Source organism: Cajanus cajan, chromosome 5, assembly GCF_000230855.2.
Source record: "Cajanus cajan strain Asha chromosome 5, NIPB_CcT2T_4, whole genome shotgun sequence".
NCBI classification, from domain to species: Eukaryota; Viridiplantae; Streptophyta; class Magnoliopsida; order Fabales; family Fabaceae; genus Cajanus; species Cajanus cajan.
Genome location: NC_138521.1, coordinates 11,226,174 through 11,298,262, shown reverse-complemented (window position 1 = coordinate 11,298,262; position 72,089 = coordinate 11,226,174). Strand labels below are relative to the sequence as shown.

At 34.3% G+C, this 72,089-nt stretch overlaps 3 protein-coding genes and 2 long non-coding RNA genes across 5 annotated transcripts; 1 reads left to right on the top strand and 4 right to left on the bottom strand.

Annotated features, from left to right (window-relative positions):
* Window positions 1-17,656: 17,656 nt before the first annotated feature.
* Window positions 17,657-20,666, bottom strand: LOC109817214 (uncharacterized). Its single transcript, XR_014433729.1, has 3 exons — window positions 20,025-20,666; window positions 19,423-19,803; window positions 17,657-18,807 (listed from the first exon to the last, which is right to left on the bottom strand). It is a non-coding gene; the product is annotated as an uncharacterized LOC109817214 (long non-coding RNA).
* A 6,597-nt stretch (window positions 20,667-27,263) lies between these two features.
* On the bottom strand, window positions 27,264-28,752 carry LOC109817215 (transcription factor bHLH52-like). Its single transcript, XM_020382430.2, has 3 exons — window positions 28,136-28,752; window positions 27,981-28,002; window positions 27,264-27,467 (listed from the first exon to the last, which is right to left on the bottom strand). Exons 1-3 carry the CDS (start codon window positions 28,750-28,752, stop codon window positions 27,264-27,266), a joined length of 843 nt encoding a protein of 280 aa, XP_020238019.2.
* Window positions 28,753-31,990: 3,238 nt separating this feature from the next.
* LOC109817217 (transcription factor bHLH53) lies at window positions 31,991-35,414 on the top strand. The gene is made up of 3 exons (XM_020382431.2): window positions 31,991-32,943; window positions 33,164-33,834; window positions 34,706-35,414. Exons 1-3 carry the CDS (start codon window positions 32,931-32,933, stop codon window positions 34,919-34,921), a joined length of 900 nt encoding a protein of 299 aa, XP_020238020.2. The 5' UTR covers window positions 31,991-32,930; the 3' UTR covers window positions 34,922-35,414.
* Window positions 35,415-44,502: 9,088 nt separating this feature from the next.
* LOC109817218 (tRNA (mnm(5)s(2)U34)-methyltransferase, chloroplastic-like) lies at window positions 44,503-45,552 on the bottom strand. The gene is made up of 3 exons (XM_020382432.1): window positions 45,503-45,552; window positions 45,237-45,392; window positions 44,503-44,626 (listed from the first exon to the last, which is right to left on the bottom strand). The coding sequence occupies exons 1-3, from the start codon at window positions 45,550-45,552 to the stop codon at window positions 44,503-44,505; spliced, it is 330 nt and encodes a 109-aa protein (XP_020238021.1).
* Window positions 45,553-53,950: 8,398 nt separating this feature from the next.
* Window positions 53,951-54,840, bottom strand: LOC145958227 (uncharacterized). The gene is made up of 2 exons (XR_014433879.1): window positions 54,551-54,840; window positions 53,951-54,332 (listed from the first exon to the last, which is right to left on the bottom strand). It is a non-coding gene; the product is annotated as an uncharacterized LOC145958227 (long non-coding RNA).
* Window positions 54,841-72,089: the final 17,249 nt, after the last annotated feature.

Below are 72,089 nucleotides of genomic sequence, written 5' to 3'. Positions count from 1 at the left end.
AGAATTGAAATGTAAATTTACACCAAATTAAATGTAAATTCACACCAAAAGAAATGTAAATTCACACTCAAATGAAATGTAAATTCACACTAAATGAAATGTAGTGGCTGCACCAAATTTTAGAAAACAAAATTCAGCCACTAAATTAGTGACAAATTTATAGACGGATTTAACAAGGAAAATTTTTGAAACCTCCGTCTCTAAACTAGTCTCTAGTTTTCACAAAATTTCTCAAAATTTGTATGGTCCTTTTAAGTTCCTTGCAGCTGCAACAGGTCCCAAGTATTTCACTCCTCTCTTAGGAAAAACCTTGATATTGGTTATTCCTAGGTGTTTAAGCTTCCAAAGCCTTCCTCCAATGGAGAAACAAGCTTCCTAGGCCACCACAAAACCTTCCAAGTTTGACTTCCTTTGTAGCTTGGCCTTCCACACCTTCAAGAAGCGCCCAACACACCTTAAGTTGCTGAAATATATGATAAAAACTGAAAAGGAACAATTAGGAGAAGCTACACCAAATGGTGAAATTTAATGAGACAAAACTAGAAAGAGTTCCAAACAAAGACAAGCAAAAATTAAGGCACCAAAGAAAGGCTAACACACAAAGGGAAACCTATCAATGGCACTAGAGTAGATTACAAAATAAAATCTAAGATATAAAACAAAATAAGACTCAAAAGCAAGCAATGTGTGGCTGGACAGAAAATTAAGGCAAAAAACACACAAAATCTGAGAGCCAAAAGTTCACTAGTTTTCACTCCTTTTTGGCTTTTTCTGTGTTCTTTCTTTTGTTTTCTTTTTTGATATTTTCTTTCAATTCTTTTTCTTTTACAACACAGGAGTATTAATTCCTTTTAAAGATGTATAAGTCTCGGATTTAATGAGGCAAAAATGCTGCCAAAAATTTCACAAAACAAGAGGTATACTAGTGAGATTGTTTTTCTAGTGCTTCACAATTTTGGTACAAATTTTTAAGAAATTTTTCAAGAACCTTTTCTTTTGTTTTTATAATGCTTTTTGTACACTTATACCTCTATTTTTCCTCTGTTTTAATGGACAAATAACGTTCACACAGTTCAGCCACACACAAGACACAAGAAGTCCTAGGAGGCAAATATTGTTTACACAATTTTTTTTGACAAACTTTTTAGCAAAACATTAAGGAAACCTAACTCTAAGAAATTTTCTAGAACTAATAGCAAATTAAGAACTCAAAGGTGTAAATCAAAAGACATATGGTCAGGTTCAAGATTATAAAACAAAAAACCGCACCAAATGTAGACACAAAACAACACAAAATTAAGGTTCAACAAGCTAGTCTAGGATTCAATGACATGAAAAAGACTACACATGACTCTAGACAAAACATATGATTCAAAAATAAAAACACATGCTATTACTATAATCCAATCACGGATTCAGATTCAAGGAATAGGCAAGACTCAAGCAAAAATAAAAAGCATAAGCACAAGAACCTAAAGCACAAAACCAGATTGATTCAAGAGTAATGGAACAAGCAATAACATGAATCAATCAATTCTTATGTGACATTTTGGATCCATAAAAATGTGAATTAAATCTAGATCCATACAGCAAACAAACATTTGACGTTAAAATATGGAAGAGACAACACAGATTCAATTCAGGAAAAGAACACATAACCTCAAGAGCACCAAGGCTCTGATACCAAAAATGATGGAAGTGAGTAGAAGTGGTTGATGTTCTTCTTCACTCTCCACCTTCAATCTTTTTTTTCTCTTGAGGTTGACACGCCAATGAAAAGAGAAACACCTTGAAGAAGCTTTAATGGTAGAAAAGCAATAAGGAGGTTCGGTAGCTTCTTCAAGAAGCTAGAAGATTGAGGCACCAAGGCACAAAGGTTTGAAACCTTTGTGAAGGAACCTAGGGGAGAAAGTTCTCCACGAAATTCTAAGGCTTTGGAAGAGAGAATTCTATAAGAATTTCTGAATATTATTCATCCACAGTGAGGGAAAAGGTTAGAGTTACAAATATATAGAAGGAGGTAGCTTAGGGAGCAAGCTAACTTTAACCATGGTTCAAGTGAACCATGGTTGAGTTTCTTGACCGTCCAAGCTAGTTAAAAAGCTTGTGGAGCAAGCTACTAACTTAGCTTGCTTGGGAAGCAAGCTAAGGAGAAGCTTGTAGCACAAACTTCTCAATGCTTCCAAGTGGGAGAAGCAATTCGGCCAAAGGTAGAAGCTAAGGCAAGCTAGGCGGCCTTGGTTCCCTTTTGCTCCTTGAATTAATTTTAAAACATGTCTGGTTTGGTCTAGTTAGGTCCATCCAAAGATGATGAGACCTAGCTAGATCAAACCTATGAAAAATTAAGAGCAAAATGAGTCAAATATGTAAAATTTTGCCTAGGCCCAATTCTGGCCCAATTACTAGTCACACCCTCAAGCATTGCTAAATGTCACCCCACTTCTACTACTAAAAAAATAGAAAATGAATGTACTTCAAAATTAGGTTAAATGGAGTCAAAGTCTCCAAGTAACCTACCCTAGAAAAAATATACAATAGTCTATAAAAAGAAATAAAGTGTCTCACAAAAATAAAGGCAAAAATAAGCCTATACAAGGAAACTATGTACAAGTTTATATACAACATATGAAAAGGTCTTCAAAATCATCCCATTCCTCTTGGTTCTTTTAAAGTATCACCTCTTGGATTCCTTGGCCTTGGCATATTTCCATCATGTGTTAATTGCCTTACACATCCCACACTATCCCAAGGTCACACCATCCTTGTAGCATCGCATACCCAAGGGTCGTGCCATCCCTGGTCATAAGTGTGAGGAACCACAATCATATATATCACATTCACATTCAATACAACATCTCATTTCATGTCAACATACTCACATCATAATTAATTGAACAATAATATACCATTCGCCACATCATGTTATCAATTCAAGATTAAAACGGTAGATATAATGTATACATTTGTGCCAAGACATCACATCGCATTCCATAACTCAATTTCGTATCACATACACAAAATAGATAAGTCCACGCAAAATAGTGGTTCACATACCTCTTAAGCAATTCACCGTGAATCCACATCTAGATCATCAATTTTTATCATATAATATAATAATAACATTTATAAATTAATATAACACTCAATTGAATCACCAATTTAATAGAATCTGAACTCAATTAGTAAAATCCCCAATTTGTCCAAAACCTAACTCAGAAGCACTTTTCTACAATTTCGTTCTCTCACCTAGATCATCATTTTTACAAATTTAATTCCATATTCCTAATCCTTAATACATGCAAAATCTAATGGGATCATCAATTCCTCAAACAGAAATAATTATAAAATTACCCATAATCCTACAGGATTCCTCAGCTACCTAATTCTCTCATGTAACTTTGCATACAATTAATCCCCTTTTCCCCCGTACCTTGATAAGCAGTAGCTGAAACTAAGCAGGATCTGGTTGGTCTCCTCCTCTGGGTTCTCCTTGGTATTCAGAGAGTGTAAAAGAAAAGAAGTCAGAAGTGAAAAGTGTGCTTTTGGAAGTGGCAGAGCGTGCTATTTATAGGCATGAAGCGTGGCCGGAACGACCCGTTTCGAATCTGGAACGTCTCATCCTGGACTCATTCGTTATGTGTAAAATTCACATCCAAAACGGGCTTTTCATAAACCAGAACGGCCTGTTCTGGGGTTGCATTTTAACGCATAACGACCTTGTTTGAAACGATCCGTTCTCAACTAGGGTTATAGGTGTTTTTAGTAGTTTGGAACGACCCATTCTGAGCTACTAAATCACCCTTATTTTAGTAGTTTGGAACGACCCATTCTAGGCTACTAAATCACCCTTATAAATTTATGAAAATTATTAAATTACCCTCAATAAAAGTATGAAAATTAGGGCGTTACATATAGCATATTTAAGTGTAAATTACAACCGAAAACTAGTATAACTTTCAATAGTTGTTCTATGCAATTTACTGATTATGTTAAGAAAATTAGATTGTATTTTTTCTCTCATTATTTTGAGAATTTATGTTAAAAAAGTAAAATTTATTTTAGTTTAAATGAATTAAATATTTTTAATATGTTATTAATTAAACTACAATTATAGATAACTTTAATTAAAATTACAAAAAATATTATTTAACTTTTAACATTATTAAATATTAATTATTTTGAAAACTAAATGCTTGTCGATCGATTATGTTAAGAATTTAAATAATTATTCATTTTAGGAATAATACTAATTTTAATTTTAAAAATTAAATTGATCGATTAACTTAAATGCTAATGTTTTGATGCATTGGGTGAGACAAGGTTTGAAGTGCTCTAAATTTTGTAATGGGGACTTGCATTGATTTGTTGAAATGTTAATTTGCTGATTTACAATATGATAGCATGAGGTGTTGTCATACAATTTTGTAACGAGGGTCTGACAATCATAATATACACTTTTATATTGGTTTTCATTTATGAATATTTTTTTTTAATTTTTATTTATTATAATATATAAAATTACCGATGACTAAGGTATATTACATAACAAATTCACCATTGACATGTATGCAAAATCACGAATGATGTCTAATAAAATGTAGAAACTAATTTTATAATTAGCTAAAATAAAATAAAAGGAAGTAAAAACAAGGAATATTGAAAGAAAAAAAATTATAGATATAATTTCTTGCATTAAAAAAGTTTTTAATATATAATTCTTGTCCTAAAGTTTCTCTTATGTTGACTGTACCGGGAGGACCCTATCGGTCACGTGAATCAACACGTGTCGTCCCATCAGACACCCACGCGGTGTTATGCCCAAAAGTCTTGACACCAGTATCGGCTCGGGCTATAACCGAAGGCCGAAGTGAGCCTCATAATACAATCGGCTCGGCTTGAGACCGATACGAATAGAACCGTAGACATCTTTGCAGGCCATGGACCGGCTCGGACAAGCCTCGAACAGGCAGTTCAGCACAGCAAACTAGTAACGGCACGGTCTAAGGCCGAGCCGAATGAAGAGGCAACAATTAGAGCCCTCATTGTGGTTAATAAGGATAAGTGCGTGATTAAGGCATAATTAGCCTATTAGCATCGTATTACCTAATTTGGTAAATTTCAGGAGAGGCCCACTACTCACAAGGCCCATCACTGGTAGTATAAATAGGTTACTTTTGTCAAGGTATGTCACTGTTCATTAATTATCCTAGAATATCGTGCTTATCCTGACTTGAGCGTTGGAGTGCCTTTTGCAGGTACCTCCCCCTCGCGCAGAAGAGTTCACTTGAAGACCCTCGTTCGGCCCCTTCCCACTGAAGAGTACGAGTGTGCCCTTAGACAGGTACATTTTGGCGCCCACCGTGGGGCCGAACCGATAGCTTTTGAAGAAAACCCACCCAGCACTGTTCGGACGTCATGGTGAAGACAAGGAAAACTAACGTTGAACATCAATCCGAAGAAGAGCCCCAGTCGGGAGCCGAGACGGTAGAGGAGACAAATCTGACCGATATGGTGCGCCAAATGAAGGAAGAAATGGCCGCCATGAAACAACAGCGAGACAGAGATGTTGCCGAGATGGCTGCGTTGAGAGAGGAGAACATTGCCCTCAAAAATCAATACCGGAATCCCACATGGAAACCCTCTGAAACGACTCACACCCAGGGGTCGTTCCATTCACTTGGTCATCACACCTCTGCCCCCCATACTTCTGTGGCTGCTCCGGCTGTCCAGGCTTCAGCCAGTCGGCCGATACTGCCGATACCAGCTGGGGCACACCGGCACCCCTTTACCCCAAACATCATGCAGACCGCGCTCCTTGATCATTGGAAGTCCTTACCTCTCGACAAGTACGACGGGACCACCGATCCCGCTGAACACGTAGACGTGTTCTTGACTCAAGTCACGCTGAGCACAACCGATGATGCCGCCTTGTGCCGAATTTTCCCAACATCGTTAAAAGGACGAGCTCTGAGTTGGTTCACTCGGCTTTCGGCCAACTCGATTGATTTTTTCAGTACGTTGGCTTCCCAATTCACAATTCAATTCGCTACCAGTCGGCCTCACCAATTGACCTCGTTGGCACTAGTAAGCATTCATCAGGAAAAGAAGGAATCCCTTCGGACATTCATGAGCCGATTCAACAAAGCGGCGCTCGAAATTCGAGACTTAAACCCTGCTGTAGCTCTACACCACCTTACCACTGCCTTGAAGCCAGGGCCTTTTGCCAACAACATTTGTAAGAAACCCCCTACAGACATGGATGATTTGCGTAGGCGGGCCGACAAGTACATGCAGATGGAGGAATTGGCCGAATTCCGGAATCAAGCCCGAGTAGAAGTGTTAGCAAAACCTGACAAGCTGGCCGATTCGAGTTTTCGGGGTCGACCGAAAGAGTTGGTTCCCCGTGAGAAGCCTCCTCGGGGACCAAGGTACTCACAATACACGCCCCTCAATACAAGCAGATCCGCCGTACTAGAGCAAGCGCTTGCATCAGACGTGCTGGCAGTCCCGAAACGAGCTTCGACCCCTCCTAGGGTCGACACAACAAAATCTTGCAGGTACCATCGCAATCGGGGGCATTCGACAGAAGAATGCGCGGCTTTAAAAGACAAAATCGAAGATCTGATCAAGCAGGGGCAACTGCATGGCTTCATAGACCGTTCAAACTCGTCCCGGCACACCGATCGGTCTCGACGACATGATCAACTTGAACAGAGAACAAGAACACACTCATACAGAGAGCGTAGCCGATCAAGAGACAAGAGAGAAGACGAGCCTTCGGCACAGCCTCAGTGAGTCATCAACACCATAGCCGGTGGATTCGCCGGCGGAGGTTCGTCCTCTTCGGCCCAGAGGAGACACCTTCGAGCCGTTCGGCACGTACATGCAGTAGAAACCGTCTGCCGTCGCCTCCCCACTATCACCTTCACCGAGGCCGATTTCAAGGGTATTGACCCCGATCAGGATGATCCCATGGTAATCAGCGTTGAGATTCACAACTATATTGTACGTAAGACGTTGATCGATCAAGGAAGTTCAGCCGATATCCTGTATTGGAACACATTCAAACAGCTGGGTATTCCGGAATCCGAGCTAATTCCTTATGATGAACCCCTGGTTGGGTTCTCAGGTGAGCGGGTCAAAACAAAAGGATATATCAAGTTGTCAACTCGGTTCGGATTCGAAGGAGCAGAATACCGTGATGTCTCAGTTAAGTATGTGGTAGTTCATGCTATCACATCTTATAACATTCTGCTCGGCCGTCCATCATTGAATCGGCTTGGGGCAGTTGTGTCTACTCCTCACTTAGCCATGAAGTTCCCATCCGATTCCGGGCGGGTGATAACTATCCACGCCGATCAGAAAACCGCACGAGAATGTTACTTTGCTAGCCTGCGGTTACCAGAAACGAACAAAGAAGTAACGGAGAAGCCGAAGCGAGTCCACTCGGTGTCACAGCAATCGTCACTGGACCTTGACCCTCGAATTGATCAAGATGAGAGAGTCGAGCCCATTGAGGACAAGCAACCTCTCAGGGTGGGGATCTCGGATTCCCAGGTCACCTATCTAGGGACCACCCTTTCTGAATAGGAAAGGAATGTCATTGCACAGGTAGTTCTCGACAACAAAGATTTGTTTGCATGGCACCCTTCCGACATGCCGGGTATTGACCCGGAATTCCTTTGCCACAAGCTTTCAATCAGCAGAGAGGCAAGGCCGATTGCCCAGCGGCGTCGAAAGGCTGGGGAAGAAAGAAAGGCGACGATCGAAGCTGAAGTCGCTAAATTGCTAGATGCTCGGTTCATCCGAGAAGTACACTATACGACATGGCTGGCCAACGTTGTCATGGTCCGAAAGCCGAGCGGGAAGTGGCGGATGTGTACCGATTACACAAATTTGAACAAAGCCTGCCCAAAAGACGCCTACCCATTGCCGGATATTGACCGACTTGTTGATGGAGCGTCAGGTCACAAATTCTTGTCCTTTTTGGATGCATACTCGGGATACAACCAGATCCGAATGCACCCCCAAGATGAAGAAAAGACGGCTTTCATCACTGAAATGACCAACTACTACTATCGGGTCATGCCGTTCGGGCTGAAAAACGCCGGAGCAACCTATCAGCGATTGATGAATAAAATTTTTCATAATTAGATTGGTCGGAGTATGGAAGTATATGTGGATGACATGGTGGTAAAGTCAAGCGACATTTCCACGCATGTGCATAACCTGTCCGACGTATTCCAGGCCCTTCGGCAGCATCAAATGAGACTTAATCCCGAAAAATGTGTGTTCGGGGTCTCGGGTGGAAAGTTTTTGGGGTTCATGCTGTCCAACCGAGGCATTGAAGCGAATCCTGACAAGTGCCAGGCCGTTTTGGATATGAAAAGCCCCAACACTTTAAAGGAAGTTCAAAAGCTAGCGGGCTGGCTCACTTCACTATCTCGGTTCCTCCCTCGTCTGGCCGAAATAGCTCAGCCTATACTATTGTTACTCAAAAAAGCAGAACGGTTCAGCTGGACCGAAGAATGCAAAGAGTCCTTCCAGCAATTCAAGAAGCGCCTTAGTGCACCTCCTGTACTCACCAAACCAGCCAGTGATCTGGATGTGGTCGTTTATCTGGCTGTTTCAAACCATTCTGTGAGTGCCGTCCTGGTACAAGAAAACCAGGGTCATCAACAACCTGTGTACTTTATCAGTCGGACGCTACAAGATGCCGAGCGGCGTTATCAGCTACTAGAAAAGGTGGCCTTAGGGCTCATCTATGCTGCTCGGCGTTTAAGACAATACTTCCAAAGCCACCGAATAGTCGTCCGAACTGACTGCCCGGTTGCAAAGGTCCTCCAAAAGCCGAAGATCGCTGGCCGGATGATGGCATGGTCGGTCGAACTTTCGGAATTTGACATATCCTTCGAGCCAAGAGGACCGATCAAGTCACAACATTTGGCTGATTTTGTTAGTGAGCTCACTCCCCTGGGACGTTTTGAAGACGAGCCGTGGACCATGCATGTTGATGGGTCCTCTAATGCCCAAGGCAGCGGCGCCGGCGTAATCCTTGCTAGCCCCTTAGGCATCACAGTGGAACAATCCCTTCGGTTCGGCTTCCGCGCATCCAACAATCAGGCGGAATATGAAGCCTTGATAGCCGGAATGAGACTAGCAACCGAGATGGGTGTCAAGAAGATCATCTGCTGGACCGACTTGAAAATCGTAGCCGAACAAGTAAATGACAATTTTCAGGTCAAAAACTCCAATCTGTTGCAATATTACCACCTCTTCCAAAGACTCAAGGACGATTTCACCGAGGTGCGCATACGACATGTCTTGCGTAGCAACAATGAACGAGCCGATCAGCTAGCTCGGCTCGCCAGCAGCCGAAAGCCAGGACAGTTGCGAACCACTATTCACCTCGAGATTCCTTCTCCTAGTGTGGCAGGAGAATGCATGGCAACCGATGCTGAGACACCAACCTGGATAACAGCCATTCGGAATTTTATTGTCCGAGGAGATTTACCAACTGACCTGATGGAAGCCAAAAAATTACGAACGCAAGCGACCCGGTATTCAGTAGTAGCCAATGAGCTTTATCGGCAAGGATTTTCCACCCCGCTGCTCAAATGCATCGATACCCTCCAGGCTGATTACGTTTTGCGAGAAATACATGAGGGTATATGTGGTTCTCATTTGGGCGGGCGAACAATGGCGGCTAAAGTTTTGCGGGCCGGTTACTATTGGCCGACTCTGAAGGAAGATTGTGCCAATTTTGTTAAAAAATGTGTGCAATGTCAAAAGCACGGGAACCTCATTCACGCGTCGGCAGCCGAGTTACACAGTGTCAGCTCCCCCTGTCCTTTCTCCTTGTGGGGCATCAATGTGCTGGGACCCTTCCCCATGGCAAAAGGGCAAGTAAAATTCCTTGTGGTTGCAGTAGACTATTTTATAAAGTGGATAGAAGCCGAACCGCTCGCCTGCATCTCCACAACCAATGTCCAGAAGTTCGTTTGGAAAAGTCTGGTTACCCGTTTTGGCATCCCGTACGCCATCGTTTCGGACAATGGCCTCCAATTCACTGATAAGAAGTTCAATACCTTCCTTGGGAATCTTGGTATTCGGCATCGGTTCACATCCGTCAAGCACCCCCAATCAAACGGGCAGGCCGAAGCAGCAAATAAGGTCATTTTGACTGAGCTCAAAAAGCGTCTCGGCGCGGCAAAAGGGGCATGGGCCGAAGAGTTACCGGAGGTCCTTTGGGCGTATCGATGTACATCACAATCAGCAACAAAAGAAACGCCCTTTCGCCTGACATACGGCGCGGACGCCATGATCCCAGTTGAAGTAGGAGAACCATCATTCCGAAGACAGCACTTCCATGAGGAATCTAACAACGCTTCGCTCCGAGCCGAGCTTGACGTCCTTGATGAAACACGAGAAAAAGCACAGATTGTGGCCGAGGCATGCAAACAACGCATGACACGCCGTTTCAATTCAAACGTTAAGCCGAGAACATTTCACAAAGGCAATCTTGTATGGAGAGCAACCAGGTCAGCCAGACGCAACTCTTTAGAAGGAAAGCTATCAGCCAACTGGGATGGCCCTTTCCGGATACGGCATGTCCTCAACAATGGAACGTACAAGTTAGAAGAACTGTCCGGCAGGGTTGTTCCTCAGACATGGAATTCTACTCATTTGAAGACATATTACAGTTGAATCAACCTCATGTATTTACATTTCAACTATGTGTAATGATGCACTCTTTTCCTTGAACCAGTCTTTTCTCCTCTTAAAAAATCGTGAAAAGAGGTTTTGGCTGGCAAGGTTTTTAATGAGGCATCCAATCAATAACAACACAGTTCAATTATCTTTGACTTGCTTTGCATTTTTACCTTTTAATTTTTTACAAGTCTTCCCTCCCGAGATGTCTCTCGGCCAAGGATGTGGCTTTAATTATTTTTACAAGTCTTCCCTCCCGAGATGCCTCTCGGCCAAGGATGTGGCTTATTCTTTACAAGTCTTCCCTCCCGAGATGTCTCTCGGCCAAGGATGTGGCTTAAATTATCTTTACAAGTCTTCCCTCCCGAGATGTCTCTCGGCCAAGGATGTGGCTTTAATTTTTTACAAGTCTTCCCTCCCAAGATGTCTCTCGGCCAAGGATGTGGCTTTAATTATTTTTACAAGTCTTCCCTCCCGAGATGTCTCTCGGCCAAGGATGTGACTTTAATTATTTTTACAAGTCTTCCCTCTCGAGATGCCTCTCGGCCAAGGATGTGGCTTTAATTTTTATAAGTCTTCCCTCCCGAGATGCCTCTCGGCCAAGGATGTGGCTTTAATTTTTACAAGTCTTCCCTCCCGAGATGTCTCTCGGCCAACGATGTGGCTTTAATTATTTTTACAGGTCAATTTCCCGTATTACACAAGCAGAGTAAGTTGAACAACTAAGGAGTAATGGCAACACAAATTCATTAAAGGCGCTATCGGCCTGGAGAACAACAATTAAAAAAAGGGGCACTATCGGCCCATTCATACAAAAAGGAAAGTTCAAAAACCTAAACCTAAGACTGCACCTCCGCATCCCCCTGCACTGGGCCATCTTCCGGGGTGCCTTCCTCATAGGCCGTCTCCTCGTTCGGCCCGGCTTCTCGAACCGGAGCCTCCTCGTCCAGCTGTTGATCCGACGGGATAGAGGTTAGATCCACTAACTTCCCCTGGAAGAAGTCCTTGGTCATATCCAGATGGAAGTCCAAGGGGAAGTCACCAAAGTGGCGCGCCTGCCGAGCCGCCTAGTTGAACCCAGCCTGATGCTGAGACAGAACCTTGCTACGAGCCTTCTCCTTATAAGCCCCGAAGGCTATTTTCTCAGATTCCAGCTCTTTACTCAGCAGCTCAACCTTTTCCGTTTCTCTCTTCAGGGCAGCCTCTAAACGCTGGACTTTCAGCGCCAAGTCATCAGCTGTACGCCCCCGGCGGTCCAGCTCGGCCTGAAACTTGCTGTTGGCCGTTTGGGCGTCGGTCAGCGCTGCCAAAGTCTCTCGTAAAGACTTCTCTTGCTCCGCCAACTGACGCTGGAGGCCGTCTGCCTCTCCGTTCGGCTCCATTACAATGCTCTGAGCCAAGGCCACCGCTCGAACTTGGAACTCGCAGAAAAAGTTCCACTTTTGGGCCGAGCTCATACGACTCAGCACCCCTTGCCCAGCCTCGGAGGTCAAATCCTGACTCAAGAAATCTTGAGCATTGACATTACCGGCCAAGAAGCTAGGCCCGGTCAACCCTTCAGGAGCATTCGGGTTGGCTAGCCGTTGCTGTTTCGCCCGCCGGCTTTCCTCCACGACCCTCCCCCCTTCGGGCCTTCTTTTTTCTCCTTGAGGCTGGGCCGGACCCTTGCCTCCTTTCCTCGGCCTAGCGGTGGTGGAACTGAATCCACCACCTTGAGGTTGGGGCGCACTGCCCGGCACAGGGGTGTCGGCCGGAGCCCTATTTCCGGCCGTGACTGCTAGTTGAGTTCGGATCAATGTCCGGATGTCCAAATCGTCATCGGCACGGCTCGCCATTATACCTGCACATCATCAAGTCAAAATCAATGATAACGTAAGAATTCAAACAACTAGGAAAGTACTATACCAAGTAGCTCTTCGGTCGGGTCGGCCGTCTCAAATAACCGAACCAGAGGATGGCACGGCAGCGGTCGAGGCAATTTCATCAAAAAATTTAAAGTAATGCGCTCTTCCGGGGACAGTCGGGAGGTAGACACTGAGTCGTACTTGCGCGGTTTCCGAGTCCAGTACAACGGAAACAAAGGCCGTTCGTCTTCATCAAAAAAATATTTCTTCCCCGTCGACGGCCTAATCATCACTTTCAAAAACCCTCTCTTGAAATTTTTATACGAGGTCGAAAGTGGCTGCAACAAACAATCAGCATGCCGAACCAACGACAACCACTTGACCTTCTTAGCTGGCCGAGAAGAGTAGAAATACAAGAATAGGAGATGAGTGGGTTCGAGGCCGAGAGACAAGCACAACCCTCTGAAACCTTGCATGGCGGCCCAGGTATTGGGATGAAGCTGAGTCGGCGCCACATTTAGCAGGCGCAATATTCCCACGAAATACCCGTCAAACGGCAGTGAGATTTTCAAGTCGCGGAACATGTAATCATACACGTAATTGAAATGATATTTGCTGTTTCCTCGATCCAAGAAGACGAAATCTGGGTTTGGACCTCCGTCACCTCGGCACGGCTGAAAGAAAATCGGAGAGGGATCTTCTTCGGCTGGGAAGGTTACACAATTCGTCGCCGAGAGAAAAAGCGCGATCGCGTTCTTCTCGGCATACCGAGAGTATACGCTACCCACTTCCCCATGCACCCATGAATAGCCAGGCATCATGATAGGGGGAAACTGTCTTGAAGCTGTGGATGGTCGGTCCTCTGAACCCATTACCGACGCAGAATCGCCTTCGCTAGCACTGCGCCTTGACCCCGAAGCAGATCCAGTGTTGTCGGACCCATTCGAGGCCGAGGCCGACCCATCGTGTCGGTCCGACGCTGTCCCCAAAGCAACACCAGCAGAACTACCCGTATCCCCGGAAGAGTCAACATGAACGATATCTAAATCCGCCATTACGTACCTGATTATAGAAGACTTGCGGTTGATGAATAATCCAACACTTGCGTGATTTCGGCTCAGAGCAAATTTTTACTGCGTAAGTTTTTCCCCCCCCCCCCCCACATACCTATTTATAGGCGCTCCGCGGGAACACCCCAAAAGCCACACCCCTCTGCATATCGTTGGATCTCTGTAATCCAAGGGTTCACAACGCGCGGCCCTTCGCATGCGTCATTAATACCCAACGGTCGCAACCTTTAGTATTCCCCCAACGGACAACCCTTCGCCTTCCACCAATGGCCATAACTCCTCGCGTAATTAATACTCAACTGGTGCAAACCTTCGTTTCCCGCCAACGCTTGACCTCATTTTCAAGACCGCCACCAAGACAATTTTACCCTTTGCGTTGTTCCACTCTTCAAGGCTGGGGGGCTTGTGTACCGGGAGGATCCTATCGGTCACGTGAACCAACACGTGCCGTCCCATCAGACACCCACGCGGTGTTATGCCCAAAAGTCTTGACACCAGTATCGGCTCGGGCTATAACCGAAGGCCGAAGTGAGCCTCATAATACAATCGGCTCGGCTTGAGACCGATACGAATAGAACCGTAGACATCTTTGCAGGCCATGGACCGGCTCGGACAAGCCTCGAACAGGCAGTTCAGCACAGCAAACTAGTAATGGCACGGTCTAAGGCCGAGCCGAATGAAGAGGCAACAATTAGAGCCCTCATCGTGGTTAATAAGGATAAGTGCGTGATTAAGGCATAATTAGCCTATTAGCATCGTATTACCTAATTTGGTAAATTTCAGGAGAGGCTCACTACTGACAAGGCCCATCACTGGTAGTATAAATAGGTTACTTTTGTCAAGGTATGTCACTGTTCATTAATTATCCTAGAATATCGTGCTTATCCTGACTTGAGCGTTAGAGTGCCTTTTGCAGGTACCTTCCCCTCGCGCAGAAGAGTTCACTTGAAGACCCTCGTTCGGCCCCTTCCCACTGAAGAGTACGAGTGTGCCCTTAGACAGGTACATTGACCATATCATCCAAAAACAGTTTTTAATGTATAATTCTTGTCCCTAAAGTTTCTCTTATGTTGACATATATAATCCGAAAACAGTTTTTAATGTATAATTCTTGTCCCTAAAGTTTCTCTTATGTTGACCATATATCATCCGAGTAGGAAAAAAGGTTCCGCAGGTTTGGTGCGCTACTGAAAGGTGTTTGTTTCTGAGTTAGGAAATTGAAGTGTCAATTGAAGTGTGTGCTTAGTGTAATCATGTCAAAACAACCTACAACATGAAAAAGAAGTTTAATTTTACTTGAAAATCAAATCTACTTAGAATAGAAGAAATACATGCATGCGTGACTAGTTAATTGTTTAAACTAAAGCTTAAATGCATATGTAGAAGGAAGAAGAAAATAATAAGAAAAAAGGATGAAGTTTGAGTCATGCATGTGATTGCACAAGAAACACGAGAATCTTTATTTGAAGATACTTACGGTTTCTAGCTAGAGAGACATGAAAGAGAGATATACAATGTTGTAGATTTGAAGGTGAGAGAAGGAAAAGACTGTGTGAAGACTTTTTATGCATGGAAACTATGAGAACTGACTCTATCTTCTTGCTCCTTTGTAGGTTGCGATAATTTAGGGGAAGTTATTGCTGGCAGTTACCTTTTTTTAATTAATTTTTCTTTCTTCTTTTCTACATTTCCCTGGTATATTTATAATTAACATTAACATATATGATTTTTCTTCTCACGTGAAGAAGAAAAATACTACTAATTATTTCAATCCTCGTTTTTATTTTGCTACCTTAATGCCAGTTTGGACGTCTTGACATTTTAGGGGGTTTCTAAATAGTTACTTAATTACTAGGATTTTACATCTAATATTTGAAAACGATAAACTTTAAGTTATGAACTTTTTAAAAATATAACATGTTTAAGTGAAAGTAAAGAATGTTAATTATGTAAAAGAAAGTATTTAATTTCTAATATAATGATAATTTGAATAAGTTCCGCATTGAATTAAATAAAAAAAATGTGTTTATGAGCCAATAATAACAATAATAACAAAATTTTTAATCAAAAACTAGTTATAAATAATAATTCATATTTTTGTTTTATTTTTGAAAATATTTAAAACATGAATTATTCTGAAATTAAAAATAAAATACACAAATAAATAAATAACAATAAGACATAATTAAGATTAGTCAATTGATATCCTAAAAAAACATGAAATTAACATATATAATAACACGAAAATTGTCAAGTTGAATCAGAAAAAAAAACACTTACAGAAAATTTTCGTGATATAAACATATATGAATCAATCATTTATTATGGATATAATTATTTTGTTTTCTTACTTGTCTTATTTTTACATAAATATGGAGTAAGTGTTCTACATGTTATATATATAAAATAAAAATTCAGATGTTTCATCTTATAGGAGATATAGAAATTTATAATGATTAATTAATCTCGATTTCATTCCTTTGAATTGTATAGCGTGTTTATATGTAAATTGGAAAAAAAAAACTAAATACACCAGTCTTCTAAATAAGTAATTCAAATAAAAAAATAATTATATAATTCATAGATGGTATATATAACATTCAATAGTTATTCTAAACAATGTAGCATTTGTATAAATTAGATGTGTACTTTTTTTTCATTACTTTTCAACTTTAAGTTAAAAAGTAAAAATAATTATAGTTTGAATAAATTACATGTTTATAATATGTTAGTAATTAAAGTACAAGTATAGATAACTTTAATTTTAAAAATTACAAAAAAAAACATTAATTTTTAAAATTAGATTTGTATTCTAAGCAATGTAGAATTTGTCAATAAAATTATATTTGTATTTTTTTCATTATTTTTTGACTTTATGTAAAAAGGTAAAAATAATTATAGTTTGAATAAATTAAATGTTTTTAATATGTTATCAATTGAATTACAAGTATAGATAACTTTAATTTTTAAAATTACAAAAAAAAACATTAATTTTTAAAATTATTGAATATTTATTTTTTTGAAAACTAAATGATTGTCAATCATGTTAAGAATTCAAATATATATATATATATATATATATATATATATATTTTATAAATAATAATAATTTTAATTTAAAAATTAAATTAATTGACACCCTTAATTTTAGAGATTAAATGTGCTACAAATAAATTTTATTTGTAATCAAACCTAAGTATGAATAAGGCTCTTCTTTATTATTAAAATATATTCGATGAGACTCATATCTATTGTAACTAAATGACTATACAGGCTAATATTTTGGTGCATTGGGTGAGACAAGGTGGAATTGCTCTAAACTCTATAGACGGGTCACATACATTCTAAAATACATGGGAAAATGCTGATATGATGAAATGCTAATTTTCTGATTTACAACATGATAAGCATGATGTGTTGTCATACAATTTTATAATGAGGGTCTCACAATCATAATATACACTTTTATATTGGTTTTTGTTTATAAATATTCCTTTTAATTTTTATTTATTTATTATAAACTATAAAATTACAATGACTAAGTTATGTTAGATAACAAATTCACTAGTGACATGCATACAAATTAGAATGTTGTCCCATAAAATGTCTAAACTAATTTTATAAGTAGCTAAAATAAAATAAAAGGAAGTAAAATCAAGAAATATTGAAAGAAAAAAAAAGTAGATATAATTACTTGTGAAGAAGTTAAAAAAAAAATAGTTTTTAATGTGTATTTCTTGTGCTCAAAGTTTCTGTTATGTTGCTCGTCTTAACTTCTAATCGTTTCCTTAAATCTCTCTCATTATCTTTCTTTTAGTAAGCCATTTTCCAATATTTAATAATAGGTCGGAAAAGCAATATATGTGTAACAACAAAGAAAAAACACAAAACCCTAAAAAGTAAACACAAATATTGACAAAACTAATGAACCGGTAAATCATATTACTTAAGACTAACTATAAACTCGTTTACCAGAACTTCATATGAGCTTTTTTTTTATTAGTTTTTAACTTTTAAACTATTGGATTTTTCTATACCCACTATTTTTTTTTTGAATTTTTTTACTTCAAATAACTAAATATATTCTTTTATATTACTTTTATCAACTTCTTATTAATTAATGTTATGAAAGACTTAATTCAATTGTAATAGGTTTAGAAGGTAGCTTTTAACGTGCATATATGTTAATTTTACGAAAACACATCCAACATCTTATAGTTAAGGAACTAGGTTTTAGTGATGTCGTGAATAAAACTCAATATTCTTTGAAACAAAAATGTCTAGCACTAGTGTTTACTTAATTATGTGCTTATTTGTAAGACCTTCAACAATGGAAGAAATAAAGAGATACAATTTATTTATTCTGATTATAATGTTTAGCACATATATATATTCTGCTGTATACTTCGCATATATTATTCAAGCCACGACTAACTAATTTGAATGGAGTTTACTTGGCAAATAATTAAACTTGATATTTCTTAAGTATAAAGTCATTGATAATCAAAATATCGGGAAAAGAGAAACTATTATAGACTGTGGAATAGAGTTTTGGATGCACATTATCCCATTACAATGGTATATTCCTTGGACCAAATTGTTAAGCAAATAATAACCCTTTGCTATTATTTGTTGTTTCAAAGTGAAGAGTGCAGATAACATTAATAATCTTAATTCTAGTGAAGAGTGCATAAAACTTTATTTGATACTATGAGTGATCCTTGAAAGACTATTCCATTTCACAAAAAAAATTCAAATAAAACACTTGTTCTTCATACATGCAAAATGAATCTAATCTGAATCTAATCTAATCTTATCTAAACTTGACTCCTCGTATATGCAACATGCAAAATAAACTTCCAATTGGGTGATATTTACAGAATAATCACAAAATAGAAAAAAAAAATAATGCATGAAAAAATGCAAACAACGATAGATCATGAATAGTTAATAAAGATTTGTTATTCTTGCTTTGCTTTCTACTCAATGTCTGTCCCAATAAGCTGTTTAAGATCCAAATCCTCAACGATGTTAGGTCTTGATTGAACATCATCATAATTTGTCAAAGTGGTGACAATTTCTTTTGGAGCAAAACACATTTTCTCAGTGTACAACTTCTCTTGAACCAAGGGAGAAACAATCAGATTGTGTAGAATTTCAGAAGGAGGTGCTGCTTTATCTTCCTACCACAATGACCAAAATATAAGAATTGGGTTTGAGCTTAATTAAAAGCAAAAGAATCGAAGATGAAAAATGAAAAGCATTCAGTTGATCATTTTTCTAGGTAAACTTTTGGAGTAAGTTACTAACTTCAGTTTAAGGGTGGTAAATCATGCGATGATCCGTCTTTAATTCTTCTCAATGTTGTCCAATAAAATGCAGTTTATAACCAAAATAAAACATGCAAAAAGAAAAACGACTGGAAAATTCCATGCAAAGCAGTTACATGACAAACTAAGGTTTTAAGGTTTTAATGTATATTTCTTGCTCCTATTGTCTCTCTTATATATGTTTAATCATATCCTCCTCTTACAACTGTTTCCTCAAATCTCTCTCTAATAAAGTATGAGAGCATATTTTGATATAATAGATTAATAAAGTACACACAACTAACCAATGTCAATTAGCAATTTCAACTCTTATTTTTAGTAAACCTTAATTCCAAATCATCCGTAATTACATTGTAATTACGTCTGATCACACTGTCACAGCAGCGTATCAAACAACCACAGGATATAAAGTTAATGTTATTAAACATGATTTGTAACTCAATCAAAAAACAACAAATTAAAAGTTACCTCGAATGAGATCATGAGTTCAAGCATTCCAACTTGTGCTTGAAGGTACTTAACATACTTTGCAGCTGCGTGAAGCATCTCGGCTGTGTTCATCTTTGCACTTAACATAAAAAAGTGAATACTGTTGGCGTTTTGGACATGAGAGAAGATTGTGATCTTCATGAGTTGGAAAAATGTCATGATAGGTGAATGGAACGAAAGGATCATAAGGAGGGTAAACCTCAGATGGGTAAAGAAAGTGACTGGGGTCATCCGAGTAGGGAAAAAGGTTCTGCAGGTTTGGTGCTGCTACTTCTTCATGAAAGGTGTTTGTTTCTGAGTTGGGAAATTCAAGAGTGTGCCAGTTGAAGGGTGTGCTTAGTGTCATCATGTCAAAACAACCTACAACATGAAAAAGAAATTTAATTTTAGTTGAAAACTAAACCTACTTGGAATAGAAGAAATACATGCATGCCTGGCTAATTGAATTAATTGTTAAAACTAAAGCTCAAATGCATATGTAGAAGAAGAAAGAAGAAAATAAAAAGAGACAAGGTATGAAGTTTTGAGTCATGCATGTGCATGCAAAAGAGACATGAGAATCTTTGTTTAAAGATACTTACTTACGGGCTTCTAGCTAGAGAGACATGAAAGAGAGATATACGATGTTGTAGATGTGAGAGTGAGAGAACGGAAAGACTGTGTGAAGACTTTTATGCACGGAAGCTATGAGAACTGACTTTATCTTCTTGCTCCTTCGTGGGTTGCGATAATTCAGGGGAAGTTACTTATTACTGGCAGTGGCAGTTACCTTTTTTTAATTACTTTTTCTTTTTCCGGGTGTATTTATAATTAACATTAACATATGATTTTTCTTCTGCTCGTAAGTGATCTAAGCGATTGAGAGAAAAGAAAAATATCACTAATTATTTCAACCCTCGTTCTTATTTTGCTACATTAATGACAGTGCTTATTGGCCCTGACATTTCAAGGGTTTCTGAGTAATTACTTAATTACTAGAGTTTTAAATCCTCTACATGTGGTATTGAAAACGCTTAAACTTTAAGTTATGAACTTTTTAAAAATATAGCATGAATGTTAATTATGTAAAAGAAATTATTTAATTTGTAATATAATGGTAATTTGAATAAGTTCTACTATAAGTTCTAAGACGTGAATTGAATTAAATAAAAAATATTTGTGAGCCAATAATAATAATAATAAATAATGTTTGTAGAAGATGAAAAATTTAAAGTGTTGATTTGATTAATTTCTATTTCTATTACACTAATGGAATACCTACTAATTTTATTTGGTCAAAACAGGATAGTCTTTTTTATTTATTTTCATATATATTTTTAAAAAAATATTGGTTGCATTATGTCAAATGGAATCAATATCCATTGCAAAGGTCACATCCCAATTGTCACGGACTGTACAATTTTGAGTGAGGTTTTTAAGCATTTATATTAACTAGAAAAAAAAAAAGGAAAAAAAAACGTCATCAATACCCACCTCAAGCATTACCAAGTTATCCAATAGAATGTAGAAATTAATTTTAAAAGTAAAATAAAACAATATAAAAACAGGAAAATTTCATGCAAATCAACTACACAACAACACTCATTTTTTAATGTATGATTCTTGTTCTCGAAGTTTCTCATGCATGTTAACCATATAATCTCATCTTGTTAACCGTTTCTTTAATCAAATGTGTATGAGAAAAGTACTCAAACATTGATACATCTGGCAAGGTACTAGCCTACCAGGTTATAGTTAGTGTCTGTGTGGTGAATACAAATTTAATATTATATTTTTAGTAAATTTAATATTAATTAGTCTGCACTACTTTTTGTGCCTCTCTTCTGAAATCTTCACTAATATAACGGTATGACAGCATTACTTAAAGTTGGCTTGACTATGTAAAATAAAAATAAAAATAAAAATAAAAATAATTTAGTTTGAGTATGTATAAAATACACTTGTAAATGTAACTAATTAAAGACTATATAACGCAAATAATATCAAATTTGTTTTGAAAAATAATACTAATGTTTGATTTTTTTAATAGGGTTGAGTTGACATTTGTATTGAGATGAAAATGATATATTAATACTATATAAACTTATTTTTAAGATAAATGATCTTAAACATAAATAATTTTAATTACATTTATATTCTTGTAAAATTCTTTAAACTTTAGCCTAAACTGCCATGTATTGTTTCATAAATTTTAATTTTATTTTAATCAATGAAAAATATAAATTTATTTACAATCAACTTTACACAAATTTTAAAGGCGAACTTAAATATTAATAAATATATATAAATATGTCACGAAAGTATGATTTTTATCAAAATTCAAACTTTATAATATAATTATATTGAAAGTATTTTTTTTATATACTTTGTAATGTTAAGCCACATATTCTTACTTATAATTCACATATATGATTTTAATTTGTGTAAAAATAACCGCTAATTCAAATTAAAAAATACTTATAAAACTATACAGTTTTGCAAGCACCACACTGTATTGGAGTTATTTTGTGAGATTTTATAATAAAATACTCCTCAGAATGGAGTGGGAAAGAAAAGAAAAAAAATATTAAAATAAAAAAAATGCTTATAATTCATTCTAAGTAACTGCCTGCAACTTCTCCTGAATTATCTCAACCCACAAAGGAGTAAGAGAGGATAGAGTCAGTTTTCGTAGCTTCCATATTTCCATACATAAAAGTCTTTGCACTGTCTTTTTCTTTTTCTCACCCTCAAATTACAACATCCTATGTTTCTCCAAGGTATCTCTCAAAGATACTCTAGCTAGATATTAAGGCGTGAATTGAATTAAATAAAAAAAATGTGTTTCTGAGCCAATAATAATAATAACAAAATTTTTAATCAAAAACTAGTTATAAATAATAATTCATATTTTTGTTTTATTTTTGAAAATATTTAAAATATGATGAAGTATTCCAAAATTAAAAATAAAGTACACGAATAAATAAATAATAATAAAACATAATTAAGATTAGTCAACTAATATCCTTAAAAAAACATAAAATTAACATATATAATAACATGAAAATTGTCAAGTTGAATCAGAAGAAAAAAAACTTATAGAAAACTTTCGCGGTATAAGCATATATGAATCAATCATTTATTATGGATATAATTATTTGGTTTTCTTACTTGTCTTATTTTTACATAGATATGGAGTAAGTGTTTTACATGTTAGATATAAAAAAATAAAATAAATAAAAAAGTTCAGATGTTTCATCTTATAAGGGATGTAGAAATTTATAATGATTAATCTCGATTTCATTCCTTTAAATTGTATAGCGTGTTTATATGTAAATTGAAAAATAAATAAATAAATAAATATACCAGTCTTTTAAATAAGTAATTGAAATAAAAAAAAATAATTATATAGTTGATAGAAGGTATATTATAACATTCAATAGTTATTCTAAACAATGTAAGATTTTCAGTAAATTAGATGTGTAGTTTTTTTCATTACATGTCAACTTTAAGTAAAAAAGTAAAAATAATTATAGTTTGAATAAATTACATGTTTATAATATTTTTGTAATTAAAGTACAAGTATAGATAACTTTAATTTTTAAAATTACAAAAAAAAAATTAATTTTTAAAATTAGATTTGTATTCTAAGCAATGTAGAATTTTTCAATAAAATTATATTTGTATTTTTTTCATTATTTTTTGACTTTTGTAAAAAGGTAAAAATAATTATAGTTTGAATAAAGTAAATGTTTTTTAATATGTTATCAATTAAATTACAAGTATAGATAACTTTAATTTTTAAAATTACAAAAAAAACATTAATTTTTAAAATTATTGAATATTTATTTTTTTAAAAACTAAATGATTGTCGATCATGTTAAGAATTTAAATTTATTTATTTATTTATTTTATAAATAATAATAATTTTAATTTAAAAATTAAATTGATTGACACCCTTAATTTTAGAGATTAAATGTGTTACAAATAAATTTTATTTGTAATCAAACCTTAGTATGAATAAGGCCTTTCTTTATTATTATAATATATTCGATGAGACTCATATCTATTAATGTAACTAAATGACGATCCATGCTAACATTTTGGTGCATTGGGTGAGACAAGGTGGAAGTGCTCTAAACTTTATAGACGGGTCACATATATTCTAAAACACAGGAAAATGTTGATATGGTGAAATGCTAATTTCCTGATTTACAACATGATTAGCATGAGGTGTTGTAATACAATTTTGTAATGAGGGTCTCACAATCATAATATACACTTTTATATTGGTTTTTGTTTATAAATATTCCTTTTAATTTTATTTATTTATTATAAACTATAAAATTACAATGACTAAGTTATGTTACATAACAAATTCACTAGTGACATGCATACAAATTAGAATGTGTCCCATAAAATGTCTAAACTAATTTTATAACTAGCTAAAATAAAATAAAAGGAAGTAAAATCAAGAAATATTGAAAGAAAGAAAAAAGTAGATATAATTACTTGTGAAAAAGTAAAAAAAAAAAAAAAACAGTTTTTAATGTGTATTTCGTGTGCCCAAAGTTTCTGTTATGATGCTCGTCTTAATTTCTAACCGTTTCCTTAAATCTCTCTCATTTTGCTATTTTTTCTTTTAGTAAGCCATTTTTATTAAAAGACTAACTATAAACTCGTTTACCAGAACTTCATATGAGCTTTTATTTATTAGTTTTTAACTTTTAAACTATTGACTTTTCTATACTCACTATTTTTTTTTGAATGTTTTTACTTCAAATAACTAAATACACTCTTTTATATTACTTTTAATCAATAAAATAATATAATTTTTTTTTATAAAATGTTCTCCTTAATATGAAATATTCATATGTTAAAAAAAAAAGGTACAATTTTAACCAAAATTTGAAGACAAACTTGAGTCTTGATAAGTATATAACTATCAAAACTCAAACTTTTCAATATAATTATACTGAAAGTATTTTTTTTATATACTTCATTAAAGTCATTGTAATAGGTAATTCATTGCATCGGAGTGATCTTTCCTATGTGTATCTCTCTCCCAGGTATCTCTCTTAAAGATACTTTAACTAGATACTACTAGTATCTTTAACAAAGATTCTTGTGTCTTATGCATTAACATGCATGACTAAAACTTTAATTTAGTCTCTTCCTCTGTATTTGAGTTCTAATTTTAAGTTTTAACCATTACATTACTCATAGGCATGCATGAACACATATATACAAGAGTTTTAATTATTAATTAGTACATATATTTCTTTTATTCTAATTTAGTTGAAGTTTCCACTTAATTGAACTTCATTTTCATGTTTTTCATGTTGTAGATAGTTTTGATATGATGACACTAAACAAGTACATATTTTATCACACAAGTACTTTATTGTGAAATCTCATAAAATAATTAATGTTCACGTTCCTGTCAATAGAAGGAGCAATAATTGGATGATACTATTAATAGTTCTTGCTAAGAAATATTTTCATTTTAACTTTAAAAAAAATTTGCGAATTTTAATTTTGAAAATTAATTTACTATTATAATTAAATAAAAAATAAATTTATTTATTTTTATTAAAAACACCACATTAGATATAAGATAACACCCGCAACCATTGACACACACATACATATATCTTTAATATATATATATATATATATATATATATATATATATATATATATATATATATAACCTTTAATATTTGAAAGATAATCTATATTACACTACACATCTACATTAGAGAATTGGTGAAAAAAAAATTCAATTAAAAATTAGTTATCATTAATAATTCATATTTTTGTTTTATTTTTGAAAATATTTAAAACATGAATTATTTCTAATTTAAAAATAAAATACACAAATAAATAAATAATAATAAAACATAAATAAGATTAGTCAACTAATATAGTAAAAATCATGAAAATAACATATATAATAACTCAAAAATTTCAGTTGAATCAGAAGAAAAAACACTTGTAGGAGATTGTGTCGGTATAAACATATCAATCAATTATTTATTATGGATATAATTATTTTGTTTTCTTATTTCTACGTAGTTATGTAGTAAGTGTTCTACATGTTATATAAAAAAAAGTTCTGATGTTTCATCTTATAGGGGATGTAAAAATTTATAGTGATTAATCTCGATTTCTTTCCTTTGCGTTGTATAACATGTTTATGTGTAAATTGTAAAAGAAAACTTAATACACTAGTCTTCTAAATAATTAGTAATTGAAATAAAAATAATAATATAGTTGATAGAAGGTATAGTATAACATTCAATAGTTATTTTATGCAATGTAGAATATGTCAATAAAATTAGATTTGTATTTTTTTTTTCATTACTTTTTGACTTTATGTAAAAAAGCAAAAATAATTATAGTTTGAATAAATAAATATTTTTAATATGTTATTGAATATTAATTCTTTTGAAAATTAAATGATTGTCCATCATTATGTTAAGAATTCAAATATATTTATTCATTTATTTTATGAATAATAATAATTTTAATTTAAAAATTAAATTAATTGACACCCTTAATTTTAGAGATTAAATGTGATACAAAAAAATCTTATTTTTAATCAAACCTTAGTATGAATAAGGCTATTTTTTATTACTATAACATATTTAATGAGACTTATATCTATTGTAACTAGACGGGTCACATACATTCTAAAACTCATGAGAAAATGCTGATATGCTTATTTGCTGATTTACAATATGACGAGCATGAGATGTTGTCGTACGATTTTGAAACGAGGATCTCACAATCATAATATACACTTTTATATTAGTTTTTGTTTATAAATATTTTTTTTTAATTTTTATTTATTATAAACTATAAAATTACAATGACTAACGTATGTTACATAACAAATTCACTATCGACATGTATACAAAATTATGAATGTTATCCAATAAAATGTGGAAACTAATTTTATAAGTAGCTAAAATAAAATAAAAGGAAGTAAAAACAAGAAATATTGAAAAAAAATGTGGATATAATTACTTGCAAAGAAGTTAAAAAAAAAAAACAGTTTTTAATGTATATTTCTTGTCCCCAATGTTTTTATTTTACTTTTATCAACTTCTTATTAATTAATGTTATGAAAGACTTAATTCAATTGTAATAGGTTTAGAAGGTAGCTTTTAACGTGCATATATGTTAATTTTACGAAAACACATCCAACATCTTATAATTAAGGAACCAGGTTTTAGCGATTTCGTGAATAAAATTCAATATTCTTTGAAATAAAAATGTCTAGCACTAGCTTTATGTGCGTATTCGTAAGACCTTCAACAATGAAAGAAATAAACAGATACAATTTATTCTAATTATAATGTTTAGCACATATATATTCTGCTGTATACTTCGCATATATTCAAGCCACGACTAATTAATTTGAATGGAGTTTACCTGGCAAATAATTAAACTTGATATTTCTTAAGTATAAAGTCATTGTTTATCAAAATTGGGAAAAGAGAAACTATTATAGACTGTGGAGTAAAGAGTTTCGGATGCACATTATCCCATTACAATGGTGTATTCTTTGGACCTTGAAAGACTATTCCATTTCACAAAAAAAATTCAAATAAAACACTTGTTCTTCATACATGCAAAATGAATCTAATCTGAATCTAATCTAATCTTATATAAACTTGACTCCTCATATATGCAACATGCAAAATAAACTTCCAATTGGGTGATATTTACATAATAACAACAAAATAGAAAAAAATAATAATAATGCATGAAAAAATGCAAACAATAATAGATCATGAACAGTTAATAAAGATTTGTTATTCTTGCTTTGCTTTCTACTCAATGTCTGTCCTAATCAGCTGTTTAAGATCCAGATCCTCAACGATGTTAGGTCTTGATTGAACATCCTCATGATTTGTCAAAGTGGTGATAATTTCTTTTGGAGCAAAACACATTTCCTCAGTGTACAACTTCTCTTGAACCAAGGGAGAAACAATCAGATTGTGTAGAATTTCAGAAGGAGGTTCTGCTTTATCTTCCTGTCACAATGACCAAAATATAAGAATTCGATTTGAGCTTAATTAAAAGCAAAAGAATCGAAGATGAAAAATTCAAAGCATTGAGTTGATTATTTTTCTAGATAAACTTTTGGAGTAAGTTACTAACTTCATTTTAAGGGTGGTAAATCATGCAATGATCAGTCTTTAATTCTTCCCAATGTTGTCCAATAAAATGCAGTTTATAACCAAAATAAAACATGGTAAAGGAAAAACGACCGGAAAATTCCATGCAAAGCAGTTACCTGACAACCTAAGGTTTTAAGATTTTAATGTATATTTCTTGCTCCTATTGTCTCTCTTATATATGTTTAATCATATCCTCCTCTTACAACTGTTTCCTCAAATCTCTCTCTAATAAAGTATGAGAGCATATTTTGATATAATAGATTAATAAATTACACACAACTAACCAATGTCAATTAGCAATTTCAACTCTTATTTTTAGTGAACCTTAATTCCAAATCATCCGTAATTACATTGTAATTACATCACACTGTCACAGCAGCGTATCAAACTATCACAGGATATAAAGTTAATGTTATTAAACATGATTTGTAACTCAATCAAAAAACAACAAATTAAAAGTTACCTCGAATGAGATCATGAGTTCAAGCATTCCAACTTGTGCTTGAAGCTACTTAACATACTTTGCAGCTGTGTGAAGCATCTCGGCTGTGTTCATCTTTGGTCCACCAGGAACCAATTTCCCAAGCTCTCGAGTCTTCTCACCGATCTTTTTTCTCCTTTCTCTTGCTGCTATGCTCTGAGAAGATATGATTCTCTCGTTAATTTTATTCTCACATTTCTTCTGACCCCCAAAATCTACATAAGTATCAAGTTGTGGAATCTCATAGAAAATTTTTGGTTGCACTTCCTCTCCTTGCAAGGAGCAAGTATTATCATAAGGCACAATAAACCCCTCTAAGAAATTGGATGGTACTGTTGGTGTTGTAAGCTCTTGCTGCGGTGAATATTGCAGTAGTTGTTCATTATAGCAGCATTTTTGGCGTTTTGGACATGAGAGAAGATTGTGATTCTCATGAGTTGGAAAAATGTTATGATAGGTGAATGGAACGAAAGGATCACAAGAAGGGTAAACCTCCGAAGGGTAAAGAAAGCCACCACTGGGGTCAATATAGTTATCAAAAATTGGATTTGAAAGGTAGAAGCTTTCATCACAATAGGGAAAAAGGTTCTCCAGGTTTGGTGCTGCTACTTCTTCGTGAAAGGCGTTTGTTTCTGAGTTGGGTATGCTTAGTGTCATCATGTCAAAACCAGTGTTTTAAAACCCGGACCGACCCGGCCGGTCGGACCGGTTGGACCGGGAACCGGTGGTCCAGCCGGTCCGAATCTGAAGTTGGATCGGTTATGCAGTCGACCCGTTTCAAACCGGATTGAACCGGTCAATTTTTCGGTTCAACCGGTGAACCGGTGGGTCAAACCGGTTCAACCACTTTTTTTTCTTATTTTTTTTAAATTTTTTTAAGGGACCATAAATCACAAAAATAATAATGAAAATTGAATCTCTTAATGAAAAAGTAAGAAGTCTTATTAAATATAACAATGACTACTTGTTCTAATATATTTATTTGCAATATATACAACTTAAATAACTTTTATAGTATATTATTAATTTTAAATTATATATTTAATAATGCAATATCTATGTAAATATTACATATATATTTTGTGATATTAATTGCAAGTATATTATATATGTACATATTATTTATATTTTTAATTTGTATTAATATACCGTTTAATATGTAATTTTTTTATGTATTTTTTTACAAAATAAAAATAAAAATAATTTTAAATAAGATAGAAAAATTGAAATTTAAAATAAGATATGAATTTATTAAAATTTATAAGTATAAAATATATTTAATATGAATATTTTTTTAATAAAAATAAATAAAAATCGAGTCATGCGGTTCAACTAGTGACCCACCGGTTCAACCTTTGACCCACTGACCCAGTACCTTAACCGGTTCGATGACCGGTCCGGTTTTTAAAACTATGGTCAAAACAACCTACAAAATGTAAAAGAAATTTAATTTTAGTTGAAAATTAAACGTACTTAGAATAGAAGAAATACATACATGCATGGCTAATTGAATTAATTGTTAAAATTAAAGCTCAAATGCATATGTAGAAGAAGAAAGAAGAAAATAAAAAGAGACAAGGTATGAAGTTTTGAGTCATGCATGTGCATGCAAAAGAGACATGAGAATCTTTGTTTAAATATACTTATGGCTTCTAGCTAGGGAGACATGAAAGAGAGAATGTTGTGGATTTGAGAGTGAGAGAAGGAAAAGACTGCGAAGACTTTTATGCACCGAAGCTATGAGAACTACTCTATCTTCTTGCTTCTTTGTGGGTTCGATAATTTAGGGGAAGTTACTTATTGCTGGCAGTGGCAGTTACTGAACACGTTCACCTTAAAAACGCTCTTCAACTCACCAGGATCAAAGGCCATGATGGAAGGGTCATAACTGCTGTCGATGCCCGCTACTGAACAGGATGTCAAAGATAGGGATTCTTTGTCAGAGAAGATAACTGTTTACGATTCATAAATGTCCTTGCTTAAGAAGATGAGGGATTCGTCTTGGGAGAGGATGAGGGTTTAGGCTTCAGAAACGACACTCCATTTTCGCAAATCATTGTGCATTGTGATGGATATTCTGCCCCTTGAAAAATTTCCCAATTGACCCTTGACCGATCATGACTCAGCTTATTATAGTCACGTGTCAATTTGTGATTTGTTAACATGAGAAGGGCACCAAAACCTCCTCATATAAACTGGCACCGTAACAATCAGTGTTTTAAAACCCGGACCGACCCGGCCGGTCGGACCGGTTGGACCGGGAACCGGTGGTCCAGCCGGTCCGAATCTGAAGTTGGATCGGTTATGCAGTCGACCCGTTTCAAACCGGATTGAACCGGTCAATTTTTCGGTTCAACCGGTGAACCGGTGGGTCAAACCGGTTCAACCACTTTTTTTTCTTATTTTTTTTAAATTTTTTTAAGGGACCATAAATCACAAAAATAATAATGAAAATTGAATCTCTTAATGAAAAAGTAAGAAGTCTTATTAAATATAACAATGACTACTTGTTCTAATATATTTATTTGCAATATATACAACTTAAATAACTTTTATAGTATATTATTAATTTTAAATTATATATTTAATAATGCAATATCTATGTAAATATTACATATATTATTTTGTGATATTAATTGCAAGTATATTATATATGTACATATTATTTATATTTTTAATTTGTATTAATATACCGTTTAATATGTAATTTTTTTATGTATTTTTTTACAAAATAAAAATAAAAATAATTTTAAATAAGATAGAAAAATTGAAATTTAAAATAAGATATGAATTTATTAAAATTTATAAGTATAAAATATATTTAATATGAATATTTTTTTAATAAAAATAAATAAAAATCGAGTCATGCGGTTCAACTAGTGACCCACCGGTTCAACCTTTGACCCACTGACCCAGTACCTTAACCGGTTCGATGACCGGTCCGGTTTTTAAAACTATGGTAACAATAGCCTTTTTTAATTACTTTTTCTTTTTCTTTTCTACATTTCCTGGGTGTATTTATAATTAACATTAACATATATGATTTTTTTCTCTTCTTAAGTGATTGAGAGTTTAGGGTTTAGTTACTTAATTACTAGGGTTTTAAATCCTCTACATTTGGTATTGAAAACGCTAAACTTTTAAGTTATGAACTTTTTAAAAATATAACATAAATGTTAATTATGTAAAAGAAAGTATTTAATTTGTAATATAATGGTAATTTAAATAAGTTCCACTATAAGTTCTAAGATGTGAATTGAATTGAATAAAAAATGTTTCTGAACCAATAATAATAATAATAATAAAAGATATTATTTCTATTTCTATTACACTAATGGAATACCTACTAACTTCATTTGGTCAGATGGTCTTTTTTATTTATTTTCATATATTTTTTTTAAAAAAATATTGGTTGCACTATGCCAAATGGAATCAATATCCATTGCAAAGGTCACATCCCAATTGTCACGGACTGTACAATTTTGAGTGAGGTTTTTTTAGCATTTATAGTAACTAGAAAGAAAGAAAAAAAGAGAGAAAAAAAACGTCATCAATACCCACCTCAAGCATTACCAAGTTGTCCAATAGAATGTAGAAATTAATTTTATAAGTAAAATAAAACAATGTAATAACAGGAAAATTCAATGCAAATCAACTACACAACAATACTAATTTTTTAATGTATGATTCTTGTTCCCGAAGTTTCTCATGCATGTTAACCATAATCTCATCTTGTTAACCGTTTCTTTAATCAAATGTGTATGAGAAAAGTACTCAAACATTGATACATCTCGTTAGGTACAAGCCTACCAGGTTATAGTTAGTGTCTCTGTGGTGAATACAAATTTAATATTATATTTTTGGCAAATTTAATATTAATTAGTCTGCACGACTTTTTGTGCCTCTTTTCTGAAACCTTCACTAATATAACTGTATGACAGCATTACTTGGAGTTGGCTTGTCTATGTAAAATAAAAATAAAAATAATTTGGTTTGAGTATGTAAAACACACTTGTAAATGTAACTAATTAAAGGCTATATAACGCAAATAATATCAAATTTGTTTTGAAAAATAATACTAATGTTTGATTTTTTTAATAGGGTTGAGTTGACATTTGTGTTGAGTTGAAAATGATATATTAATACTATATAAACTTGTTTTTAAGATAAATGATCTTAAACATAAATAATTTTAATTACATTTATCTTCTTTTAAAATTCTTTAAACTTTAGCCTAAAATGGCATGTATTGTTTCATAAATTTTAAATTTATTTTAATCAATAAAAAATATAAATTTGTTTATAAGCAATTTTACCCAAATTTTGAAGGCAAACTTGAATATTAATAAGTATATATAAATATGTGACGAAAGTATGAATTTTCTTATCATAACTCAAATTTTATAATGTAATTATATTGAAAGTATTTTTCTTATATACTTTGTAATGTTAAGCCACATATTCTTATTTATAATTTACATATTTATGATTTTAATTTGCATAAAAATAATGGCTAATTCAAATTAAAGAATGCTTATAAAACTATACAATTTTGCAAGCACCACACCGTATTGGAGTTATTTTGTGACATTTTATAATAAAATACTCCTCAGAATAATGGAGTGGGGAAGAAAAGAAAAAAAATATTAAATTAAAAAAATGCTTATAATTCATTCTAAGTAACTGCCTCCAACTTCCCCTGAATTATCTCAACCTACAAAGGAGCAAGAGCAGAGTGTGAGGATAGAGTCAGTTTTCGTAACTTCCATATTTTCATACATAAAAGTCTTTCGCACTGTCTTTTTCTTTTTCTCACCCTCAAATTACAGCATCGTATGTTTCTCCAAGGTATCTCTCAAAGATACTCTATCTCTCAAAGATACTCTAACTAGATACTACACGTATCTTTAGCAAAGATTCTGTATCTTCTGTATTTACATGCATGACTAAAACTAGATTATGTATCTTCTGTATTTACATATATGACTAAAACTTCAATTTATTTTCTTCTTTTACATTTAAGTTGGTTGAAATTTACACTTAATTAAACTTCATTTTCATGTTGTAGGTAGTTTTGATATGATGCTTCAATTTCCCAACTCAGAAACAAGCACCTTTCATGAAGTCATGCCAGAAGAAGTATCAGCACCAAACCTCAACCACTTTTTTCCCTATTCAGATGAAAGTTTCTTCCTTTCAAACCCACTTTTTAATAACTATCTTGATCCAACAGGTGATTTTGTCTTCCCTTCAGAGATCTACGCTCCTTATGATCCCATCATTCCCCTCACTCATCGTGACATTTTCCCAACTCATGAAGATTACAATCTTCTACCATGTCCCAAACCCCAAAAGTACAGCTATGAAGCTGAACCGCAAGAGCTTACTACACCTTCAGTACCATCCACTTTCTTAGAAGGGTTTTTTGTGCCTTATGATGTTTGTTCCTCACGGCAAGGAGAAGAACAACAACATGAACTCTTCCATAAGGTTCCACAACATGATACTTGTGTGGATCTTCCTCGGTGTGAGAAGAAAGATAAAGAGAGAACCATATCTCCACAGAGCATAGCAGCAAGAGAAAGGAGAAGAAAGATCACTGAGAAGACCCAGGAACTTGGAAAATTGGTTCCCGGTGGACCAAAGATGAACACAGCTGAGATGCTTCATGCAGCTGCAAAGTATGTTAACTACCTTCAAGCACAAGTTAGGATGCTTGAACTCATGAAGTCTCTCGAGGTAATTGTGATGATATTTTATCTAACTGCTTAGATTCTCTTAATTTTACCTATTAATAACCCTAACTAACTAATTGACAGTGGAACATCATTTAAGCCTTTTTGTTTTTCTTTTAATGTTTTTAATTGCTTCTTATGTGTTGCTATCTATATATTTACTTTTATCAGTCCAAAATGTGTCTCCTTAGAATTAGGAACTTTTGATGCGATGTAATTAAGATGATTTGGATTCAATGTTTAGTTCACTGCATGTTTTTTGTGTTGCTCCTTAGTCCTTACTAAATACCATAGTTGAAATTGCTGAATTGCCAGATTTGGTTAGTTATGCGTAATTTACTAATCTTTGACTATGACTGGTCAACATAAGCGACTTCAAGAGCAAGAAATATATATCAAAATCTGAGTTTGTTATGTAACTGTTTTGTATCTAAACCCTAAACCAAATGTTATATCCTTATATTACTTTCTTATTTTATTAGAGAGATAGATTAAAGTAAACGGTTATAAGAGGGGGACATGATCAACGTAAGAGAGACTTTAAGAGCAAGAAATATATATTAAAACTTTAGTTTGTTACGTAACTTCTTTGCATGAAATTTTCCACTTGTTTCACCTTTTTCATGTTTTATTTTGATTATATATATGCTTAATTAATTTCTGCATTTTATTGGATAGCAATTGGAAGAATTAAAGAAAGGGTCATCGCATGATATATATACCACCCCTGAAATGAAGTTAGTAATTTAGTCTAAGTGTATCTGATCGAGATGATCAAATCAATGCTTTGGATTTTTCATCTTCCATTATTTGTTTAAATTGTTTTCAATTAATCTCAAACTCATATCTTTAATATATTCTGCTAATTGTGGCAGGAAGAAAAAGCAGCACCTCCTTCTGAAATTCTACACGATCTGGTTGTTTCTCCCTTTGTTCAAGAGAAGTTGTACACTGAGGAACTGTGTTTTGTTCCAAAAGAAATTGTCACCACTCTGACAAATGACGAGGATGTTAAATCAAGCCCTACCATCGTTGAGGATCTTAAACAGCTGATTGGGATAGACATCGAGACGAAAGTTAAGCAAGAATAACAAATCTTTATAAACTGGTCATGATATGTTGTTTGCATTTTTTTTCATTACTTTATTTCCTTTTTTCTATTTTGTTGTCTTTCGGTAAATATTTTTAGCCTTAGATTAGATCCAATTTGTAGTTCTATTCATTGTGCATACGAAGAACCAAGTTTAGATTGGATTATGTTCATTTTGCATGTACGAACCAAGTGTTTTAGTAACTTGGATTTTTTTTTTATATTTTTTTTATATCATTCAATGGTTAACTCAATGGATCTTTCAATTTATACCAAATAATGTCATCAAGTGAAAAGACAAATGTTAGGAAAGGCTGTGCCATCCCAAATTTACTAATTAACTTGTGAGTTCATGTGAGACTGAAATGATAAGAATAAAAACATTTGCAAATAATGAGATAAGCTCCCTATATTTTTTTTCTATTTTTTTATTTTACTTTTATGAATCAAGAAGAGTGTATTGAAAGTCGAGCACAAGAGATACTCAACATATTAATTTTACACAAATAGAATAAATATAAACAACCAGCAAATCAAAGAAAGTCATTGAAAGAAAGAAAAAACATAAAATCAACAACCTAAAAGTTAAACTAATGTTTAAACACATTTTCGACATATTATTTGTGTATTTATCAATTATCATTGATTTAAAAATTAGTCAATCTAATAGATTCGATCGATCGGACTCAGCCAGTCTAATAACCGATCAGGATGTTAATGAAAACAGGTGAAAAATGGTTAAAAATTGATCGAATTAATACGGTGTTGTCTGATTTAATAGTTCTCTATTTTTATTTTCAAAGAATACAAAAAATAGTTTTGAACATATTTCTATATATATCTTCTTTTCTTTTTCTTTAAACAAATTAAGTTGAGTTTGCGAATGCTAGAGAAATTCATTTAGGTTGTTTTTTACGGAGGATTTTCGAATTTTAAGAAATTTTAAATTTAAAAAAAGCTTAATTATGTTGTTAGTCATTTAAATTTGAGGTATATATTTTTATGTTCCCTAAATTTCAAATTTGCGTTATTGGTTCCTAAAATACAAAAAATTATTTTTGACTTCTCAAATTCAAAATTTATCTTTTCAATTCTTATAATTTTTTTAAAATAATATTTTATTTAGTGTAATAGAGAGATTAAAATAATAAATTTTAAATTTGAGAGATTAAAATAATAATTTTTATATTTTGAGGACTAAAAATGCATGTTTTAATAAGTTTGAGGGACCAAAAAATTATATACAAGAACACAAACAATTTTTTTTTTGAAATTATAGGAATAAAAACATAAATTTTAAATTTAGAAAAAAAATAATCACCTTAAATTTGGAGAGTTAAAAATATAATTAAGTCTTTCAAAAAATTTAAAAATTGTTTTTTAATCAGGAAAGTTCATTTAGTTTACATTTGCATTAATCTGAAAATGTTTTAATATATTTGTAAATAATAATGGAAGAAAAATTAAATACAAATTTTTATTATACAAATTATCAAAATTAAACTTTATTTGTAATTAAAATAATAATACATAAGTATAAAAAACATTTAAAGAAATAAAAATATATTGTGCTTTTTTTACAGCTTCATATAAATTGTGTTGATATATATATCACTAGTGGAAAAAATGGCTACTACGTCACCTAATTTACGTCAGAAACACGTAAATACAACGTTAAAAAAAACGCGGTGGCAATTTCTTAAATAAAGAGTGTATAATTTACGTCGGACAGGGGGGGTCGGAATCTGAACGGCCTGTTCCAGTTCCAATAATTTTGTGTTAATTGTTTATCTGGAACGGCCCGTTCTGGTTTCGGAACGGCCCGTTCCAGATGCATTAAAGAAAGACTTTTTTATTACTTGTTTTGCTGTATTGTTATTATTTATTTTACTTTATTTGTCTATTCAGTTAATTCGTTATTTTAATAATGAGAGTTTAATTTTTTCAGAATTATGGAGGATTCGGGGTCTGGCAGTGGAAGAAGGGAAGGTAGATCTGTCACCAGATTGTCTAGGTTGACAGCTAGACGCATTGGCAAAGAGAGGACACCGGTTGAGGTGGATCCTCGTTCTGGCAAGGCGTCAGGCCCAAATGCTGCCAAGTTTAAGAGCTATTTGGGAGTCCCAGCTCGACGACATGTTTCTATTATCATTCCATCATGGGATGATGTTTAGGAGGCTGACAAGAACCTCATGTGGCAGGATATTCAGGTATATACTTTCACATCCCTTCAATATTAAATACATTATTTATTATTTGTTGTTATTTTCATAGCAAAATTTTGACATTCCCAACACTGAGGTCACGAGGAGGAAGATGTTATCTGCCATTGCCACCAGGTGGAGAGACTTCAAGACTTTCTTGACACGGGAGTATGTATTTGGAGAGCGAAAAAATGAGACTCCCTGTCTAAAGTACCAGATCACTGATGAGGAGTGGATGCAATTTCGTGCCACTCGATTGGACCCTTCTTGGCAGGTTAGTTATTGATAACTCTTACATTGACACAAATACTTAATCATTATTTTAATTAATCTCATTTTCTTTTTTGTATTATTGCAAGCCAAAAGAATAACTGCCCAAGAACGACAGAGCAAGAATGATGCACCCCATCTATTGTCAAGAGGGGGATATGAATTAAAAAAAAAAAGAAAATGATGAAGGTTAGGGCAAAGGCAGCAGGGGTTGAGTCTGCTGACTGTGTGGAGTCACCTCTCCACCATGAGATGTGGATAGCAGCCCGGACAAAATCAGATGGGCAAATGACTTCTGAGACTACAAGGGTCGTTACTGATAAAATAGTAAGTAAAAATATACAAACTAAGACTCTTCATTTCAACTCATTTAATTAATAAGTGTAGTTTAGGGTATACTTATTGTTAATATGTTGCAGGAGGGTTTAGTTGAGCAGACCACCCATGGGTCATTTGTTTCCCATGGTCGGGATGATATCCTCACAACGGCCATAGGAAGGCCAGAGCACGCAGGCCGTGTGCGTAGTGTTGGTGGTTCTTGGAGCCACCGAGATTTCTTTGGTGCACGATCATCGAGGAGCACTGTTGACTCTTGCAGTCAAGAGGCTATGTAGATAATGGAGATGCAGTTTGAAGAGAAATTGAAGAACATTCGAGAAGAGTTTGAACAAAAGTTTGAACTTTTGGCTCGTTCTCAGCAACAGACTGCAGTTGCTCATGATGGTGTTCGAGTCAACACTAAAGAGAGTTATTCTGCTCCAGATCCCTCAGCGGGATAGACTCACACTGATGTACCAAACCAGTGTGAGTTATATGTTGAGGATGACCTCTCACGGTTAGTGGCTATTGGCCGAGTATTTGAGGGTGGCTCAACCATCCATGGTGTCTCTCTACAGCTGGACTGGACACGAGTTGTGGTTGACCAAGTTCAAGATGTTGTTGCTCTAGTGCCTTTGCCCAATACAGAGGTTCAACTAGTGGGGCAGGCAACCGGCACATTCTTAGTTTGGCCAAAACGTTTGGTCATGCCGCTTTCAGCACGGGCAAAGATAATTCTATTATTGCTCTTTTATATTTTTATAATTCTATTATTGTTTAACTAATTTTAATTATTTCTTTAGGATTTTATCAATCGTGGTCATGAGAGAACCACATGTTGATCATGCTAATATCGTAGAAGCTGAGGATGATCCCATATCTAAGCTTCTAACCATATTACCACGATTAAAGAAGAATCCAATTCAATTGCAGTGAGACATTGAAGTTTTTGGAGTTGATAGCTCTGATGTTTCACTATACATATCCCTACCTGATACATTAGAGATTGTTGGGGGAAACTCCATGTTAAATATATCTATCATACAGCTGTGGGCCATGTAAGTTATATTTTCTTTTATGAGTTTAAATTTACAATAATTACATTTAACTTATAACAATTATTTGTGTTAGGTACATGGACAAATTGAGTGTGGAGCAAGCACAAGCACAAGTATATGGATTTATTGAGCCTCAATCCATCCAAAAATCAGGAAACACTCAGGTCCACATCCAACAATATATGCAAACATGGATGAGTGAATCAGGAAGAGATATTTACATGGCTCCATACATTGACGGGTTAGTTTTTTAATTGGTTTTTTAATCATGGTAATTTTATAACTAATTTGTTTGTCATACAATGTAGGTCCCATTGGCAGTTAATGATAATCATTCTTAAGGAATACACCGTGGTGTGATTTTGTTCACTACATCGAAAACCAAGCCACGAAATTAAATGTCAATTACAAGGGTAACTAAAATTTTTCATTATGTTTTAAAACTGTAATTATATATATTCGCTAACATCTGTTTTTATTTCAATTAATTAGAATCGTGTCTGGAGCTAATATTTTAAGTGGAAGAAGCAGATCATCAAAGACATTGCACTTCATATACCCTAAGGTTAGCAAATTAATTAATACAGGCAATAATATTTAAATTTATTGACTTTAGAAATAATAGTTATTTGTTTCTCATTTTAGTGTAATAAGCAACAAGACTCGTTTGAATGTGGCTATTACATCATGTATTGGATGAGAGCCATAGTTTCTGCAGGTATTACTGATTCTTCTTGGGTGCAGGTAATTCATATCAAAATTTATTTAAGTATATTTTACGATAATTAACATTGCATATTAATGACACTTAAATTAATGTTTCAAGTCTTTCAAGATCCATCTCCATTGCCCGAAGATGAGATCATCAAGATAAGAGAACAATGGACAATTTTTTTTCTTCAAAGTATGCAATAGTTAGATTTCTAAGTTTATAGTTAGTTAGATATTATGTTTCTAGTTTGATGGGATTGACAAACATATGTTTTATAGCTTTTTTGGGATAATAGGATCTACATTGTCATAATTTATGTTTTTTAAGATTTATATATTATTTTCTTTTTGTCATTCAATTTTGAAATATAATTTGAATTTGTATTCTGGACTGCCTGGTTTATATATGCAGGTTTTATATTAGGTATATAAAAAATAAATAAAAAATTAAAAAAAATGTTAGATTTTACATCGGACATGGTGTGGTCCGACATAAAATCTTGCCCTTTTTTACGTCGGACAAAGCATATCCGACGTAAATTTACGTCTCCCGTATTAACGTCGGAGCCTTTTCTGACCTAAAAGCTTAAAAATAACCGACGTAAAAGACCCATTTTATACTAGTGTATACATATATATATATATATATATATATATATATATATATATATATATATATATATATATATATATATATAATCTTTTGATAAGAATATAAGGCATATTTCTTATTTATAGTATTTTATTTTGGGGTATTTAGAGAAAGAAAGAAAAAGATATTTGAATTATTTAGAGAAGATGAAGAAAAAACACATTTTCAATTTCACATTCATCAAATATTATTAATATTATTGAATGTAACAGCTTTGGTTTCAAGGTCCTTAGAAGCATCAAAACAAGGAAGTTTTCTATTGTGAAGAACTGCCGGTTCTGCGTGAAGCATAAAATTATTTTTTTTTATTTTTTATTTTTAGTTTTTTTTAAATAAAAGAAATGATAGTCACTTTTACATGTTTATCCTTTTTCTACATCTTTTATTTTCATTATTATTCTTAAACTATTTTTCCTTTTTCTCTTCCTTTAAGGTAATCACCACCCAGACACTCATCTCCTTGGTATGTATAATTTCTGCATGTCACTATCTTTATCAAAATCTTAATTTCCATTGTCGTCGAAGAAAGAAAGACAGCCTTTTATCCCTTTCTCGAACCGTTGACTCACAGTAATACTATAATTATCCTCTCAAATTGGCATTTGCTACTTCATGGTGTCTGTGTGCAAGGGATTTCAAATCTTTTTAACTTTTACTATTTTTATTTTGAATATGAAACCCTGTGGTAAAAAGGATTTCAATTCCACAACACAAGATTGTAACAAAACAAAATTAATTAGTCTAAAACATTCTTTTTTCATGAATCTTTAAAGGATGATTATGAAATGTGATGAAAACTCTTACAGAAATTACAATCTACTTTCGACCAAAAAGATAGGTGACGGTGATGTTTTGAATAAAGATTTAAATAAATATTTGATTTAATAAATTAATTTAAATATTAAATAAGTTTATTAAATTTTTTATCAATATAACGATATTCAATCAATAGTTCATCCTAAACTATTTTTGTAAAACACAAAATATTAAAAGTATATTGATAAAACACCAAAATGACTATTCATATAAAATCTGGCCAAAATAAGACAAATTTTTTTTGAATGATTAAAACAAAAGTTAAAAATTTTTAAAGGAATGAAAAATATTCTTATGTTGCTATCAATGTAATACATAAAAAGTACTAATAATAAACATAACAAGAGATTAAAATCATGTAACTTTATATTTAGATGAAAATAAATAAATATATTAAAATTTATAATTTTAATTTATTTGTAAAATAATATAAAAATTATTACATAATTATATAATTTTAAAAAAAATATTTATTATATAATTTCAGTGAGGTTAACACTCTAACAATTCTTTATTTTAGTCTTAAATATTAGTAATGTTACTCATGACTGACTCAAACTGAACATTAACAAAATTTCAAAAAAATATTTTTATGATAATTTAATGTTGGTTATCTGATATATCTAATATCGGTATCTATCTCCATACTAAGTAGTTGACTCTCATTTGATTTTTTTTTTTTTTATAGTTATTGTTTATACATGTATGATTATGAATATCTTAAGAAATGGTCTTTTGAATATTGACTATAGATATTATGCTGAGATATAAGAATATATATAATTAAAAATAAGTTTAAATATACTTTTAGTATATATACTTTTAAATTGAATAAATTTCAACTTTGATCTTTTTTAATTTTTTTAAAATTTAAAATTATTTTACTTATTATAATATGATCATTTTTAACTATTTGTATGTTTATTAAAATGTTAAATCATCATTAATATTACTTAAAATTGTTAGTGATAATAATGTCACTAGGATATTTTAAGCTATTTTTATAAATCTTTAAAGAAAAAATATTTATTTATATTAAAATAAGCTATAAATTTTAGAGTGATAGAAATCATAGAAAAAAAATTATAGAGACAAAAACTAATAATTGCTCTTTACTTTACTAGATTCATTTTTTTTATACATTTTATAGGAATAAAAAAAAATTATAGTAACTAAAATTAAAACTTGTTCATTTGACTAAAAAAATATATATTTTAATTACTTTTAAATTCTTATAATTTCATAAATTTTACTTTTTAATCTCTAATTAAAAAATTATTTTAATTACACGTCATTTTATTTTCTTTTAGTCTTATGTATTTTATTGATATAAAAATAAATTTAAAAAAATTATCAAACTATAAAGACTTAAAAAAAAGTGAAATCAATATATAAAGATTATAAAGTAAAACTGATTGAACTATTTATAGGACCAAGAGTATAATTAAACAGAATATATTCAAACTTTAAAATGTGTGGCGGGTGCAAATATGAATTTGTCACATTGAGTATGAATAGATAAGTTGAACATTTATAAAGAAAAAAAATCCAAAAACCTAATATTTTAATATTTTGAATTGAATATAAAATAAATTTAGTGGTATTGACTTTTGTATTTTTAAGAAGTTCTACATGTTATCTTACCCTTCTTATTTAAAAGAATATGCAAATAAATACTAATTTTTTAAGTTCTATGCACATAAAAAAAATCTAAAATTATGATATTTTATTTGAGAAAATACTAATTACATAAAATATTTTCTAATATATTATAAAGTTTTAATTTGAATTAGTTCCAATATATTATAAGGAATATCTTCAAAAGGGCTTTATATATATATATATGACTAGAAAATAATAAGTTGCGTCAATTATATTCGCATAAGAATAGTAAATGTAACAACTCACTTATAAGTAGCTTTGAATCATGAGAATCAGGCATATGAAAAATGGAAATAATTTGAACATGCCATTCAATTTTTATGAATACGTCATTAAATTTTTATGAACATGTCATTTAATTTTAATGAGTTTATTAAAATATTATTAAAAATAATATTTAAAATTTTAAAATGAAATAATTTAAAATAAATTAATGTATTTAGTATTTTTTTATTAAAAAAACATTTTTCTTCAAAATAAAATTAAACCATATAACAAAATCTTGTAACTACATTATGTACATTATAAGTAGTTAAATTATTTGAATTAATAATAAATATGATTGTAACTAAGAGTATACAAATAAATGCTAAATTTAAAGTTTTATATATGCAAATGAATTTTTTTTAAAATTATAACATATTGTTTAAGTTAAACAAAAGAAGAAAATGCTAAATAAGCAATGCCTTTTATAATTATGTATTATTAAAAAAAAAGTGGTAATTTGAAGGAGTTGTGGTATATAATGAGTTTAATTACGAGATATATTCACTTAATTATACTTTTGAGTCGCACAAAGATTATTTAGACTCTTTTAGAATAGTAGATTTAAGCTTAACTCAACCCTACAAAACCAGCTTGTAAAGTAAGGATTATTTTCCACTTATATACTATTTAATTACTTAATCTCTAATTAATGTAAGACTTAGATTTTTTTCTAATAGACCCTTTTAAATTAATAATCAAACACATTATGTTTTATCATCTTAGCAAAGTTTAATGTTCTTTCGAGAATCTTCCTATCATGCACCAAGACTCGTAGAATTGTTAAGTATGAGAAACGCCACTTGTTAATAACATACAGTCTCATGTCTCATCACTTGAAAAACACCACATTGAGCTGGCTGGTTGATTTGAAATGAAAAGGATTTGATCCAAAATTTTCAAAAGAAAAATGTATTTAAACGTACAAGTTGAAATTTGTAAGGAGTATAGTGAAGAAAAAAAAAATTATAAGGACTCAAATTCAAGAAAAATTGCTAAATTACAAAGGCAATAATTATATCAAAACCTTTTTAACATTTTTATTTAAAATATTTTTTTCAAAAATTATCACAAACAAGTAATTTCTATACCCACTTTATTTCCCATGACTAATTAAATTATTTGGATAAGTAAAATAGAGTTTGTGATAAGAATACTAAAAATGATTAATTCAAACCAAAAATAATCTCAAGGTTTAGAATTACAAGTCAGTTACAAAAATTGGAAAGCTTATTTATATACTATATTTTTTTAATTATGTTATTGATTTGAAGTAATACCAACTTCATCAATAACTAATCACTAATGAACACAGCAAATCACTTACAGTAAAATCTCGCCCCTCAACTACAATTTTTTCAATCTACAATATTTGAATTTAAGACTTACTTAAAAAGACTAAGGGCAATACAACTAAGATAATTTGTTGATGCCAGTATAACCTCAGAAACAAAAATGTTGTTAAGATGAATTCAACAACCCACATAATGCTGGACTGGGAGAAATCAAATGGATGAAGCCTTTGATAAAGTCAATCACTTTGGTTGAATAAATCTGACAAAGAAAAAGAACTTGTTTTATAAGGACTATTAATTCTTGCCACTATCGGAGAAGGTTTTAATTTACATTATCTTCTGTATAAGAAAATTGGTATTTGAGCAAAAGGCCGGTTTAACATCTGAATCTTGCAGCAGATCCAATTCTCAACACACAATCTAGCGGCAAAAGATTCAACAGCTTCTATTTCTTCCCTGAAAAGAAGCCAAAACATTAGTGCTTAGAAAGTATATTCCTTGTTATATAAGGTTTGAATGGATAGATTTCTCTATGAACACCAATAAAAAAAAAAGTAAAATTTATTTTATCAATAAGTTAAAATTAGTTTATATATAAGTTAAAAAAAATAGAGAAGCTAATTTTAATTTATGAAAAAAAAATTATTTTTCCTTCCTACTTCCTTCTCCTACAATTGTTTTTCAGAAGTTTATCCAAATAAACTCATTGTATCTAACAAAATTAGACAAATATTGTACAAAACATCATTGTTTAGAGTGTTTCCCCTAACACCGAAAAAATAAGACTATTCACTATGGTAAAAGTATCATTCAAACTGAAATGTATATGAAACTAAAAAATTTCAAGAAAATATAACGACCACAAAATCATGAAACCCAGCTGGGCCATATGGAACAGAAAAATTATTACAATATATCTTAATGAACTAATGAGATGCTCAAAGCTTCACTGAAGCCAGTGAAGCTTCAACAAGTCAAAGATAATTAACAAACGTTGAACGAAAATTAGCAAATTTGGCAATTCAAAGATATATTACTGAAACAAGCTAAAGAGTCAGAATATAACCTTCCACCAGGGTGCCCCACATAAACCACTATGCTGATAAGCCCTCCTGGCATTAAAACTCTCTCTGCAGCTTCTAATGCCAGTAGTGTTGTTTCTGATCTTGTTATTATCTCTTTGTCACCACCTGGAAGATAACCTAAGTTGAATGCAACAAGCCTATACAGCACATTAAGATAGCTATCACCCTTAAATGTTAGGAATTTGTATCATAGCAACTCACCATGACAGGCAACAATAATATATAATTAGCGGCATATTTTAACAACCTAAATCCATAATCAACCTTTAAAGTCTGACCATGCACGAGGAATGACATGATATGACAATTTATATTAATTCATTGTAAATTTTGAAATGACTGTTTACCTAATGCCTTAAATCTTTCAATAAGTACTACAACATATGCATCCCCTTCAACACATCCATATTATATCTTTGACATTTTTGCAACATGGAGTTGGTACTCTTATTCATTGTACTTCTTACACTATTGTCAACCGCATCTACCTCTAAAGCTAAACCATCAAATGGTTTAAGCATTGATGTTTTCCATCGTGACTCACCTTTGTCACCCTTCTACGACCTTTCACTGAACCACACTGAGATAGTTTTACGTTCCGCCATGCGTTCAATTTCTCGGTCCGACAACCTCGACAACATTGAAACTGATATAACTCCGAACAGTAGTGGAGACTACCTCATGAGAATGTTCATAGGTACCCCACCAGTGGAGTCACTTGTTTCTGTAGACACAGGCAGTGCTGTGATTTGGATACAGTGCCAACCTTGTCACAATTATATTGTTTCCAACAAGCCACACCGTTTCTGATCTAATGAATTAATCCTCAACTTACAACAGATTAACTTGTGGCTCTCATCCTTGTCGAGTAATGTACAACGCTTACTGTGCAAGAGAATCAGGGGAATGCTGGTACGTGTTTTGAGTTTGGAAGTTCTTTTGTAGCATATATATCCTTCTTATTAAATCATAACATTTACACCAAGACCTGCCCAAGCATAAGGCCATGCATTTACCTACGAGTAGCTTTTTTTTTTTTTTTTTTTTTTTTTTTAATTAAAAGGTTGACAATTTTTTCTTGACTTAAATATTTTTGAATTGAAATTAAAAAGAAATTAATTATAGTTGAGGAAAATCGACTGCAGAGGAACGTATGATAGAGGCAAAGTGGCAAGCTAGCATATAGGACATAGGTCGTAGCCCATTTATCAATTTTCTTTTTAAAAATTTGTCATGCATGAATGAGTTTTGTTTCCATAATTTTAATTGCTTAATTTTGGTTTACGCAACTATGCGTTTGAAAGGACAGTTTTAGTATTGCTATTAACTCACCATCTAATCTGGGTTACATAAATATTTAATGTGAAATTAATTAATTATTTTTTGATTAATTAAATTATTTAATATGGAATTTTAAATTATATAATATATAAGATTTAAATTATTTAATATTTAATAATTTATGAAACATGTTAATATAATATTGAATAATTTTATAATAAAATAAATTTATAAATATTTTGATTAAATAAAAAATATTTTCTTACGACCTTACATATTTTCTTACTTTAAAGAAATCAATTGTGTATATATATATATATATATATATAAGTTTGTAATCTTATAATTTACTAATATAATCACATAATAATTATACATAAATACTAATTTTTCTCTTTTTTTCATTTTATTTAAATTTCTCCCCTTTTCTTCATTTTTTTATCAAATCACTTGTGACATCTATGGTGTACAATGTACATTTATAATGACTCCACAATTCCATGCAACAATCATTCACTGTGTACCCTTCTTACATGTTCTTTGGATTGATTAATTTGTACCCAGGTACAAGGTTGGATATGCAGACGGGAGTTTCACTAATGGAGAATTGGGTATGGATATCATTAGTTTTGGTTCCGATAGGAACAACTTGGTAAGTTTTCCAACCAGCCTATTCGGATGTGGACACAACAATACTTTGATCCCAAAGCGAAAAACCAAAACTTCCACTGGCATAGCTGGTCTCGGAAGTTCAACTTACTCATTAACTACTAACTAGACATGTAGGCCCCTAAGTTGGTCGCATATTCTCCTACTGTTTACTTCCTTTTTGGTCACAATGCTCTGGGAAACTCATATTCGGGTCCGAATCAACACAAAAAGGAAAAGGAGTTTTCACAATCCCTTTGATCATAAGACCTTCTCGCCCATTTTACTACACTACCCTTGAAGCTGCTTCCGTCAACAAAATTAGGATAACGCCCGGAGATCTTTTGAATGGCAACATGTATATTGATTCTGGGACTTCATTGACGAGAATTTTTTCGGGTTTAGGGTTTAGGTTAAGAGTTACCGGATAAGGAACTTGGTCCGTTCAAGTTGTGTTACCAGGGTTTGAACGCTTTGGATTTTCCTGATATTACCTTCCATTTTACTGGAGTTGACTTTCCTTTGCCGGTGAGTAATGCTTACATAACGTTCGACAACATCGTGTGCCTCGCAATTAGGCATGGCAACGGGGCGGGGCGGGGACGGGTTTTACGTTCCCCGCCCCTGTCTCGCAAATTTAAATCGCCCCCGCCCCGCCCTCGATACCCGCCGGGGATAAAATCTAGGTCCCCATCTCCGCTCCCGGCGGGATTCGGGTTTTCCCGCCCTGCCCCCCGCCCCCCGCTCCTATTTTTTTTCTTTCTTTTTTCTTTTAAATAAATATGAATAATTTTTAAAAAAATAAAAGAAAAGTAAAATAATATAAATTTTTACATATAAATATTTATAATTTTAGTTTATATATATAAAAATAATTTTTTAATTATATTATTAAGCGGGGCGGGGGCGGGGTGGGTATTAACATTCCCGCCCCCGCCCCCGATTTTATCAATCGGGGAAAACCCAAACCCAAACCCGAACCCGATAAACACGGGTTTTCCCCATCCAAATCGGGGCGGGTTCGGGCGAGTACCCACGGGGGCGGGTTAGATTGTCATGCCTACTCGCAATGTCACCTAGGGACAATGACGTATACAAAAATTTTAGATAGTAGAACAATACTTATTTATATATTTATAATATTAAAAATTTTACATATAACTTTTAAAAATACACTACAAGAAAATGGTGAATAAGCATAAAAAAATAAGCGTTGACTAATAGCTGACGCAAATAGTGTCGGAAAAGCTGACGCTATATTTAAAGAATAGCGTCAGCTTTTCCGATGCTAAACTTAAAATATTTAATTTAAATTTATTTTAAGTTTAGCATCGAAAAAGCTGACGTTATTCTTTAAATATAGCGTCGGCTTTTTCGACACTAATTTAATTTAAATTTAAATTAAACTAGTGTCAGAAAAGCCAACGCTACATCTTGAAATAGCGTCAACTTTTCCGACAATATACGTGCTTTGAGAGAGATAAAGATAATTTTTCAATGTTATATACGCATAATGTGTTCTAGTACACTTGGTTATCAAGTTCACTTAAGACCTCAAGATTCACGGATCGAGTCCCAGGAATGTTAAAAATACGAACGAATAAATGATAAGCTGGAAAAAGAAGATAAAGAAAAAAATAAAATAACTTTTGTGTCAACATAGTGTCGGCTTAACCGACAATAAAAAATTAAAATAAATAAATTTGTTAGTGACAGCTTAACCGACATAAAAAAGATTGTGTCGACTTATTTAGCGTCGACCAAAAACCGACGAATAATAGACAATATTACGTCGATTTTTATGATTTAGAGTCGGCTTTTGGCCGACTCTAAATTGAAACATTCTTGTAGTGATATAAATATATATCATAATTATTTTTTACAAGTTTTTATATTTTTATTTATGATTAAGGATGAAAATAAGTTAGATCAGACTATGTTATATTATAATTTAGTAGATTTAGACTTAACTTTTTTTTTAAATAGATATCCTAAATATGACTTATTTATCTATCATAGACATTTTTTTTAAATGTTTGGTTAGAACTACAATCCTAAAAATATACTTTATAATAATTTAATACTAATAAAAACATAAAAATAAATATATTAAATTGTATAAAAATCAAGTTTAATTTATTTATAATATAAGCATGTTTTTAATTATATAATATAATATTTTAGATGATAATTTATTTCAAAACATATTTTATAATAAAAAATCTAAATAGAACATAAATCTTCCAATCTTTTCCATTTTAATTTTTTTAATCAATGTATACAATCTTATGATCTTTACTTTGATTTTTTTAATCAATATATACAGTCTTATGATCTTTACTATTTTTGATTTTTTTTAATCAATGTATATATAAATAGAAAGTACAAAAAGTAAACATATATGCTGCAAATTTTATTTGATAAAAAATTAAACTTTAAAAAAAAAAATTTATTATTAAAGAGTATTCTTTATCACATATGAGAACTAATCTCCTTCGAAAATTTGATAAATATCAAATAAATGAACAACTCTTTTAAATTTATATTTTATTCATATGATAATTTAAATATATATATATATATATATATATATATATATATATATATATATATATATATATATATATATATATGTAAAATGTTAGTGGAGGTATGTGTCTCTATTCTCCTCTACATGGATCTGTCAATCTAGCGATGAAAGATCCTCCTAGTCTGTTCTTGGTACCAGTTCACAAATAAACTGATGAAGCTCCTATATGGCAAGCTTCTTGATCGGATGGAAGAAATTCTTCAAGCTTAAGCCAAGAGAATCTTCAAGGTCGGAACTAGCTTGGAAGAATCAAGGTTGATTCAATGGTGCTAGCAATTCCGGAAAGAACTCCTAAAGCTCCAAAGATGAAGGCTCAAGGAGATGAGAAGGAGAGAGTTCTCCTTGAAAGAGACTTTCAGTGAGGGATTCAACTTTGATGAAAATGAATCTCATATATGCCAAAAGTATCAAATTACACGGTCACAATAGAATATATAGGTTTTAGGAAGTGTGTTAGGGAAGCTAAGTTAACCTAAGGTTTAATTAAACCATGGTATGGTCAATTAAACCTTAGGTGCCAAAATTTGAATGTTTAAATTCAAATTTTGGTGCCAAACCGTCACCCCACCCCATGTGCTACTTAAGTTGAATGTCATTTAGCATTCATTTGAGAGTGAATTTCGGACTGAAATGCTCTCCAAATGTAATATTAATGACATTTAAATTGAGATGCACATGCAACTCCCTTTAAACCTAAATTCAAATTACATGGAAATGAAATGCCTAATCTACTAGGCCAAAATACAAGGCCCAAAAAATACACAAGCCCATTGGGCTAACCCTACTCTACTTGGGCTTTAGAGAATAGCCCAACTAAAAAGAACTATGGGCTTTTCCTTATTACTGGCCCATTCTTCATGCATCCTCTTGGCCATGACCCTAGTAGTTGGGCCTTTGGCCCATGGGCCTCCATCATCCCCTCCCTCTTGAAGAGGATTTGACCTCAAATCCAAAAAATCCTCCTCTTGTTCATCAACCCCTGTAAAAAGAGATAAATCAGAGATGTTAAAACTAGGGTTGACTCCATACTCAAAAGGGAGATCTAGAACATAGGCATTGTTATTGATCTTCTTAAGAACCTAAAAGGGTCCATCCCCTCTAGGACTAAGTTTGGACTTTCTTTTGGAAGGAAATCTATCCTTCCTAAGGTGAAGCCAAACCCAATCACTTTCATTGAAGATAACTTCCTTTCGACCCTTATTATTGTATTTTTTATATTTTTCTGTTTGGGATTGAATATGATCTCGAACCCTCTCATTTAATTTCTTAATAAATTCAGCCCTAGATGTTCCTTCCTTATGAATAAAGAAGAAAGCAACATCTGGGAGAGGTAACAAATCTAAAGGTGTGAGGGGATTGAAACCATATACAATCTCAAAAGGAGACATTTTAGTGGTTTTGTGGACCACTCTATTGTAATCAAACTCCACATGGGGTAGGTAGTCATCCCATGACTTTTTATTACCTTTTAGGATTGCCCTCAACATAGTCCCAAGAGACCTATCAACTACTTCAGTTTGCCCATCAGTTTGAGGGTGACATATATGTAGTAGAAAACATGAGTTTAGTTCCTAGCCTAGACCAAAGGGTTTTCCTAAAATGGCTAAGGAACTTAACATCTCAATTAGATACTATAGTTTTAGGCAACCCATGTAGCCTTACTACCTCTTGGAAAAATAATTTAGCAATGTTACTTGCATCATCCACTTTGTGGCATGGAATAAAATGTGCCATTTTACTAAAATGGTCCACTATCACAAATATGGAATCCTTTCCTTTTTGGGTTTGAGGCAATCCAAGGACAAAGTCCATGGATATATCGACCTAAGAAGCATTGGATATTGGCAAGGGGGTGTACAATCCATGAGGTTTAGTTGTAGACTTAGCTTGAAGACAAGCTATGCATCTAGAACAAAACCTTTGAACATCTCTTTTCATATGAGGCCAAAAGAATTTCTCTTTTAATAGCAAAAGAGTTTTCTCAATCCCAAAATGCCCCATGAGTCCACCCTCATGAATCTCCTTTACCAAAAGTTTCCTAATAGATCCTTGGGGTATACAAAGTTTATTTTCTTTAAAGAGAAACCCCTCAGAAATATAGTAACCTTGGTAAGGCTTTTGAATACATAAAAGATAAAAGTTAGCAAAATCAGGATCTTTCTCATACAATTCCTTGATGTCATCAAACCCTAGTATTTGAGAACCAAGGGTGTTTAATAAAACATGCCTTCTTGATAAAGCATCAGCCACTACATTTGTAGAGCCTTTCTTATATTTGATGACATAAGGAAATTGTTCTAGATACTCAACCCATTTTGCATGCCTCACTACTACAAAATCATTATTTTACATCGTCAATTTTACATCGGTTTAGGTAGAACCGATGTAAAAATTAGATACGGTGGCATATTCGTAAATATGAATTGAATATAAAGCAAATCTACATCGGTTATATATAAAACCGATGTAATTAGTGAGCATTTTACATCATTTTTAACTAGACCGATGTAAATTTAAATGTGCGGTGGCAGGGTTGTAAATATTTACAAGTATATCTACATCGGTTTTCAAAAATAACCGATGTAGTGCCTCAAAGCCATATGCCAAAGCCAAGTCTCCTTCTTCCCAATCGTCTAGGTCAAGACTCGCCTCCGCGTCACCAGTCTCCTCCTCCACCATTCTCACAACGTCAACAACCCTAACCCTAGTTTATTGTGTCACAGCCCGCATCACTCTTGTGGGCCTTTGGGCCTATGGATGAAATCTTAGATTGGGCGTTTCCTGCGGAGCATTGCGGCGACTGAGTCGCAGCTGTGGGCGGCGTCGGAGTGCGGCGTGCGGTTCTGGAACTTCAAGGATCTTTACTCGTCGTGGTGCGGCGTTGGAGAAGGAGGCATTGTGCGGAGCGGCGACGAGGAGAGCGCGCCGTTTTGGGAGTGGGTGTGGAGTTCGCCGACGCTGTGCTTGGTTGCGGGCGAGGGGAACAGGTTGGGTTGCAGTGGACACAGGGATGGGAAGATTAGGTGCTAGAAGATGGATGATGAGGGTTTGGATGATGGTAACAACTACGATTGGAGCAATCGGTTTAAGGAAAGCTTGTCTTGGCAAGCTCACTGTGGCCCTGTTCTTTCCCTAACGTTCACCTCTTATGGTCAGTCTTCGCTCTTCCCTGTTAACTTTACTGCTCTGCACCAATTATACTTGGGCTTGTTTAGATTAGGATCATTGTTAGCCGTGTTATCTCGTGCTATAGGTGTTTGTTTATCATTTTTTCTTCTTCTTCCAATTGCAAGTTTTAAAGTCGAGTGGGACAAGAAAGGAACAACTCACTCTTCCCATCAGAAGATGGCTCGTGCCTTGGCCGGGTCGCCTCAGTCTATACTGAGTGGAATCGGAAGCTGGTCGGGTCGGAGCGGTTGGATGGATGAAGGTGTGTTTTTGAACACCGTGTGTAAGGTGTTTGTGAAAATGCGTAGCTGAACTTGCATGTTTAAATGCGGTGTTTTGTTTTTGTTTTTTGTTTATTAGGCTCGTTATCAAGTGAGACCGGAGCAGGTGCAGTGAGTTTGCTGGTGAAGATGGTCTTGCTGTTCTTCTTGTGCATGGTTTTGGTGCCTTCTGGGAGCATTACCGTGATAACATACGTGGTTTAGCTGAATCTGGAAATAGTACTCTTGTGGGCTGAACTATTGAGAGATTTTATTGTTAAATGTTGTGGATGAACCAGTCCACCTTGTTGGCAACTCAATTGGCGGTATGATTTAAACATAATTTGGGTACCTTGCCTAAAAAATCTGTCCGTTTCACACATTACTGCAGTAACTTCCTGTATATAATTCTTTTTGCCTGTTTATTCTTGCTCATGTTGATGAGTCGATCATTTAATTATTACTTTTCTGTACTCAGGTTATCTTGTTGCTATTGTTGCTAGTATTTGGAGTGTTTTGACCAAATCCATTGTTGCTATTGTTGCTATGAGATTGATTATATTGCTAGGTATTGTTTCTATTTAGCAAGAGTTGCTATTTTTTTATGTTGTTGTGGTTATTTTTGTTAACTTGTTATTATTATTTTGATCTAACTTAATTATTTTATTTATGTTTGCATATATAATTATTATATAGTCTCAGCTAGGGAACTGAAACCTGAATTGAGATTATTATAAAATTTGACATGTTTTTTTTTCTTTGTTTCTTTTATTTCAATTAGTTGTTTCATCTAGATTATTTTTATGTTGTCAAAGAGCAGTGTGCACACTAAATGCACGTTAAATTACCTCTTGATCCGTAAATTGTTTTTCTATGGTTTTTGTGTTTGTGTGCAGCTTAGTTTGCCTACCAGGGGTAACTTTAATATTCTGAAAATACCAGTAGTAGCCTATATTGGAAAAATAGGGGAAATCAAAATAAGTAGCAGTCCTAAGAATATGCTGTAAATATATTAGAACATGATGTTTTTTCCTTAACAATCAGCTACAGCAGCTTGTTATTTGCAAAGTTGATTCCCAACTAATTTCTTCATGAAGAAAGCAGTTGAAACCCTGGGATAAAATCTTGCCCTGTTAGAAACCAGAAAAGGATAATGTGAATTAGAGTTTAATAAACATGTTTACGAGTTATCAGCATAAAGAGAAATTACAGTGTAAAACTAAAAGGTTCTTCATTCAAAATACCACAAAATTATGTAAATTGTGTGTATATAGTTCTAACTAACGAAATAAGAGACTTTAAAAAATAACAAACCCAACAAAGAAAAAATAGATTTATTATTATATACCTGACATTAGCTTCAAAATCTAGGGGATTTGGACTTGTGCTGCCACCGGAGCCATATGCATCATAGGCACCAATTGCTGTTTAAAAATAAAAAGATTAAACAGTTCATTGTTTTAACATTTTTCTTTTTGCAATAATTTTGAAAATGAAATCAAAATGATTTAACATTGATTAGTCAGCGTGATCAATCTCGTTACCTCGAGTACTATGATTATTATATATATGTCACTTATTGCTTATATTATTTTTCCATGGTGTATAACCAGGTTTCTATTTACCCATTGCAAAATGCAAGCCAACATATACAAAATTCTTCTGATTCTTTATTATTATTATTATTTTAATTTAATTAGAGTACACGACAACTAAATTTAAACTATATATTTAATGCAGGCATGTTCTATCACTTATCTAGTATGTGTTAGTTGATAGGCTTATTGAACTAATGCTTATTAGTGTTGATTTGTTTTTTTAATGTGTTGATTGCTATTAATTGAAATAGATATATTGCAGAGGGTGGCCTAACTGGGGAGCGCAAGCGGTGGGTGCCTCGAAGAGGTAAAACACCTCTAGATGCCAGGAGGAGTTGAAGTTGTACAATAAAAAGCTTATAAAGATGTTGCAGAATGAAGGACTTGCAGCTTTAGGGGATGGTGTATCTGAATCTGATTATATTAGAGTGCTGGAGAGGCTAAAGAAACTCATAAAGGGGCTCTGTTGTGGCTCTATTGGTGCAAAAATAAGCTTAATTTTTTTTTTAAAAAAAATGAAATCTACATCGGTTCTCCAGAGAACCGATGTAGATTTATGCTTAAATCTACATCGGTTTTTCAGAACCGATGTAAAAATGTATATATTTTCTACGTCGCTTTATTCTACATCAGTTTTAGAACCGATGTAAATACCTTTAAAGAACCGATGTAAAATATGCGTATTGTAGTAGTGCCTTTTATTTAATTTACCTTGACCCCTCAAATATTTTAGTGATTCATGATCACTATGAATGACAAATTCCTTGATCACAAGATAATTCCCAAGTTTGAAGGGCTCGAACCAAAGCATAAAGCTCATTGTCATAGGTTAGGTAGTTCAAGGCAGCCCCATGAAGGTTTTTACTAAAATAAGCTATGGGATGGCCACCTTGTAACAACACAGCTCCTATGCCAATTCCTGAAGCATCACATTCTAGCTCAAAAGTTTTGTTAAAATCTGGTAAAGCTAGAACAGGTGCTTAAGTGAGCTTTTGCTTAAGCTCTTGAAAGGCTAAGTTATGCTTTTCTTGCCAAAGAAAGACCACATCCTTCTTCACTAACTCATTGAGTGGTGAAGCTAATATAGAGAAGTTAGGAACAAAACGTCTATAAAAGCTTACCAAACCATGGAAGCTCCTAACTTCACTTACATTAATAGGAATAGGCCATTCTTGAATGGCTTTGATTTTCTCAGGATCTACATGAACCCCATTTTTACTCACTACAAATCCCAAGAATATAACATTATCCACACAAAAGGTACACTTGTCTACATTTGCAAACAAGTGATTTTCTCTAAGCACAAGCAACATTTGCCTTAAGTGATCCACATAGTCACTTAGACTCTTGCTATAGATTAAAATATCATCAAAATAAACAACTACAAATCTACCAAAGCAATCCCTAAGGACATGATTCATCAACCTCATGAACGTACTCGGGGCATTAGTAAGCCCAAAAGGCATTATTAACCATTCATATAATCCAAATTTAGTCTTAAAAACAGTTTTCCATTCATCACCTTCTTTAATACGAATTTGATGATATCCACTTTTAAGATCTATTTTGGAAAATATGGATGAACCATGTAGTTCATCAAACATGTCATCAAGCCTAGGAATTGGGTGCCTATATTTTATGGTGATGTTGTTGATGGCTCTACAGTCACAACACATCCTCCATTTTCCATCTTTTTTTGGCACCAAAAAAATGGCACAGTACAAGGGCTTAAACTGTTTTGAACCCAGCCCATATCCAACAAGTCTTGTACTTACTTCTCTAACTCCTATAAGCTAGTCTATTGGGAAGACTAGCTCCTAGGACAAAATCTATTTGATGTTCTATACCCCTGAAAGGTGGAAGACCATTGAGTCCTTCACTAGGGAATACATAATCAAATTCAACTAAAAGATTTTGAATATCAAGAGGTAGAGAAGTATCTACATGACTTGTTGCAGTGCATGTGAGTGTTCCTCTACAAATGAGGACATATGAAGATGGTTCAATCAAGAGAGATGTTTTTGACAAAGTTTTAGTAGAAAGATTCTCTCCTTGTTGAACTATCTCTAGAGAGGGAACACTAGACTCTCTAGAATCCTCTTGATTCCTAATTTTTAGGTTTTTTTTTGAACTTCCCTTTTTGTTTTCTAATTCCTTATCTTGGTCACGTTTAGCTTTCATTTGTACTTGATCCTCAGCCACTTGAGATGGTGAGAGAGGATGAAGTACAAACTTTTTACCCTTATGTGTGAAGGTTATTTTGTTAGTAAGGCCATCATGAGTTATTTGCTTGTCAAATTGTCATGGCCTTCCTAACAAAATACGGCAAGCCTCCATGGGAACTACATCACATTTGACTTTATCTTCACAATTCCCAATGGAAAACTCTACCTCCACTTGTTGATTAACCACCATATCCCCATCATCATTGAGCCAATGAAGTTGATAAGGTTTGGGATGGGGTGTGGTAGTCAATCCTAACTTATCAACCATCCTAGTGCTACAATAATTACACCAAGAGCCACTATCCACAATGAGAGAACAAGCCTTGTTTGAAATATTACACCTTGTATGAAATATGGTTGAGGTTAGCAAAAAAACACATAGAAGGGGGGGTTGAATATGTGTGTATGTGTGTTCTAAGGAAATTTTAAAATCATTTTACGCGAGAGTAATATACTTCGTCCAATGCACTTTCGAATATCAGACGGTTAGGCAGAATTTGGTTAACACAAGATCATTGCGTCTGAAGGATTTATTGACTGCTGAGGAAAATGGTTTATAATAATAATTGAAGTTCTTACATTTTCCTTTTCAAGATAGTTTCGTTTAAGGACAAGAAGTAGATAAGGCTTTTTAGTGTAGTATATTTATTAAACGAACTTGCATCTTCGTCTGAAAATTGGTTTTTTTTATAAAAAAGATAGATATGCTAAGGCATCACTATGTGAAAAAGAGATCCTAACCAGGTTAGCACCTCAATCCACACCAATCATCTGCAGCATATCCAAATGCACTAAAAAATAAAAGAAAGTAAAAGTACAAGTGGGGGGACCAAACCAAAACCCACCTAAAAAATACAATACAAAGACAGAGATACAAAGATATGTAATCAATGCCAGACAATTGGTTTTAACTGTATGTAAATATTGGATGAAGTTTTTCACTAAGATTTACTTAGTAAGGTAGATTTGTTCCTAGTTAAACAGGAAAAGTAATGCAATCATTTTATACTAGTTCGCTCAACTGAGCTACGTCCAGTCTCTTTCAACTAAAGGGTTCCACTAGATATCAAAATGAAGAACATTTGAGTAATATCGTCCACTCCTGGACCTGAGTATTCTCGACCACTCCTGGCCCTGAGTATTCTTGACCACTCCTGGCTCGCCAGCTTCACTCACCAGCGCTAGTATTCTTAAACCACTTCTAGTTCTCCAAGTATTCTCGACCACTCTTGGCCCTTTGGCCTCACTCACCAACGATAGTATTCTTAAACCACTTCTGGTTCTCTAAGTATTCTCGACCACTCCTGACCTGTTGGCTTCACTCACCAACGCTAGTATTCTCTTATCAGCCACTTCTGGCTAACAGTGAGTATTCTTTGACAAGCCCCTCCGGACTTTACAAGTATTCTTTTCCTAGCCTGTTCAGGCTTTCAATGTGGGCTAGACAGGTTTGGTTTGAGTGTATGGGTTACTCTCAAGGAGAGGAAACATATATTTATACACTTACTAAGGTTTCACTACCTTAGTCTTACACAGATTCTAAGTGTGTGTTTTACTCTTTTACAACGAGGATACATCTGATTACTACACTCACTAAGGTTTCCTTCCTCAGATACACTTGAAACCCCTTAGACTACAGAGACGAATACAATGATACATTGTATGTTTGACTATGAAGAGCTGATCTCTGATCTCTCTGTTTTTCCTTTGGACTTATTATTACTTTTGGTCCCTAACATTCAGAGCCCAAGGCAACGCCAACCTTTTCGGTTTGAGGTTATTGCATACTTATAGGCCTGTAAAATTTTCCCGTTGCATATGTCCGTTGAAGCTAATATAGTCATTCATGACTAGTTCGATCCTTTCATTTAATGCATTTGGTTTTACATTAAATGTTGCTTCGTATTCTTAGACATTGCGTGTATTCTTCTCTGTCCTGTTGCCAGTAGTTTTTGACTTTATTTGAGACCTAGAAATTATTTGTCTTTTTCTGGTCATGCAACAATATAGCCGTTGTCCTTTTCTGAAAAAGTAATGCACTTTTTTCTGACACATGCATGCCTTGCTTTTGCGTGCTTCTTTTCTTCTTCGTTTCTTCTTTTAACAACGCTATTACGTTGAGAACACTTATGTGATCGTAGATGATGCTTTGAGTAATCTTTTCAGACTTGATAAGTGCTAGCGCGACAATCTTCGTCTACATCTGTTAATCTCATGCATCTCACGTCTTGTTCTCCATATGAGTATTTTGACATTGGTGCTTTGGCATCTTATATGGTCTGGTCAGCATTACAGACAGACTTGTCTTCGCCTAGAGTATCTTTTAGTCTGTGCTGCTCTTGGCTTTGATGCACGTTTTGTTACGTCAGACGAAGACATTCCCAAAGAGGTTTTGAGTGAGACAAATATAATATATGTTGTTATCTCTAACAAATGAGTCAGTGTTTTAGAAAGACGTAAGAACATGTACAAAGTGGCATAAGCATCCGACGATACAAGACAAAAGAACAACATAAATAAGACTCAGACAGAAGATGATCAACGACCAGGAAGATAGTGGAAAGCCTGACCATATACAAAGTTCACCAAGACGAAAGAAAAGTCAAAACACTGATTAGACAAAGGTCAAGGCATTATACTACTTGTCGACTAATAGACGTAGACGAAGAACGACACATAATCACCTGAGGAATCATGGTTCAAAGGACAGTTTGAATATCGTTTACACTCACAGAAGAACACATGAAGTCGGACGAATTATGACAAGAGAAGAAGAAAGAGGAAGAGTGTACTCAAATGTTAAAACATGCGTATGTCAGCAACAGTACATCACTTTTCAGACAAGGACAAAAGCTTCACAACTATAGGATCCGAAAAGGACAGAAGTTTCCTAGGACTCTGCTACATTCAGATACAGCTACCAACTGAGCAGGAAAACTTCACGCATTGTCTATGAACAAGAAGCAACATTTAATGCAAGAATTAGAGCATTAAATGTGAAGATGAAACTAGTCGTGAACGACTATATTTGCGTCAACGGGAAGGTGCAACGGGCAGAAATCACAAGACTATATAAGCCTCAACTTCAAACTTTAAAGGTTGGCTGTTGCTGTCCAAAAATTGGTGCGAGCATGAAGAAGAGCTATATTCAGCCCATATAGTAACAAAATTAAAGACAGACCAGACAGAGTCAAATGTATCGTAGTGTAATTCTCTCTATAGACTAAGGAACTCTAAATGCATACATCTTAGAGAGAAAAACCTTAGTGAGTGTAGATCATATATGTATCTTCTCAGTGAGAGTAACCCAATACACTCGAACCCGACTATATATTTATCAGTTGTAAAGCCTGAAGAGGCTAGGGAAAGAATACTTGTAAAGCCCGGAGGGGCTTGTCAAAGAATACTCACTGCTAGCCAGAAGTGGATGATAAGAAAATACTAGCGTTGGTGAGTGAAGCTGACGGGAAAGGAGTGGTCGAGAGTACTTGGAGAACCAGAAGTGGTTTAAGAATACTAGCGTTGGTGAGTGAAGCCGAAGGGCCAGGAGTGGTCGAGAATACTTGTACCAGAAGTGGTTGAGAATACTAACGTTGGTGAGTGAAGCTAGCGGGCTAGGAATACTTGGGCCAGGAGTGGTCGAGAATACTTGGACCAGGAGTGGTTCTAACCTGGGTTGTTCATAATACTCACTGCTAGCCTAAAGAGGCTAAGAAGAATATACTAGTGTTGATGAGTGAAGTCAACGGGCCAGAAGTGGTCAACAATACTTGTGTACTTTATTTCATATCTAGTGCAACCCTTCAAGTTGAAGGAGACTGGACGTAGCTCTGTTGAGCGAACCAGTATAAAATGATTACATTCTTTTATTTACTTAGGCGCAAATCTTCCTCATTGATTAAATCCTTGCGAAAGACTTCGTCCAATGTTCATATATATTTAAAACAACTTTTAGACGAAGATGCTAACTTTGCTTGACAAACTTATTACACTAAAAGTTCATTTGCTACTTATTCTTAAACGAAACTATCTTGAAAAGGAAAATGTAAGACCTTCAATTAATACTTTTATGATACATTTTCCCTAGTGGAAGATAAACCTTTTAGACGCATTGATTGTTCGTTAATCAAGTTCTACACAATCGTCTGATATTCAAAAGTGTAGTGGACGAAGAGCACTACTCTTGTGAAAATGTTGTTTTAAAATATCTTTGTCCACACACATACATATTCAACCCCCCTTTCTATGTGTTTTTCCGCTAACCTCAATTGGTATCAGAGCTTGACCCCTTGGATTGAGCATCTAACAATGCAGGGGAATACGACGATCCACAGAAAAACAAAGGACGAAGGAGTGCTAAAAAGCAAGGAAGAAGAACAACTGATATAGGTAAAACAGGTACCATCTTATTCAATCAAATAAAGCATAACCTACACTATATTAGGATAGATATCGTCTGACATGCTAGAATAGGTATATAAGTCTTGTGTCCGTACAGACAGAGACATAGTGAATTGATGCGTTTGTATACACCTGTGGACACTACAAGAAATTGCAGCGTCTGGGATTCCTCGTCTGATGAAGTGTGCAAAACACTTCTCTTGTGTCCAGAAAATTTAGGTTGTCAAAAATGTCATTAATGAACGAACCACAGTCAGAGACAAACATTCTTCGCATTTAAAAGATGAAAAACTTAAGTTGATAAACGACAAAACCATCGTTTGAAATCACTATCTTGAAAGGAAATCTTCTTCCTAATATTAATGTGCGTTGTACGACAGTCTAAGTGGAGTAGACCAAAGGACGCCATGTCACGCAATTTAAAAAAAAAATAAGCAAAAAGTATTCTTCTGTTTCAAAACAAACTCTATATCTTCCTTCCTATTAGAAAGCATACATCCTACGTTTTACATCCTTGAAACTCAAAACCCTAACCTCTCATCTCAGAAACCCTTCTTCTCCATTGCAATGGCTGCACAAGCTGGAAACGATGCTAACACGAACATTCTAGCAGAGATGCAAGAAGCTACTGACTGTGTCCACACCTTCACTATAGAGGAAAAGCCAATCGTATACCTAGAACATCGCTTCGACATCAAGAAAATGAAGGAATGGGGGATACCTATTTATGAAGACTTCGCCAAATGCGGAATCCTTGGGTACTTTAATATTAAGGAGGTAGTCTATCCTGGTTTGATAAAACTGTTCTATGAATCCTTAAGAATCCATCAAGAGTCATTTGAAGGGAATGTCCTCGGAATAAGGATCTAAATATCCCCCTCTATCATCGCTTAAGCCATTGGATGTGAAAAGGTTGGGAACACTTATCAGGAAGAATGGATTTCCGATGCTGGAGGACTGAAAATAGTTACCAAAACCCTTCACAAAGAAGGTGAGAAAGGGCCAATAGTCTACAAAAAACTTAAAGACACGGCCAAAATCTATCAACAAATTCTGAACAAATCAATCCTCCATAAAATAGGTGGCAAAGATAGCATATAAAAAATGCACAAGTTTTGTCTTTTCCATATGATGACCGAGGCTGCCTTTGATCTACCCCAAACATTGTTTTAGCACTGGAAAGGATGTCTGAAGGATTGCAAGAACTTCATAGTTCACACCATGCTTTTAAATAAGATCCTCTGGGATGAAGGCGTCTATCACAAGTTTCACAATCTTGAAGATGAAGAGGAGAAACAGAAGATCATGAATATGGGGTCAAACAAACGGTTGCAACCTATTATGTTCGGAAAGGTTAACCTAGGAAAAATGCCTGTGAGCTACACCGTTCCTAATCCCGTTGAAGCAATTGAAATAAAGGAGATTGGAGAAGGGCAACGTGAGACGCTTTCAAGGAAGCGTAAGTCATCTACACCCCCCATAAACATTGAACCTCTGGCTGCTGCAACACCAAGATCCAGACGAAGAATGGTCCTTCAAGAGGACGAAGAACTCGCGTCTGATGATGAGGACAGACAACCCATTGGGGAAATTATGAAAAGAAAAGCCCTACTACCATTACGTGCACCACCTCTATCCACAAAAAGGAGAATCATAAAGCTCAGATCAAAGATAGTGGATAAACATGTGTTTGAGGATCTCACCAGTTCAACTCAGATGGAAACACTTGTGAATGTTCCTTCCCCTTCTGTCACTGAACATTCACCATTTGTAAGTGACATTCTTCATATCCTTCACCTCTCTTGTCAAACTACTCTTAATCTGTATTTACTCCTAATTTGTCCTATAGGTGGTCACTATAGATATTACAACATTAAGGAATAGAAAGTTGACAATCAAGGTTGATCTTATGATCCTACCTCCAGTTCCTTCATTCTTTCCGACATTCTCCCTTAAAGAACCATCTGCCTCAAGGATACCAGAAGGAACGGATAAGGGGACAGACATTTACTCTATCATCTTTCCTGGAACTGTCGACCTGATAAGAGGGCAGAGCTGCTCAAAACCAACCATCTCACTAATGATAGGAACATCAGTATGAGAAATAGGGTTGGTATGAGAATAAAGCCACGACCTTACATTGTGGACAGAACAATTAGTGTGCTTTGTGAGCGCTATCCTATTAACTTGCCTGGACGTTACGTCTTACAAAAGCCCACCTTACATGCTTTGGGGTACTACAGACCTGTGTACTCGTGGCTCGAAGAAGGGTCAACTATATTGGATGCTTCAGGAAACCCTTTGCGTGACTCGCAAGGGAAGACTCACAAGTATGAAGCCATTATGCCTAACAAGCCTACATATGGGCCAGAATACTACTATCTCGAGCAATCTCCTCCTCCGGCTCCATTTTCTATTCTTGTTCGTCCAACTGCCTTTGGACTTAAAAAAAATCCCCTCCATCCTCTCCGACCACTTCACAGCCAGTAGAAAATCAACCTAGACATCCTCCTTCTACATATTTTCTACTGAAGAACTTCCCGGCACTTACTGTCACTGACCCTCACGGTCAAACAGTTGAAGACTTCTCCCTAACCTGTTTAAAAGTTCTTCCCTTGCCAGAATATGAGTATGAGGTAGGTGTGTATGAGTACAAACCATACTGCCCAGATGTGACTTTTTCTCCGTCTGTGGCGTATCTAGCTCTTCCATCTGATGCTATAACTGCCCTTCCTCCACCAACCTTCAAGAGGAAAATGTATCCAGGAGGAGTATGTAAGTCAAAGTCTGCTTGGGAGCCACCACAAGGGACTATTCAACTCATTCGTCCTATACACCAACAACCTTCGCCACTCAAGAAAATAACGTCATCCTCTAGATGTTCAAGAAAACACATATCACCTCTACCAAAGGTAGAATTCTTTAAACTATCAACTCAATTTCTCCATGTACATATTGGACATTATCGCTCCCTCTCGACATCTGATTATGCAGCCATCAATCATCTACGTTTGGGTATTGGTACACCTCTACAGCTGTACATACCCCAATCGCTATACATCCCTGTAAATGCACAAATCTATGTTTTCCTTGATCGTATCTGTCTTCGTCTGCCTCTAATTGATAAGAACAAAATGAAAGACCCAGTAATCCATCTTATACTGATGCCCATGCCATCCAAGGTTGAAGTTCGTCAATATAAGGCATGAAATTGGATCGACAACAAGACCTTGCCTGGACACGCATATACACTGAGGATGATGCTGGAAAGCTGTACCAGAATGTCATGTACAAGTGTGGGTAGGAAGCTAGTTCATCTGGTCTCTCGGATGAAGAAAAGGCCGAGACCCTCATGCTGCGTGGGTATCGCTAGATGACCCCATGCAAAGTAATGCACTTCAGCGACACATCTGCTACCTTTCTTAATAGACGACAAGGGTCTGATCTTGATGCTCTTAGCAAAAGATACTTCATCCACTCCTATCTTTTCAATCTTGACCTATACAAAGATGAGTGGAAGGCTATCACAGACACATGGCATAAGGTTGAGTATAAGTGGTGCAAGGACATCCCACCATGGTAACCTGGTATGCCTATGCCTTGGGATGCCCCTTCCGAAGATGCATGGTCCAAATCACACACATCCGAGCTTGTTTCTACTGAACCAATATCTGCGTCTGCATCTCTAGCCTTACTTCCATCTGCCCCTGAACCAACATAGCAATATGTCTTGATTGAGGAATTCAACAGGTTCAGGACTGACCTAGACAACAAGTTTTACAGCTTGTTTAATTTGATCGCATCCAAGCTTCCCAAGGATCCCCCTCCGTCTTGATGATCATATTCAGGGAAAATAGGACAACTCGTGAAGAATTAGTCATGCTAGGAAGAAGAAATTTTTTTACATTTCTTTTGTACCCACTTATTGTCATTTAATGCACATTTTTTTCTCTTCATCTGTTTCATTTTTTTGATGATTACAAAGGGGGAGAAATAGAAAAGAAATTAATCAAATACGTGTTAATGATTGAATAAAAAGTAAGGGAGAGAGCATACACTCAGGGGGAGAGTTGCATTTAATGAATATCATAATAAACAACAGGGTTATAACTAAAATCGAGTACTTCAAGTTCAAGCTCTTTTTTTGTCTCAAACTTTTTTTTTGTCTCAAGCTTCCAAGGTTTATCTGAAACAATTTTGATTAATTATATTTGTCATCATCAAAAAGGGGGAGATTGTTAAGTCAGACGAAGACACTTCCAAAGAAGTTTTGAGTGAGACAAATATAATATATGTTGTTATCTCTAACAAATGAGTTAGTGTTTCAGAAAGACGTAAGAACAGGTACAAAGCAGCATAAGCATCCGACGATACAATGATGGAATCATGCCAAGGAGGCCAAGAGGTGACATCTTGAAGGAACCAAGAGGAATGGGCTAGACATGAAGATTTGGGCCAGTGAAGGCCAATGGGCCCCATGGGCTTGGAAGGCCCAATTTGTTATTCGCATGGGCCACACCTTGAGATAGCCATTTTCTGCTATTTTGTATATATCATATTAGTATAGGTTTCATATGTTTTGGTCTTGTATTTTGGACCACATAGAGTAGCATTTTTGGGCCATAGGCTTATTGGACCTAGTTTTGGGCTTCATGGGCCTTTGGGTTTTTGGTACCCAATATTAGGCTCATTTTGTTTCTTTTATTATTTCCTTTTATTTGTATATGTTTGGCTATTGTATTTAGGCCATTAGAGTAGGAATATTGGAGGAATACTTAATAAGGCAAAACTAGCTTAAATTAGGTTTCATTTAGCATGCATTTAAGTTGAATTTGAGTCACATGTTTTAGCCAAGGGTGGTTGCACATGTGCACACTCAAATGCATCTTAAATTCACTCCAAATGAAGCTTAATTAGCCATGATTCACGTTTAGCACATGGCAGCCCAAAGAATTTGAATTCAAAATTCAAATTCTTGCCGCCAAAGTTCAAATTTGAACTTGGTGCCACTTTGGCTTGGCTAGTTGTCTATTTAAGTCTCTTCCTTCACATTTGTATTCACTTTGAATCAAATGAGAATTTTATAAACTTTCATTCAGCCAAGTCTCTTTCAAAGTCTCTGTCAAAGGTTCATAGCCTTAGCCTTAGGAATCCTAAATTCTAGGCTTAGTCCGTGGGCTTTCATTTGAGTTTCTAGCTAGGATACTTCCATCTTAGCTTAGGAATTCTTTCATATTTGATCTCCATTCTACATTCAAGTCCAGAATTCATTATCAAGGAAGAAAGATCCGTGAGCTTGGAGGAGGCAAGGGAAGATCAAGCTTCACTTCACCTACCTACTTCCATCATACAAGATAAAAGGCCAACATAAATAAGACTCAGATGGAAGATGATCAACGACCAGGAAGATAATAGAAAGCCTGACCATATACAAAGTTGACCAAGACGAAAGAAAAGTCAAAATACTGATTAGACAAAGGTCAAGGCAATATACTACATGTCGACTAACAGACGTAGACAAAGAACGACACACAATCACTTGAGGAATCATGGTTCAAAGGATAGTTTGAATATCGTCTACACTCACAGAAGAACACATGAAGTCAGACGAATTATGACAAGAGAAGAAGAAACAAGAAGAGCATACTCAAATGTTAAAACATGTGTATGTCAAGAAAAGTACATCACTTTTCAGATAAGGACAAAAGCTTCACAGCTATAGGATCAAAAAAGGACAGAAGTTTCCTAGGACTCTACTACATTCAGATACAGCTACCAACTGAGCAGGAAAACTTCACGCATTGTCTATGAACAGGAATCCACATCTAATGCAAGAATCAGAGCGTTAAATGTGAAGATGAAACTAATGGTGAACGACTATATTTTCGTCAACGGGAAGTTGCAACGGGCAGAAATCACAAGACTATATAAAACTCAACTTCAAACTTTAAAGGTTGGCTATTGCTGTCCAAAAATTGGTGCGAGCATGAAGAAGAGCTATATTCAGCCCATATAGTAACAAAATTAGAGACAGACCAGACAAAGTCAAATGTACCGTAGTGTAATTCTCTCTGTAGACTAAGGAACTCTAAATGCGTACATCTTAGAGAGTAAAACCTTAGTGAGTGTAGATCATATATGTATCCTCTTAGTGAGAGTAACCCAATACACTTGAACCCGACTATACATTTATCAGTTGTAAAGCCTAAAAAGGCTAGGAAAAGAATACTTGTAAAGCCTGGAGGGGCTTGTCAAAGAATACTCACTACTAGCTAGAAATTGCTGATAAGAAAATACTAGCCTTGGTGAGTGAGGCCCACAGGCCAGGAGTGGTCGAGAATACTTGGATAACCAGAAGTGGTTTAAGAATACTAGCGTTGGTGAGTGAAGCCGACGGGCCAGGAGTGGTCAAGAATACTTGAACCATAAGTGGTTGAGAATACTAGTGCTGGTGAGTGAAGCTGGAGGGCCAGGAGTGGTCGAGAATACTTAAGCTAGGAGTGGTCGAGAATACTTGGACCAGGAGTGGTTCTAACCTAGGTGGTTCATAATACTCACTACTAGCCTAAAAAGGCTGAGAAGAATATACTAGCATTGATGAGTGAAGTCAACTGTCCAGAAGTGGTCAACAATACTTGTGTACTTTATTTCATATCTAGTGGAACCCTTCAAGTTGAAGGAGACTAGATGTAGCTCTGTTGAGCAAACCAATATAAAATGATTACATTCTTTTATTTACTTAGACTCAAATCTTCCTTATTGATTAAATCCTTGTGAAAGACTTCGTCCAATGTTCATATATATTTAAAACAACTTTTAGATGAAGACGCTAACTTTGCTTGACAAACTTATTACACTAAAAGTTCATTTGCTACTTATTCTTAAACGAAACTATCTTGAAAAGGAAAATGTAAGACCTTCAATTAATACTTTTATGAGAAATTTTCCCTAGTGGAAGATAAATCTTTCAGACGCATTGATTGTTCATTATCAAGCTCTGCACAATCTTCTGATATTCAAAAGTGCAGTGGACGAAGAGCACTACTCTTGCGAAGATGTTTTTTTTTAAATACCTTTGTCCACACACACACATATTCAAGCCCCCCCCTCTATGTGTTTTTCTGCTAACCTCATGTTTGACTTTCTTCTGACCTGAGACATATGCCTTGTCTGATCTATGCTTTAGAACAGTTGCACTTGACACAACTTATCTGGATATTTTATGATTATCTGGCGCATATTCGTGTTCCATATATTCATCTTTTGATGCTCGATTTCCTATGTCATTTGCTTCATCTATCTCGACTTGTCTGGTCCGTGTCTTGCCTTAACTATTCTTCATAGGCTTCGTCTGATACTTTAGTGTCTCATCCTGGTGGTAGTCCTCTTCCGTCCGTGAGTAGACTTCGTTTTTATACTTGACTAGCCATCATCTAATTCTTTTATCTAGTTTGCACAATCTTCGTGGATTGTTGCATTTAATGGATTTGATCTTGCATTAGATGTCTGCTTGCTGAATCTGCGCTTCACGAGGTCTTTTGTACCATATGTTTGCTTTTATGACTGACATTAAGATATCTCTGTACTTTCTTGATATTGTAGCGATGTAGGTGTTGTCCTTTTCTGACTGGTAGGTGTACTTGCTCTGGCACACGCAGTTTTGATTTGTGGATAAGTGCTCGCCCATTTTTTTATCTTTCTTCTTCTATTTTGATGTCTTTATGTGTTCTTCTAAGAGTATGTATGCTAGGTAGTTCGTCTCGTTGTGTCTTCAGACGCAATCCTTTTTTCTTGATCTTCGTCTGTGTATCCGAGTCTCCATCTGGTGTGTTTTACCTTAGTTTTGTCCATCATCTTGGTTGCTCATGTCCTTTTCCTTTATTTCTTTTGTGTCTATGTTTGTGACTGTCTTCGTCTGATGTGTTCCCTTCGTTTGCTCAGTGCTTGACTCATGTCTCTTGGTCCTGGTATGGATGCATGTCAACTTGCTTGTACTTATATATGAAACACTAACACACTTGTTAGAAATAACAATACATATTATATTTGTCTCATTCAAAACTTTGCTGGAAATTGCTTTCGTCTTCATCTGACTCAACAATGTTCTCCCTTTGTGAATGTGTATCACTAGGTTGATTGCTGAGAAGCCTTCTTACCATAAGAAGTTCCCCATCATAAGGGTATGTGACCTCACATTTTTCTTCCTCACTTGTTTCTTCTTCATCCTCACTTGAAGATGTAGAAATAGTAGCTTCATCATGGCTACTATAAATGTCTTGGCCCCTTAAAATCATAATCTTTTTGTTAGGGCATTGAGAAGCAATGTGGCCTCTCCTAAGGCATTTAAAACATTTTATCTCACTAGAATTGGTGCTAATGTATGAGGTGTATTTTCCTTTTTCTTTTTCTTTTTTCCTTACCCTTGTCTAGGTTCTTCGAGGAATCAAAAGTTGTTTTCTTTTCAAAAAAATTTCCCTCCCTCTTGTGATCCTTCTTGTAATAAGAAGATGAGTAAGAGCTTTCCTTTTTGAAATTTTTTCTCAAATTTTGTTGGTCAACCTTGATGCAAAGTTGAACTAAATCATTTAAGTCTCTGTATGGTAAAAGCTCCACCTTATCCCTTATTTCCAAGTTGAGACCACTCAAAAACCTAGCAATGGTAATATTTTCCTCTTCCCTAATCCCTACCCTCATCATATATAGCTCCATGGTTTGTCTATACTTTTCAACACTCATGTGTCATTGTTGGAGCCTTTGAAGCTTATTGATAAGCTCCCTAGTATAATATGAGGGTATGTGTCTCCTCTTTAATGCACTCCTCAATTCATTCCAATATTGAATTGTAGAATCATTATGGAGACGCTTATCCCTAACAAGGGATGTCCACCAATACATGGCGTGGCTTTGAAAGCTCAAAGTGGTAAGAGACACCTTTCTCTCTTCACTTACTTGATGGCAAGCAAAGATTTGTTCAACCTTCATTTCCCAATCAAGGTACCCCTCAACATCATCCTTTCCATGAAAATAAGGGAGATCCACCTTGGGTTCCCTCACTTTGGGTGCCCTATGAGACCTTCTAGGGGGTTGTTGATAATGATCACCTATGGCTAGGCTTTCTTCTTGAATAGATACCCCTAAGGTTGAACTATGGGAATGGGAACTACCATGTCTACTTCAGTGCTTCATGTGTAAATTTTCTTCCTTTTGCTTCAAAATTCGGATTTCTTCCTCTAAGATTGCAAGTTGAGCCTCTCTTTCAATTTTCTCTTTAATTCTTTGTTTGGCTTCTTGCTCTCTCCAAAGTTTTAGTGATTTCAAGTCATGTGCTACTTTTGAAATGTCTTTGTATGCACTTGCATCACTATCACTTTGGTGAGGAGAAAAATCTTCCATTATAGGCAAAAGTTTTCTTTTAGAAAAGAATTTTGAAAAGGAATTTTGAAAGGCTTAGACCAAATACTTGGAGGACTAAGTATACAAATTGAACCTTGGAGGGAGGTGAGCTACTAAGAGCCACTTAATAACCAAGCCTCTTCGGGTAAAAATTACTAACCTTCCTTGTAGTTAATCTTCACCAAAAACAATTTGTTTAATGAAAATTTTGTTTTTCTTGTGCTAGTGAACTATCTACACGAAAAGTATTCAATTAACAATTTAAATTGCTAGAAATTAAAAACTAACTAGACGAGTTCCTAAGGTGAAAGCTTGATAGGTACCAAAGACCTTCAAGGACCACTTTCACCAAGACTAACGCAAGCTAAAGGTTCTATTCCTAAGGTGAAAGCTTGATAGGTACCAAAGACCTTCAAGGACCAGTTTCACCAAGACTAACGCAAGCTAAAGGTTCTATGGAGAGATGATTGTGTACCTAAGACACTCCCAAGACACTCCAAGACCAATTACAACTGAAAATTAAAAGCAAAAATGAAACTGAATCAAAAAGGTGGCTTGAACATTAAAGGAAAATAGCCACCGAGTTAAAGACGGATTTAGCGACGGATTTAGTGACAAAAATTTTGTGATGAAAGAGTTTCCGTCTCTAATTCTGTCTCTAAACTCTATTTTCAGATTTTGTTACAAATTTTCTCAAAATTCTAGTTGAACCAATTCTGGTCGAATGACTCCTCCAATCCAATGCGTGGTCGAATATATTTGAGTATGATTGCTTTAGTAAGTGAATCCAAAACTCCTTCAATTCAAACACCTCCTTCAAAGCTACCTTAGCTTCCTTTTGATGACACTTGGAGCCTTAGTTTCTAACAAGAAGAGTTAGCATTTATTTTATCCAACATTTAGAATTCAAATAGCAAGTAGACATCCAAGACAATGGAGAAATCAAAGAAGGCAAAGAATAGAGTAGAGATATGAATTTGAATGAAAGAATTTAGCTAGCTTCAAGAAGAAATATACCCAAGAATGGTGCTAGATTAGATCAAAAAAACCAAAAGAAATCATAATGTCTCAAAATTAAAATAGTTGCTCATCTTTGTAACATAAAAATTTCTTGGACCGAATATGATTCAAAGATTCTTCAACTCCTTTTTCTTTTGGCTTTTGCTTTTTTTTTCTTCTTCTTTTTTTTTTTTATAAAAAAAATCTATGAATATTTTTCTTGTATTTTCTTTTGTTTTTTTTTATACACTTTTGTTTTGCTTTAGGAGAT

Excerpts from the sequence above, each read along its gene's own strand:
- LOC109817215 (XM_020382430.2), bottom strand. The coding sequence starts at position 28,752 with ATGACACTAAGCATACCCAACTCAGAAACAAACGCCTTTCACGAAGAA. Across the intron at positions 28,003-28,135 it reads ATGCTTCACACAGCTGCAAA|TTTGATACGCTGCTGTGACA; the intron begins GTATGTTAAGTA and ends ATCCTGTGATAG. Across the intron at positions 27,468-27,980 it reads TGATACGCTGCTGTGACAGT|GAAGATAAAGCAGAACCTCC; the intron begins GTGATGTAATTA and ends TCATTGTGACAG.
- LOC109817217 (XM_020382431.2), top strand. Across the intron at positions 33,835-34,705 it reads AACTCATGAAGTCTCTCGAG|GAAGAAAAAGCAGCACCTCC; the intron begins GTAATTGTGATG and ends TAATTGTGGCAG.
- LOC109817218 (XM_020382432.1), bottom strand. The coding sequence starts at position 45,552 with ATGTCATTCCTCGTGCATGGTCAGACTTTAAAGGTTGATTATGGATTT. Across the intron at positions 45,393-45,502 it reads AAGGTTGATTATGGATTTAG|GCTTGTTGCATTCAACTTAG; the intron begins GTTGTTAAAATA and ends TGTGCTGTATAG. Across the intron at positions 44,627-45,236 it reads GTGGGGCACCCTGGTGGAAG|GGAAGAAATAGAAGCTGTTG; the intron begins GTTATATTCTGA and ends GCTTCTTTTCAG.